We start from the raw sequence: 72089 nt of genomic DNA on the forward strand, positions 1-72089 counted from the left end.
TTTGGCTTTTATTTTTGTCATTTAATTTTATGTTTGTCATTTAATTTTATATTCTCAGCTTTATATACATTTTAATTTTAAAGAAATATATTTTTGTAATAACTTTATTGAAATATAATTTATAAATGATTAAGTAAACATATTTTAAAGTATACACTTGTAATAAGTTTTGACATACATATATATCCATGTAGTCATCACCATACTCTAGATAGGGAACATACCCATCACACCCAAAATTCCCTTTTGCAATCTCTCCCTCCCATCCTCGTGCACTTCCCACCATCCTGCCCCACCCGCCTTACCCTCAGCAACTAAGGATCTGCCTTCTATTACTATAGTTTTAGTTGCATTTTCTAGATTTTTCTATCAATGTAATCATACAATATGTACCCTTGTTTTGTCTGACTTTCTTCTCACTCAGCATAGTTTTGCTAACCATCCATAATACTGCATGTTTTTCTTTGTATTGCTAAATAGTATTCTGTTGTATGGATATACTATAATTTGTTTATCCATTTTCCTGTTGATAAACATTTGTGTTGTTTTCCATTTTTAGCTATTACAAATATAGCTGTGATAAACATTTGTATACAAGTATTTATATGAACATATACCTGTTTTTCTATTGGGTAGTACCCAGCAGTGGAATGACTCATAAGGTAGGTGTATATTTAACATTTTAAGAAACTGCTAAACTATTTTCCAAAGTGATTGCACTATTTTACATTCCCACCATCAGTACATGAGCGTTCTGCTTATTCTACACCCTTACTTATATTTGCGATGATCAGTCTTTCTAACCTCGTGATTCTGATAGTTGTGTAGTGGTATTTCACTGTAGTTTGAATTTGCTTTTCTCTAATGATGCTGAGTATCTTTTCATATGCTTATTTGCCATCCGTATATTTCCCTTGGTGAAGTGCCTGTTCAAACCTTTTGGGCTCTTTGTTTTCTTATTATTACATTTTAAGAGTTATTTATATAGTCTCTATATAAGTCTTTTTATCAGATATATGCTTTACACATATTTTCTTCCCATTTGTAGCTTGTCTTTTCATTCTTTTAACAGTATCTTTCAAAAATAAGTTCTTAATTTTTTATGAAATCTAATTTATTAATTTGATGTTTTATGGACCATGCTTTTGATATTGTACATGAGAAAACTTTGTTTTCTCTTATGTTTTCTTCAGAAGTTTTATACATTTTGTTTTCACACTTGGGTCTATGATCCATTTTTAGTTAATGTTTTTATATGATGCAAGGTATAGGTCAAACATCAATATTTTTTCATACAGATTATCCAATTGTTCTAGAAACATTTGTTGAAAACACTAAATTGCCTTTGCACCTCTGTCAAAAATCAGCTGCCCATATATCTATGGATATACTTCTTGATTTTATATTCTGTTCCACTGATCTATTTGTCTACCATTACATCAATACTACATTGTTCTGACCACTGCAGTTTTACAATGTACTTTGAAATCAGGTACTGCTAGCTCTCCAATATTGTTCTTTTTCAAAGTTGGTTTGTCATTTCAAGAACCTTTACATTTCTATGTAAGTTTTAGAATGAATCTAGATCAATTTGGGGGAAACTTACCTCTTAACAATATTGAGTCTTTGGACCTGTGAATAAGGTGCATCTCTCCATTTTATTGTCTTCAGTAATTTCTCCCAGCAATGTTTTGTAGTTGTAAGTATACAGTGTCTGACATCTTGTGTCAGACTTATCCCTGAGTACTTCATATTTGATCTTATTGTAAAGGTTATTTTCTACAACTTAAATGTTCAATTTTCATTGCTATGATATAAAAATATAATTTTAATCCAATATTAATCCTGTATCCTGAAATCTTGCTGAACTCACTTATTAGTTCTAGTACTACTTTTCTCTATTCCATCAGATTTTCTACTAGGCAATCATGGTTTTTTTGTTTGTTTTTTTTTTGTTTGTTTGTTTGTTTTTGAGACAGGGTCTCATTTTGTCACCTAGGCTGGAGTACAGTGTCATAATCCCTGCTCACTGCCACCTCCACCTCCCAGGTTCAAGTGATTTTCATGCCTCAGCCTCCTGAGGAGCTGGGACTACAGGCATGTGCCACCACACCCAGCTAATTTTTGTATTTTTGGTAGAGACAGGGTTTCACGATGTTGGCCAGGCTAGTCTTGAACTTCTGACCTCAAGTGATCTGCCCTCCATGGGCTCTCAAAGTGCTGGGATTACAGGTGTGAGTCACCACACTGGGCCCAATCATGTTTTTGAGAATAAAGAGTTTTGTTTCTTTTTTTCCCAATCTGAATTCCCTTTATTTCTTTTTCTTGCCTTATTGCTTTGGACAAAAACTCCATTACAATGTTGAAAAGAAGTGATGAGAGTGGATATCATTGTCTTTTTCCCAATATTAGGGAGAACACACTTAGTTTTTCACCATTGAGTATGATGTTAGGTGTTCATTTTTCTTATATGCTCTCTATCAAGTTGAGGAAGTTCCCTTCTAGTCTTAATTTGCTTAGAGATTTTGTCAAGAATGGATGTCTCATCTATTGAGATAAGCATGACTTTTCTTTTTTGCCTTGTTAATAAAATAAATGTCATTAACTGATTTCCAATATTAAACAAAATTTGTATTCCTTGAATAAACTCCATTTGGGCATAGGTATTATTGTTTTCATATACTGTTGGATTCAATTTGCTAGAATTTTATTTAGAATTTTAAAATTTATGTTCATTATGGATATTGGTCTGTAGCTTTTTTTTTTTTTTCATTTTAATATATTTGGCTTTGGTATCAGGGTAATTATGGCATCTTAAAATGAGTTAGAAAGTATTCTCTCCTTCTCAGTTTTCAGGATGTTTGTGTCAAATTTATGTTTCCTCCTTAAGTGTTTGGTAGAATTCATCAGTGAAACCAATTGGAATTGGAATTATATTGGTGGAGAGATTTTCAACTACAAACTCAGTTTTCTTGATAGATTTAGGGCAATTCAGGTTACCTATTTCTTCTCAAGTGAGGTTTGATAATTCATGTCTTTTCAGGAATTTTTCCATTTTATCTAAGTTCCCAGAGGTTTCTTGATTTTCTCAAAGAACCAGTTTTCAGTTTCACTGATTTTCTTCATTATCTTTCTATTTTCCATTATATTGATTGTCATTCTGATTTTTACCCCTTTCTTTTTTCCACTCACTTTGGGTTTGAGTTGCTCTTCTGTTCCTAGTTTCTTAAGGTGGAAGCTGAAGTCATTGATTTGGAACTTTCTTCTTTACTAATATAGGTGGCTAGTGCTAAAGATTTTCCCTAAGTACTGTTTAGCAGCATTCCACAAATTTTAATGTATGGTATTCTGATTTTCATTCAGTTTGAAATACTTCATAATTTCCTTCTGATTTCTTCTTTGACCTATGAGTTAGTCACAAGTATGGCAGTGATGGGTATTTTTCCCTCTAATCCTTTTGTTGGGTTCTTCCCCCAGCTTTGGATAGCTTCCTCAGATGTGTGTGCTGACCAGAATCTTCTGTGGATCTTTCAGGCCTTCTCTGCCTGTGGCTTTATCCTCTCCAGTACTCTGTCCTATGAATTCTGTGTACCATGGTCTCTCTGAACCCTCAGTTTCATCTCCTCTACTCCAGAAGTCTGCTGGACTCTCTCTAGGTCCCTTCCTTATGTCACAGCCTGGACACTCCCTCCAGGCAGTAAACTGAAGCAGTTGTAGGGCTCACCTCATTTGTTTCCTTTCTTTCAGGGATTGCTATTCTTTATTGCCTGACGTCCAGTGTCTTAAGAGCCATTATTTCATATACTTTGGTATTTTTGGTTGTTCCAAGTGTGAAAATAATCCAGTCCCTCTTATTCATGTTGGTTGGAATCAGAAGTCAGTCTAGCTTGCATTTATGTATGTATGTATGTCATTTACTATAAAAACAGTTCTATTTTGGTTTTTGTTTGTGCTTTTTTTGCTATTTAGGATGGGTTACATTTCTATTTTAGTGGTTACCAGTTTATGTCTTTATAGAACATCCTTAGTTCTCTCTACTTTTTGGACACTATCTGCTAGTTCATTATAAGTGATGACACAATTAGTGTGCTTATCTTCCTCCTTCTTAACAAACCCATTTCAGTCAACAACATTTTCCTTAGTGCATCTCTTTATGTGGATACTTATGTAATTAAGCTTATACTTCTATTACTTGAGTCTTCTACTTTCCATCCTATTTTTATTGTCCCTTTATTACAATTTCCTGGTTATAAGGGCAAAAATGTTGACTTAAATAGACATATTTGCATTAGAAGTCCCAAAAGCATTGCTTTAGAATATAAAGACATGTATCTAAGCCCTGGTTCCTCTAATTACCAGCTCTATTCTGACCTTGGGGTAGGAGCTTAACCCATCAAAGTGTCAGTTTTCTAGTCTATAAGAAAGAATAACAATACAGTTGACTGATGAACAATGTGGGGATTAGGGGGACTAACCCCCTGCACAATTGAAAATCCATGTATAACTTTTGACTCCTCAAAAATTTAACTTCCAGTAGGCTACTATTGACTGGAAATCTTGCCAATAATATAAAAAGTCAATTAACACATATTTTGTATGTTATATATACTATTAGTATACACTGTATTCTTACAATAAAGTAAGCTAGAGAAAAGCATATGTTGTTAAGAAAATCTTAAGGAAAAGAAAATATATTTACTATTCATTAAGTAGAAGTGGATCATAATAAATGTCTTCATCCTCTTTGTCTTCATGTTGAGTAGGCTGAAGGGGAGGTAGAAGGGCGGAGTTGATCTTGCTGTCTGACATGTGCAGAAGTGGGTGAAAATCTGCATATGAACCGACCCTTGCAGTTCAAACTGTGTTGTTCAAGGGTCAACTGTATCTATTTTTTAAGGCTGTCATGAGACTTACTCCATATAACACATGTAAAATGTTTAGCATAAAGCCTGATGCATAGACAATGCATAAAAAATGTCAGTTATAATTATTATTAATAGAAATAGAAATCAACAAGCAAATATATATGTACTATACATCAGGCACTGTGCTAGCCACCTTACATTCCTTATGTAATCTTATGAATCTACGGCAAATGCATTGCCTCATTTTAGAGATGAGGGAGGCAGGCCATAAGAGGTTAAGAATATATCAAAAATTGCTCAGCATGGGCAGGAATGACAATGGTGAAATTAAGACCCAAATGATGCCAAGTTCAGAGCTCTCTCCACTACTCCACAGCTGCCTCTATCGTGCTGAACCTTGCTCCGCTAATGAAAGCAGCACACATACACATAGACACACATATGTGTGCCCACTTTATTCTGAGAACAAACTTGGCCTTACAGCTCAGTATGTAGACAGGATACACCTGGATGAATATAACCTGCCTGTTTTTCCAAACCCTAGGTTCAGAGTCTGGCTTGCAGACAAGGTACAGATGGAAATCTTCCTGGACTCAGGCCAAGAAGAGGAGAAAGGGTGGGAAAGGCTTGCCCCATGGCCTGCAGTAGCCCTGAGTATACCCTTTAGATTGATCCTTGGAGAGTAGCTGGAGGGATGAAGCCAGCGTCTCTGGCCTGCCCAGTGCTTTACAGTTTACAAAGTTCTTCCACACTCATGCCCTTTTAGACTTTTCATGGCAGTATTATAGCTGAGGAAATGGAGGGTTAATATCCTGCCCAAGACCACATGTTAGTTGGTGATAGGGCCTGGACTACAATCCCAGATCTCCTAGCCACCTGTCCAGTGCATTTCTCATGATATGGTTTTGACTTTAAGGATGGTATTTTCCCTTTTCTAGTTCTGTTGTGGTATGATTGTACCCCATAGATGTGTAAAAGGAAAATAATGTTTGACTGGATACTGAATGTCCTCAGCGGTATGCTATGAGCTGCAACAGATAAAAAGGCTTAAAGTCTGGTGCTGGTTCTTAATATTCATTCATTTACTCATTCATTCATTCATTCATTCATTCATTCATTCATTCATTCTAAGGGTTCACTAGTATCAGGCCCTGTTAGGATCTGGGAAATACACTTCAAGGGGTTCACTATATAATAAAATAGACAGATTCAAAAGTCAACTGTTCCAACTCAGAAGGAGAAGAGCTAAAATACATGTATTTGGGGTGCAGTGGGTTGTACTATTGAGAGTAGTTAACTTTGCCTGTGGGATTCAGGAAGGTATCCTAGAAAGATGAGTGTGGAAAGCCTCATAGGAGTTGAGGGATAGAATCTGACACAGATGGAGGCAGAAGTGGGCCTACCAGTGAGTAGGTGTGACTGCAGGCAGGGAGGGTAGGGCAAGGCTGGGAGTTAGGTGGGCCACATGGCCACATTGTGGAGTCCTCATGGTCATGCTGAGGAGTTTAGACTCTATCCTGTGGATGATGGAAAGACATTCCAAAACATTAAAGCTGGGCAGGGTGGCTCACAACTATAATTCCAGCACTTTGGGAGGCTGAAGTGGGAGGAACATTTGATTCCAGGAGGTCAAGACCAGCCTGGGCAACATAAGGAGATCCCCATCTTTACAAAAAATTGTTTTAAAAATTAGTGGGGTGTGGTGGTGCAGGCCTGTAGTCCCAGTCACTCAACCACTCAAGAGGCTGAGACAAGAGGATCGATTGAGCCCAGAAGGTTGAGGCTGTATTGAGCTATGATTCCACCACTGCACTCCAACCTGGGCATCAGAACAAGACCTTGTATCTAAAGAAGAAAAAGTAAAAAAAAAAAAAAAAAAAAAAGGAGTAATAATATGATCAGATTTGATTAGAAAGCTCACTGCAGCACAGGTGGGAAGAATGGACCAACAAGGTGGGATCAATGAAGAAACTGGTCAAGGTGAGGCCCACACAGCAGGGTGTGGGGGAATGGGGAGAATTGTTCTGGCTAAACCCTACTCACATTATAAGGCTCAGCATAGACAACAGCTCAAAGAAAGACCTTCAATATGGTTAGGAGCTCCTCCCCAGGGACCCCTCTCCCGTGCCCTCGAAGCACAACCTGAGTTCAGTAGTGGTTACAGCCACAGCTTTTTTTTTTTTTTTTTTTTTTTTTGAGACGGAGTCTTGCTCTGTCGCCCGGGCTGGAGTGGCCGGATCTCAGCTCACTGCAAGCTCCGCCTCCCGGGTTTACACCATTCTCCTGCCTCAGCCTCCTGAGTAGCTGGGACTACAGGCGCCCGCCACCTCGCCCGGCTAGCTTTTTGTATTTTTTAGTAGAGACGGGGTTTCACCGTGTTAGCCAGGATGGTCTCGATCTCCTGACCTCGTGATCCGCCCGTCTCGGCCTCCCAAAGTGCTGGGATTTAAGCCAACTTTTTAAGCCATTGCACCTTCCTCCACTGCTAATGAGTTGTGCGACTTTGGCCAAGTTGCTTATTCACTCTGTTGTCTTGATTTCCTTATCTATAAGGTAAAGATAATAATATCACCTGTCATTTAGGGTTATTGTGGTGACTAAATGGTTTAATGTATATAATGCTCTTAGAACAGTGTCCAGCAGTGATTAAGTGTGCAATAAAAGTGGGCTTTTATTATCACTACACCCACTTGCTATTGAGAAATTATGTATTTATGGATGCACCTGACCAGTCAGGGAGCTCCTCAGGGACAGGTATTCCTGTACCAGCACAGGGCCTGGGACAGAGCAGACTCTCATTGAATATTTGTTAAATAAACTGGAGATGTAGGGGAAGATACATTCAATGAATAATTGAATAATTAGGAATTAAATTGTGCATCACTGGGTGATGGACAGAACATTGGGTAGAGGGTTAAGGAGGAGAATAAAATCATTCTGAGCTTTCTAAACTGGGACAAGAAGACAATGGTGATGCCATGGCTGAGACAGGGAATCTGAGAGAAGGAGCTGGTTCAGAGAGATAAGTATCTAACCTGCCTGAGATCTAATCTATAGGAATGGACAAAGCAGAGATTTGAACCCAGGTCTGTAAGAGTCCATGCCCCATAAACAAGTTTATGTAACCTTTGTGTCTGTATATCATTGCCTAGCACAGGGTCTAATGCAGTAAGTATTAAATAACATATGTCAAATGAGTAGGTAGATGCTTAAGTAAATGGCTCTCCTTTGTAGATGCCAGGGTATTATGGTTGCTTTTGTTTTCAATGGTAAATAGAAGTCTGTGAAGACAAGAGAAAAAGAAAGGAAAATCCCCATTAAAGATTAAAGAAAGAGGAACTAGTAACCAATATTTCAAATGAATGAACATGAGGAGCCATCTTCCTTCTTTTTCCCTTTTTCTGACATATCAGAACATTTTTTAAATGATTTCCAGCTTCATAACATACTCTTGAAAACTGCTAGGAAGGATGACTAAAACTACCCACCAGGAAGTTTTGCAAAGCTGAAGCCAAAAAAAAAAAAAAAAAAGTGATATCAAGCAATCTAGGAAACAGGAAAATGCCTGGTGACAGGGAGAACAGTCATGCAGGCTCCTCTGTATATGATCCCCATTTCAATCACCACCTCCTCAGAAACAGATTTCTTAAGTCAAAGTGCTTATGGAATTGGCACCTGAGCATTAGGGCAGGAAGAACTGTCTACATAGTGCCTATTTGAAATTAATACGTTCTCCTTTAGTATAAGCCTGGGTAGCAGAGCAGTAATAATAATAATTATAATGCCTATAATTTATTGAACGTTTTCCTCTAAAAACTGGTGAGTACTTTATGCACACTATTTCATTGAAACCTCGCCAAATCCTACAAGAAACATACTCTTAGTCCCATATGAAAGACAGGAAAACTAAGCCTCAGAGAGGTTAAGTAACCTGACCAACGTCACTCAGCAAGTAAGGAGATACAAACCCTTATTTATAGATAAATTTTCTCCTTGACTCCTTTGAATTTGGAGCTGCGCATGGTTTAACTTCATCCAAATAATCCTAGTTGAGGCGTGGAGCTGACATTCTAACTCCAGGGATGACAAGAATGTCTCTGCTCAGATGCCTTTTGCCAGTCCAAAGAAATTCGAGTCGTGTTGTGCAAGGATCAAGAGACATGGATTCAGAGAACTGGGTTCCAATATTGACTTTGCCACTTATTGCCTGTGAGGCTTCTGCTGAATCCCTTAAATTCTTTGGGCCCTGTTAGTTTCTTAGTTTTTCTTCCTTCCCTTTCAACCTTCCTGCCCAGCACATACTCTTTGGAATATAAAATAAAAGGATTTATCTCAATGATCTCTCAAAGTTCTTAGGAAACTGATTTTTTGTTTCAATAATTGTATCTTTTCTAATAAAAATTTTCTAGTTAAGAAGGAATACAAACTTATTAAAGAAAAACATACCTGTTAAAGAAAAACAACACATACTTCTTAAAGGATACAAAAGAACAGAAAGTAAAAAGTTTCTTTTTAGTACAAGTAGAGTTATTGCTAGAATTTTAAATTTAGAAAAACTATTAAAGGCTGGGCGTGGTGGCTTATGCCTGTAATCCCAGCACTTTGAGCTGAGGCGGGTGGATCACCTGAGGTCAGGAGTTCAAGACCATCCTGACCAATATGGTGAAACCTCGTCTCTACTAAAAATACAAAAATTAGTCAGGCGTGATGGCGAGCACCTGTAGTCCCAGCTACTTGGGAGGCTGAAACAGGAGAATTGCTTGATCTTGGGAGGCAGAGGTTGCAGTGAGCCAAGATCACACCGCTGCACTCCAGCCTGGGTGACAGAGTGAGACTTTGTTTAAAAAAACAAAGAAACAAACAAAAAAAACTATTAAAGAAGTTTGATAAATCTTTAACATTTAGCAACGACAACAAGCATGTTTGAACACTTCTTGTCACTTTCCTAAATATTTATTGACTTTCCTCTTGAAGGCATTTGTATTTCATATCCCCTTTTCAATATTCAGTGTTAAGGCCTAACAAGTTCCTAGGAACATTTTTATTCCTTTGATGACTGAAAGTAAAATAAGGCAAAACCAAATCTTCTTGGGGAAATTCCTGTCCAAAATAATTCACTCCACAGCCTCTAGTTCAGAGCCTACTGTGCTCAGGACTTGTGCAAGGAGATGCACAATGTGGTACTAGATGAGGGAACCCAGTGCTTAGTGGAGGCAAAGCCAAAGAGGATCTATGAGTGAATGAAGGTGAGTACCCAGTGCTGTGCGAGTGCAGATTAATCCTGTCACAGAGGAGGTGACAGAGGCTGGGTCTTGAAACGTGAACTGGAGTCCAACAGATGGCAAAACCTTAGGAAAGCAACCACTTAGACAAGCTCTTGTTTGGTTACCCAGTGCTAGAGTGACTATATAATTTATTTTCCAAATTATGGTACCTGATAATAAAAGGGGAACTATTGGTAATTATGTCAGGACAATGGGCATAAACCAGAACCTCCTAGGTAAATCAGATGATATGGTGACTTTATTTCACGCAAAGATTTTTATATCATGAAAAACAGGGTACTGAATCGCATGTCATACTTATTGAAACCTGTGACAAAATAGTATGCTAAAAATCCTCCAGAGATGGCTTCCCCACCCTGGGTAACTTTCTGAAAAAATGGTAGCGGTTTCCCTAACAATGCTCTTTAGTCCTATTGCTGGATTTTAGCATAACATCTATACGGCAAATTGTTAAAACTTGGGAACACATTCTTGTACTATCTTTAAATTAGTTTGGTAGCAACTCAAGACTTTCCAAACCACACTGATAGTCAACCTTATCAGTTTTTATTTTCTGACAATGCTTTGGGGACCCACTCAATGCCTTAACCTTCAGTGTTTCTAGTTGGTGCTTTTTGATTTGTTTAGCTGTGTTCTCAGCTGTAATTCCAAAGAGGCAGCAAAGGTTCTCTCTTAGCAGGGACTATTCAGGAATGGGAGAGGAAAACCAATGCATTTTAAAACAGGATTGATGTTTTCATCTAGATGTGACATCTGTGGTGGGTCACAGGGCAGGAAGAATAGCATGTGCAAAGGCAAGGACGCAAGAACAAGCTTGGAGTATTCAGAGGACTACGTGAGATTCTCTGGCTGGGAGTGGAGCTGGGAATGTGGTAGGAGGAGAAAAGGCAAAAAGGGTGAGTTAGGACTAGATTGTAGAAGGCCTTGATTGTCACCCCAAGGAGTCCAGACTTCATCCTGTTGGGAAAGGTGAGCCTCTGGAGCCATCCGAGCAGGATTTTTTTTTTGGAAAGACAGCAAACTGAATAAAACCTGGAACCAATTTCTCCCTCCAGTTTTGCAGGTCTGTTTTAGCCTAACTTTTTGCTAATGTGTTCGCTGCCTCCACCACACTCCAAACCCCACTTTCAAGGAAATGTATCTCAATTGACTGGGAATTATAGACGCAAATTTCTGATGCTTTGAGTTCAGCCCACTCCCAATCAAGGCTGTACTGAAATTCCTTAGCATCTCACAGCTCTGTCGCCAGGCAGGACCCGTCAGTGGACGGCTGGGGGCGAGGCCCCAAAAAAGTAGGAGCAGAGGCTTCTGTCCTCTGGTCACCCTATTGTAAACTACTCCTGAGACCCCCCCTTGGGGGAGTGTATATTCTCCCTTTTCTTAACCCATTAATACAAATTATGTCTACCTGGAGCCCAAGTGCAAATTCATGCATGAAGCTCACGTAAAAAGGCACCTTTAGGCTGGGAGTGGTGACTCACGCCTGTAATCCCAGCACTTTGGGAGGCCGAGGTGGGCGGATCATGAGGTCAGGAGATCAAGACCATCCTGGCTAACACGGTGAAACCCCGTCTCTATCAAAAATACAAAAAATTAGCCGGGCGTGGTGGTGGGTGCCTGTAGTCCCAGCAACTCGGGAGACTGGGGCAGGAGAATGGCGTGAACCCGGGAGGCAGAGTTTGCAGTGAGCCGAGATTGTGCCACTGCATTCCAGCCTGGGTGACAGAGTGAGACACCCTCTCAAAAAAAACCAAAAAAAGGCAGCTTTACCCTTTTCGGCTGTTCAAGATGCTTAATAATGAACAGGCTTGAAAGACAATAGCTTTTTTGTTCCCAGAGGTATCGAAACAGGCATGTGTTAGAGAGGATTCTTACAGGCCCTGGGAGCCTAAGCCTGACAAGTGATGATCCTACATCCTGCCCAGGTAGTTACAAGCTTGTTAACCTCAGCCTCTGTTTCCTCAGCTATAGAATGGGGATCATAGTAGTGGCTTCTTTACAGGGTTCTTGAGAATATTAAACAGGACAATGATGGCAGTTGGCCCAATGCCAGGCGCTAAGACATGCCCAGAAAAAGTTGGCAATTATCAAAACTGGTACAATCCTCTACCTCTGAGTTCATGGTGGCCAGTGGTTGAGCTTCATGCTTCCAGGGGCAAACCAGTCATTTACTTTTCAGTGTGACCCCTAACTCGGAACATTGCACAAGCAAAGTCCTAGAGGCACAGAATTAATACATTGAATATTACCCTTTGAAGTAATCTAGCAGTGGGAGCCAAACTTATCATTTTGCAGAAGGGGAGATAGATTCAGACAGAGGGAGGAACAGGCCCAATCCAAACATAAAGTTAAGGGCAGAGCCAGGATGAGAACCTAGGTCTCTGATACCTACCCCTGCTCTTAACTCTGCAACATGCTTTCTGTCTCACTGTCTCTTAGTAAGCAACATTCAAGACCTTCACAGCAACCCCAGAAGGCTGATCTTTTTGTCAATCTCCATGTTGTAGACAAGGACAGTGAGGCAGAAAGGGGTTAAGTCACTTGGTTAAGCCTCACAACCAGTAGATAGTAAAGCCAAGATCTGAAACTGGACAGTTGGGCTCCTAAGCCTGTGACCTTAACCACAACACCATATTGACCCTCCAAGAGTGAAAAAGTGTGTGGCATCTGCCTTACTCCCCAGGCATACTCCCCAGGGAGGAGACACAACCTACAATAAGTGTGTGCAGCCTCCTACTATGGGCACCAAGAGAAGAAAGGAAGGAAGGGTTAATTTTACAGGGGGAGGAGGGAGAGAATCAGGAAAGCTGCCTGCAGGAGGTGAGCTTTATCGTTTCCAGAGCTGACTCACTTTCCTCTAGGTTTCTCTACAGATGGGGGAGTCTTTGCTGAGGCAGGCAGGTATAAAGGGACTGGAGCTTAAGGGGTGCAGTCAAGGAAGTCAGTGAGAGAGGGAGGGCAGGGCACCAGGCATTAAGTCATGAAGTGTGTGAGGTGGGCAAATTAACGAACCTCCAAGAACCTCAACTTCCTCATCCGCAGAATGGAGATGATAACACCCGCCTTCTGAAGCTGTTTGAATATTAAATGAGATAATGTGTATATACTTTCCGACCCAGTGTTATTCCTCTTTATTTACCTTTCATAAAACTATTTTGGTCACTAAAAATAAATTTAATTGAGCATATTTTTGACACAGTAGCATTAAAAATCTTGAGTGTCATTATTAGTCATTCATAATAACAATATAATGAATAATAATGTTAATTGCCATTGAGAGCAATAAGTGCTTAAAATGTATGGTCTGTATTTATCCAATCTAATTCTCAGAATGTATCTTAAAGATAGGTAAGGCATCATTATCCCCATTTTACAGATGAGGATAATGAGGCTGAGAGAGATGGAGAAAGGCATACAAAGGTCACCCAGCGAGGAAGCGGCAGGACGGGTAGTCAGATCCAGGCCTGTCGGTCCCGGAAAAATGTCCCTACACACCGAGGATGTCCCGTGTTTGCAGTTCATGTTGGTCTTGGCCACGTCCCTCCGCTCTTTCTCAGAAGGAAAACAAACATTCTAAGAGGTCTGCTAGGCCGAGGGAACGCGAACGCCCAAGAGAGGGAGGGAAGGGGCTGGCCGAGGCCGGAGGATGGGCCCAGGCTGGGAGGGTGGAGCCGGCTCCTCGCCCCGAGCCCGATGGCCGCATAAAGCCCGCTGCCTTCACTGGCCGTGGAGCGCCGGGCAGGGTCAGGAGCCGCGGAGACCCTCGGTCTGGCAGGCTGGGAGGCCGCGATGCTGAGCTGGGTCGGCGCGCTCCCCGGGTAGCGCTCAGGCGGGGCGCGTTCATTTCATCTACAGTCTGTCGGGAAGGATTCCCGAACTCCTCCTCCCTGCCCGCCTTTGCGCAGGGCCGGGCTCTACGCAAACTGAAATCACTGCCGCCCGGCCCCACCAGTCCTCGTGGGATCCGGCCCGGGTTTACCTTCTATGGGGAGGCCCAGGAGGGCCGGGCGGAGCGCTGGGGCGGGCAGGCGCTGACGTGGCGGGCGGCTCCCTCCACCCGCTCCTCCCGCGGGCACTGCCGAGGCCCGTGGGCGGGAAGCCGGGCGGCGGGAGGGACGTGGCCTGGATCCCGGCCCTGCCCCGCCGCCGCTGCGACTCCCAACGCCACCAACGTCAGAGTTGCAGTTTCTTTAGCTGTCAAATGCAGACGAGTACTACCCATCTCTCCTTTGGAGTGAGCAGCATGTATGCACAGTACCTGGCACCTAATAAATGCTCAATGTATGGTCCCTACATGGTATCACTGTGATTGCTGTCGTTGTTGTTACGCTGGGCTGGGCAGCCCATCTTGTGAAATAATGAGCTTCCATTGCTGAGACTGTTCAGGCACAAGTTGAATGAGTTGGGGGGACAAAAAGAAATAAGTTAGAAGAGGAAGGGACCCAAACTTGGCATCCCTCAATACTGATCTGGTGACTTCAGAATCACCTGGGAAACTCAAACAGCACCTCAGACCAGGGATCAAATCCCGGAAGGCAAGCTCATCTGCAAATACAGCTTCACGTGTAAACCACTGATCTAGGCCAATAGTCCCTGCACTTTTCATCTTCGAAGACCCGTCTGTGATTCCCTCCTGCCCCACTGACTGCACAGTGTAAAGTATGTTGTTGACCAAACTAGATTTAACTCACACTTAATTTACTCTCTAAATAAATTATTAATCAAAGCCCCAGAGTTCATTAAACAACTATTGAGTACCCACTATGTGCCAAGCACTGTGCTGGACACTGGTGGTCTCGTGGAGAAGAAGATGGACAAGGGCTCTGTCCTCATGGACTTGCCAGTCTGAGGAGGGAAAGAAGAAAATGAACAAGAATTCAAATACACTGAAGCCAAGAGAATCCAGCTGAGCCGAAGACACCCAATAGTCCTACAATGAGCAGATATGGGTATGTCAAAAGCCAAAGCAAATAAAAGCCCAGCGCGGTGGCTCACACCCATAATCCCAACACTTTGGGAGGCCAAGGCAGGCAGATTGTTTAAGTCCATGAATTCAAGACTAGCCTGACTAACATGGTGAAAGCCCATCTCTACTAAAAATACAAAAATTAGCTGAGCGTGGTGGTGCACACCTGTAATCTCAGCTACTTAGGTGACTGAGGCACAAGAATCACTTGGACCCGGGAGCAGAGGTTGCAGTGGGCTGAGATCATGCCACTGCACTCCAGCCTGGGCAACAGAGTAAGACTGTCTCAAAAAACAAAAAGGAACTATATAATTCCCCTGAGAAAGGTGGGTGTAACCCTCAGCACACAAGCACACATGCATATACCACAGTATTATTATTTTCACAGACCCCAAAAGGTCCAGGTCCTAGATGGAGAACATGAAAGGCCTCATGAAGAAAGTGGTCTAAAGCTGGCATACAGGAAGACCCCACAGGCCAGATTCCCGCCCATGTGACCAGTCACACTGCCTGCCTCACCTGTGAGGAACTACTAGCAGCCGCCCCCAAACACTCCGAGTAGAGTGGCTAGAGTATGGGCTCTGAAGCCAGGCTGCCCAGGGCTGAATTCTAGCTCTATTCCTTACTAGCTGTATGAACAAAGGCATGGTGCCTGTTCTCTATGCGCCTATGTTTCCTCTTCTATAAAGTGGTCTGAATAATAACTACTTCACAGAATTGACATGGGAATTAGAGAGATGGCACTTAAAACAGGTGGTAAGCACTCCATATGTGACCTGTTAAACTGTATCTTTTTTTTTTTTCACCTTTGATGCTCTCTCTCCCTGGAGTAACCCCTTTCCCCCTTTCTCTGCCTGGAGAGCATATTAGCCCAATGTCCCTTCCTTTCCAGAGGCCTCCTTCCTTTACTTCATCAAGTAATTTGATGCTTTTCCTCTATGTTCTTGTCGCTCCTTTTAGACACCTCTTACAGCACCTGTCACATTGCAGTCATTTATCTTACTGTTGTGTAGGTGTTTGCCCTTTTCACTGGATTATTAATTCTTAAAAAGCAAGGGGCAGATTTTATATATCTTTTCATCTCTAGGGACAAGACAGTCCCCGGAGTAAGCAGTTGACATGATCTGGTGAATTAGTGAATAGATGGACGATGATGGATAGACGAGAGAAGTGACTTGCCCAGGATCACAGAGCTTAAATCCAGGGTCTCTGTTTAATTTATGTTGGGAAAATTACTCTTCCGCACCTCTGGTTTCCCATCTGGAAAACAGATTTGGTAATAATGGCTCCTACATTTTGGCATTGGGAGGGTTCAACAAAGTACGCATAGGGAAGTATTCAAGAATATAAGCTCTAGAGTCAGATTGTATGGGTTCAAGTCCCAGCTCCACCACTTATGAGCTGTGTGATCTTTGACAAATTCTTAACCTTGCTATGCCTAGAGGAGGCAGAACACATTAATGAGCTGTTCAGAAAATTAAAAGAGATACTCTCTGTGAAGTCCCCAGTGCCTGGCTCAGAGTAGGTATTCAGTAAGTAAATACTGGTTTCCTTCCCTGAACCCCCATCTTCTGCAGACCTGTGTGGCTTGGACTCTGAATACCCAAACCAGCTGTTTGAATGCCATGTTTTGTTCCTAGTGACTAATGTCCCTTAAGCCAAGGTTGGAAAGGCAACTCCAGAACTGAGCTTACACTTGGGTACTGAGTTAGATGAGGGGAATGTGGCTGAGTGGTTTACTTAATTAATAAGGAAACTTTTGAAAGGAGGCAGTTTAAAATCAACAAACATGTCAAAAAATTGAAAGCAAGAGCTATCCCACAATTTTATATGTGGATTTCATATGTCATTGGAATATTCCTTTATATAAAGCTATGAATAACAGGATCATCCAAACCCAAAATGTTTTACAAACCATAAGAGCAGTGATCAGAATTGGTTTTGCAGCAAATTAGCCAGTTAATCAGTGTACGACATTATAACAATTCTTGAATTTCCTTCTACTCTATCACAATATATTCTAATTAACTATTCAAAATTCTCCAATGGTCACATGTCAATTACTAAGCCAAAAAGTATGGAAGAAAAAGGGAAAGATCTTTCTATGTTGGATCTAGTTTCCCATCACATGCCCACCTGGATCTCCCCAAACTTCCTTCTTACTGTGGAATTTGGAAGAGGCTGAAATGTGGGTACCCAGGACCCTGGAAGCCAAGGGGTGTCTGTGGCTCAGCCAGCAAGTATTTGGCAGTTCAGTTCAAAGAGAAGGTCCGAGAGGGTAGGGGCCTCAGCGGGACCAAAGGGATAAGATGCACAGAGAGGAAGGGAGAAGGGCAGGAATCTTGTTAGCAAAACCAGCTGCCTGCCAAGTAGGGCGTGTGTCTGAATTTCTGAAGAAAAAGAGAGGATCATAGCTGTTAGTTTTAATTTCAGTGCTTCAAAACTTGGGTAAAAAGGGGAATTGTGCGTGTATATAATACTCCACTCTCCATTTCCCAAATAAACTCTATCTGCATCTTCCATCTGAATCTTTCTTAACCTGAACCTTGCTTATCAATACCTTGAGGCTTGTTGAAACCCTGTTCTAAGAACTCCTTCCTGTTCTCTTCCGTTTGGGAACGAATCTCTACCTTCTTCTCTTACGTGCCCGTGGTACTTTATGTCTCCATTTTAAGACTGCTCATAGACTTATTTAATTATACGCCAGCCAACTTCCTTCATTCTTTTCCCCACTTATGTTCCTCTTTTTAAATAGCTTTATGGAGATATAATTGACATACAATAAACTGTGTGTATTTAAAGTGTACAATTAGATATGTGCAGACATGAGAAACTCTCAGCACTGATAGTAAGAATGTCTACCACCCTGAAAGGTTCCTTGTGCTTCTTTGAATCCTTTCCTTCTACCTCACTTCCACAAACAACCATGGATCTGCTTTCTGTCACTGTAGATCAGCTTGCATTTTCTGGAGTTTTCTATAAATGGAATTATACAATATGTACTCTTCTTTGATTGGCTTCTTTCACTGTGCACAATTCTGTTGAGATTCATCCCTTCAACCTTCCCTCCTCACTGGATTGTGGACTTCGCCAGGCAGGAATAATGGCTCGCCCAGGGAATGGAGCTCAGTGATGGGCACAACGCAAGACCCATGGAGGAGGAGGAGGTGGTGTGATGGGCAGCTCTGGATTTGGTAGGAGAATATATATGGCTTTCAGGCTGGACTCAGTCACGTGTAGCTGTGTAGCCAGCAGTCAGTCAGTTACAGTCGCAGCCTCAGCTTCCTCATCTGTACATTGAGGGTGATGGTAAACTCCCTTCTCTCTGGAGGGTTCTGTGAGACTCCACTGAGCCAGGAGATAAAGTGCTCTGTAAACTGTGACAGGTCAGACCTGGGCAAAGGATTAGGCCTGGATCAAGCCAGCAGCACACTGGGAATGCCCCAGATCCCAGGGCTAGTCAAAGACAGCCTTGTCATCCAGGGAAGCCCTGTGGACTTGAGAGTCCTTGTAGAAATAGCCAATAAGGAGGACTATGTCTGGTGGACTTTAATCCTGGCCCAGTCACCAAAATGTCAAGGTTTCTTTCCCCTTGACCCTCCCCCCTTCCTCTGTGTGGGCTGTGTTTATTTAGGAGGTCTCCCTCCCTCCAGAGAGCCACACATAACCGGAGGATTCCTCCTTTGGCCTGGAGCCGGCTGATAAGGGCAGTTCATCTGCTGGGGGCTCCCAGGACCAGCAGGAATAGGAATGAAGCCTGTGGAAGGGAGCAGGGGAGACTGCCAGGCCTGGCTGCAGCTTCCTCTGGCTAGAACTGAGGAGAAGGGGGAGAAGGAGAGAAGGAAATATTTGTCTCATATTTAAAGTCAACTTGACCTATAAAATCACACCAAAATTGGGGAGGCTGCCTATCTCCTCTGACGGACTACGTTTCTTATATGGTATTGCTTAATAAAGAGAAGTGTGGTGAACTGGAAGAGCCCAGAGATGGAGATTCAAGGCCTAGCACAGTCACTAATTTCCTGTGTGAGCTTGCCAAAGCTGCTTTCCCTCTCCAGGCTTTACTTAATTAGAACCATTAACTGAATACCTACTGTGTGTTCGACACAACACTACATTCTCCATATGCTTTTATAAATGTAACCTTCAAAGCTATCCTGCAAAGTGAATATTCTTCTACTCATTTTACAGTTGATGAAGGTGAAGTAACATGTTCAAGGTCACCTAGGAAACGGTCAAATTATGAACTTAGCGCTGTCTGGCAACAGAATCCACATTTTTTTTTTTTTTTTTTTTAAAGAACTTAAGGACAGCAATTCTCAGGGAATTAGCTTAATAATAAATTATTTGGCTGGGGGCGGGGTGGCTCACATCTGTAATCCCAGCACTTTGGGAGGCTGAAGCGGGTAGATCAACTGAGGTCAGGAGTTTGAGACCAGCCTGGCCAACATGGTGAAACCCCATCTCTACTAAAAATACAAAACTTAGCAGGGCGTGGTGGCGCTGGCCTGTATTCCCAGCTACTTGGGAGGCTGAGACATGAGAATCGCTTGAACCTGGGAGGCGGAGGTTGCAGTGAGCTGAAATGGCACCACTGCACTCCAGCCTGCTAACAAAGCGAGACTCTATCTCAAAAAGTATATATATATAAATAAAATAATACTAATACTACTACTAATAATAATAGTAAATTATTTCTTGCTCATACTCTGTGGAAAGAAGGTTCTGCGACCAACTTCATATGGGGAATGCTGCATACAGCATATCCCTGTCATGAAGAACCACAATTTCATTTTCATGTCTTAGAAGGTTCTGAAAAACCTTGGAGTAAAGGGATTTAACTCCTTCATTTAACCAAAACTTTCTCATATTAAATTTATCATCAACCTTTTTACCTCTGTAAACCTATTCATATTCCAAAGAACAGGTGCTCCTCAGAGCACTGTCTGGGAATCGTGGTTGAATCAGAGTTGGAGGGATTGCAGAGTTTATCCATCTAGCTATCAGAATTTCACTAACGATGCTTTTTTAACACCTGCAGTGATGAAAGGCTCACTACCTAGTGAGAAAGCTTACTCTGTTGTTGCACAAATATAGCTGTTAGAATAGCACTGCCCAGGAGAAGAATACTGAAAGCCATATGTGTGATTCTAAATTTTCTAGGACCTACAGAATAAAAGAAAAAAGAAACAAAATTAATTTTAATCACGTATACTAATCAGCCCAGTAGACCTAAAATTATCATTTCAACCAGTCCTCAAAAGAATATTAATTTGATATTATACTTTCTTTTTAAATTAAGTCTCAGTGCTTAGTAGCCGCATTTGGCTAGTGTCTAGCAAAACAGATAGTACAAGGTTAGAAGATTCTTCTTCAGGTGGTGCTAAGCTCTTCTTACCTGTGCCTCTCTTCCAAAGTCTTTGGGTTCAAGACATGAATACATGGCCTCACACGCAGCCACCAATCCTGAGGATGAGTTCTGCTTGGCTGTGTCCTCATACATCCTCCCTCAAGAGTCCCTCATCACGGAGCTCAGCCCTCTGGCAGTGATCTGCTAAGGTCTGTCTTTCCCTGGAAAAGGGCTTTCCAAACTTTAAAGTGCTGCCTGAACAAAAGGCCTCATTCCCCTAACTCCTAGTGAAGCAGGCTTAGAGTTCCACAGGACTTTTCATGCTCTCATCACACTGTTACTTTATATTGAACCTGTAAGCAGTGGCCAACACATTGTCTAACCCCAGCAACTCCTTTCTGCTCCGTGGGCCTCAGTGTCCCCATCTGTCAAATAACAGATTTGAGCTTTCATGATTCAGACACTTTTAGTCTTTTCTTATCCACACTTCTCTCTTTCCCTACTTACCACATTTCTTATTAAACCAAGTCTTCTGTCAGTATTCAGGAAATAGTTTTAATATACCATCATAATAAGCATTTCTTGGATGTTTGTCATGTGTCAGGCACTGTGCTAAGAGCCTTATAGATAGCATCTCATTTAAGCCTCTCCATACCCAAGTGAATTAAACACTATTAATCCCTTTCACAATTGTGGAAACTGAGGCATCAAGCAATTGAGTCATAGATCACATGCCGAATGAGGAGAACAGCTGAAAATTACAACTCAGCATCTTCTCATGGCTCCCTGATCCTAGGCTGTGAATCAGGACCTGTCCTCTGACCTGAGCTCAACCCAGGTCTCAGATTACAGAAAAGAGAACAAGGGTCCAGGGAAGTTTTTCTTGTTATTGTTGTTTGTTGTTTTGTTTTGTGTTTTGTTTTGGTTTGGTTTTTAGCCTTTTGTTGTTGTTGCTGAAACCCATGGAGCATCCTCCTTTCTGTTTTGCAGAGGAAGGAAATACGGTTATACTTTCCTTGCTAAGGAAATCCAACCCTCCACCAGGCTGCTTTCTTCCCATCCCCTTGACCTTTTAGGAAAAAGGTGAGGCCCCTGGGAAGGCTCTGGGGGAGACCAGAGGAGCTCAGTGTGCCCTGTCTAGGGCAGGGGTATTTTTAGAGCTGGCTGCACACTGTTTACAAGGAAGTCAGTCCCTTGAGCGTGCCCTCGCCCTACAGGGAAACACTGGCCGCCAGCCCCACCCGCTGGCCCAGGCTCCTGCTGGCCCTCCCTTCCTCCCTCCCTCCCAGCTGTTCCTTTCTTATCGTCTCTATCAGCACGTTGGGCTCTATCAGCATGTGGGTGTGCTGTCATTACCACCCTGAGAGCACAACTGAACAAAACTGTAGCCCAGGGCACTGGAAACCTCTTGGAGAAGGCCAGGTGTGACCAGGTACTGGGGAAAAAAATAAGAAGCTGCTGTCAGTTGAGAAGATGGCCCTGGCAACTGGCAATCAACTGAAAATCCTGCAAATGGGTGTTTCTCCTGTGAAGAAGCTGTGGAACCTCATTGTCCAGGACCTCCTGAAAGTGAAGCCCTGATAACTGGAGAGGGTGGCTTGGGGGAATGAAGAGGCCACAGGCCTGGGCCAGGAACTCAATTCTGCCTCCAACTCTTACCACAGGCCAGTTGCTCTCAATTGTGACAAGTCAGTTACCCTTCAGAGCCTCTCTTTCTGCTGCTGTAAACCGACGAGGGCTTGAGTGGTGAGGGCTGTCTAATCAATGACTGAACGTCTCAGGCTCCTCAATGATGAAATGAGAGTACTTAGGCCTGCCTCATGGGGCTGGTGGTGGATCTTCAATAGGTTGGTGGTGTTAAGCCCATGGCACATGGTGGGCAGGCAATACACACGGCCATGAAGGATACTTGCCTTATCTTTAGCACTTCACAGTGTCTAGCACAAAGTAAGCACCCAGCAAAAGATGCTTTTCTTTATTCTTGTAGCTCAGAGTTCTTTCACTTCTAAGACTATACAAAAGCTCTCTCCAACTATGCACTTTTTATAATTAAGTATTTATTCCTTCTCCCCTAGCCCTGTGCCCATCCCACTGTGTCACAGAAGACACAGTGTCACAGAAGACACTGGAAAGCCTTTCTCTGAGTCACAGTCTGTATCTTCTAGAAAAGGCTGTCCATCTTCACCCCAAGCCCACTGGCTCCTGAAACACAACATCCAGACCCAGTGCAGCTGGACCTGGCCCAGGTAAGCCAGGCTTCCCAAGGTCCGACCCCAAGCTTGCAGGGTTGGGTAGGAAGCTGGACCCAGGCAGCCCAACCCTGCCCAAGCTTCCCCGGATGTGAGTATAGAGATTACAAAGCCTGCAGCCTCCTCAGAGGAAGTACCCTTCTTCCTCTGCCCTGTGGGCAGACTGGATTTCTCTAGCAGCTGCAAGATATTGCAAGATTGTTATTTGAGGTGGATAAACTCTCACCAAGTATTCTCCTCCTCACTGCCTCCTCCATCTGCCCCTCCGATTTCCCTCTTCCCTTCCCAGTCCTTTTTCCTTCCTCCTCCTTCACTCCTCCTTCTCCTCCTCTTCCTCACCCACATTTCTTTCCTCCTCTTCTTCCCTATAGCTGTGCTTTTGACCCAAGTGACAGCCTGCTTATATTCCTAAGGGGAGAGTCCCAGCCGAAGGGAGAGGGATTGGCTCCTCTCTGTGGCTTCATGCCTCCCCTCTCAGTCCTTCCACAAAGGTGTTCTGGTGGCCTCTGGCGTATGTGCCAGGCACTGGGCCAGAACCTAAAGGGCATAGCCAGGGGCTTGCATAGAGCTAGTTTGCCTGCTGGCCTGGGCCAGGCAAGCACACTTTGTTGGTTGGGTTGCATATTAAAAAACTGTCACTTCTGGCCACCTTCTTTACTGTCTCAGGGTCTTGCATGCGCACTGTTTCTAGAATCATTTTGCTGTATCTTCAACAACTATCGTAACGACAGATTACCTTAACTTTAACTAGCAGGTGCCACTTTGGGAGAATTTTTTTTGTTTTTTGTTTTTTTTCTTTTTGAGACGAAGTTTCACTCTTGTTGCCCAGGCTGGAGTGCAGTGGCACCATCTCGGCTCACTGCAACCTCCACCTCCCAGGTTCAAGCAATTCCTCTGTCTCAGCCTCCCAAGTAGCTGGAATTACAGGCACCCACCACCATGCCAGGCTAATTTTTTGTATTTTTAGTAGAGACGGGGTTTCACTATGTTGGCCAGGCTAGTCTTGAACTCCTGACCTTATGATCCGCCTGCCTAGGCCTCCCAAAGTACTGGGATTACAGGTGTGAGAGAATATGTTTTAGAAAAGAGATGCCTCCTGTTTCTCTCTATCTCCTGCCCACCAGGGCAGCACTTTTTTTTTCTTTCTTTTTTTTGTTGCTGTTGTTGTTTTTTGTTTTGTTTTGTTTTTGAGATGGAGTCTCACTTTGTCACCCAGGCTGGAGTGCAGTAGCACTATCTCGGCTCACTGTAAGTTCTGCCTCCCAGGTTCACGCCATTTTCCTGCCTCAGCCTCCCAAGTAGCTGGGACTACAGGCGCCCGCCACCACGCCTGGCTAATTTTTTTTTTGTATTTTTAGTAGAGACGGGGTTTCACTGTTTTAGCCAGGATGGTCTCGATCTCCTGACCTCGTGATCCACCCGCCTCAGCCTCCCAAAGTGCTGGGATTACGCATGAGCCACCGCGCCCGTTGTTCTTTTTTTGAGACGGAGTTTCACTCTGTCGCCCAGGCTGGAGCACAGTGGCGTGATCTCGGCTCACTGCAACCTTTACCTCCCAGGTTCAAGTGATTCTCCTGCCTCAGCCTCCCGAATAGCTGGGATTACAGCTGTCTGCCACCACACCCAGCTATTTTTTATATTTTTAGTAGAAACACGGTTTCACCATGTTGGCCAGGTTGGTCTCGAACTCCTGACCACAGGTGATCCACCCACCTTGGCCTCCCAAAGTGCTGGGATTACAGGTGTAAGCCACTGCCCCCGGCCAGAAAGCAGCACATTTAATGGCACAAGTGGTCAAATGAGTAACAGGGCCAGCCAGCTAACATAGGTGGCTTGAGTGTGGAGTACTGGCAAGGAAGGATGTCAGGAGAGGAGGCTAGAGACCCAGCATGGGCCAAATCATGCCAGTAGCCACCACTGGAAGCCATTGCCCCTCTCATTCTGCAGCAGGAACTGCCTCTAGGAAGACATGGAGGCTGGGCTAGAGAATGGAGAGAAAAGCAGCAGGAAGACCTGGAGGAAAACAGTGACAATTCTTCTGATCCCATCGAGCCTCTTTAATTCCAAATCTTTTTCTTCTAAGCCACCGCTGACTTTACAAATCTCAAGGGTCCTAAGAGGCATGTGTTCATTCCCAAGCCTATACTTCTATACTCACTTTCTGTGCCTTGCTGCCTGGGTGACCTTAGATAAGTCCTTTAGCCACTCTGGATATATTTTCTTTATCTGTAATCAGAAAGAAGGGGTGTGTGTGTGTATGTGTGTGTGTGTGCATGAGAACACACACAAAAACACACACAACCACCAAAGGGTGGTTACAAAGCTTTAATAAATAAGACAATGTTACAAGGAAAGCACAAGCAGTTCTCTTTCTGCTCGCCTTCAGCTGCTATTCCCATTCTACGAGGGGAAATCCTCACCCGGAAAACCTTGTTCACACTGGCACAGGTCCCAGGGCGTGAGCCCCTGTGGAGGCTGGGTCTCTCCCTTTCCATTTCCCTTGTTGACTTCCAGCACGACTGTTGTTAGCTCGCAGATGGACAGGCAGTGCTCCATGACTTGCCAGCTGCCAGGCTGATTCCGCTTTGGTTCTCTAGGAGAACAAGCCTGATATCAAGGATGCAAAGGGGGCCAGGGCGCCTCTGCTCAAGGCGGGAATCTTGGGTGTCTACACATAGTCAGACAAGGGCTTATGTTTAGGCTGCAGCTTCGAGATAACCTGCCACCTCCAGAAAGCCTCCCAGGAAGACAGAAGTTGGTGAGGTGACCTGGGAGTTAGGAAAGAAGAAGCAACAGGGGAGGAGAGGGAATCCCAGGAAGAAAGATGGAGCTTTGCAAAGGCACAGAGGTGTGAATGAACAGGACAGGATTGCAGTTCATGGCCATTACTCGCCTGAACACAGCTTCCCTGTTAATCAGTCGCATTTTTGCTTTGATCATTTCTTCCCCACAACTGCCCCAACCCCATCAACTGCCAAGTTCCGTGCAGATTCTACCATCTTGTACATCTCTAGTATCCATTTCCTCTTCTCTACCCCGATGGCCATTGTCTGTGACACATAGCTCTTCTGGTCTAGACTAATTAGAACAGTTTTCTAACCAATCTCCTTGCCTCTAGTTTCTCCCACCTTCCAATCCATTCACCTCACGTTGCCAAAATAATCTTCTGACTGTTCCTTTTCTGCTTAAGTCCTTCAAGGACACCCCATCACCTCTGGGACCAATTCTGTAGCTTAGGACTCAAAGCCTCCATAATCTGATCCCATTGTCTTCCTTTCCTGCCTAATTTCCCAACAAAACCTACACAAACCCTGAGTTATTGCCACACTAACTATCAGTTCCCCCAAATGAGGCATACAGTTTAATGCTGTCTGTTGCTCTTCCTTTTACCTGGAATTCCCTCCACCCCTGTCTTTCTGGCTAACTCCTACTCCTTCTTCAGAACCCAGCTAAGGAAGCACCTCTTCTAGAAAGGTTTTTCTGACCCCTTCTCTGTGCTCTCAGAGCCTGAGAGCACATATATCTCTAGCATCGAGGTTCTTAGGGCTAGAATTCACTAGCTTTGTGCATTTGTATGGGGGAAGAAATGTTCACTAATTTGTACCTAAAATTAATTTAACATTTCCTTCAATTACAAATGTAGGCTCAAATCACAGTGATATCAATAGTTCCTGTAATTTATTACTAATAGAAATCATAGTTATTTTCATATCACTTTACAGTTGCTACAGATTATCTAAAAATTTTATCTATGATTATCAATATTTTGAAAATAAAATAGTTACTAGATCTATGTAGATCTGGTTACTCAGTATACAAATATGAAACCACATACATTATTACCAATTAATTTTTTTCTGTATTTTGTTAACTTTTGAAAAATAATTGCTTTCTTTGCCATTGTATGTTCTTAATTTTATGCATTTTTAAATGTTATTCTGAGAAGAGGCCCAAGGGCACAACCAAACTGTCCAAGGGCTTCCCAGCATGAATGATGACACCTTCTCTGGCAGAATCCTCTTAAATCCCCACTGTAACTTTTGGTTTATCTTGTCCTCCTCTGTCAATAGAGTGTGTGCATCTTGAAAGAAGGGGGCCCTCTCTTTACATGAAAGACTTAATGCAGTGCGTGGCACCTGGCATATTCCTAGAAATATTTTTTGAAATAAATACATGCAGACAAAAAGGAAGAAAAGAAAGGGAGGAGGAAGGGAAATATAGAGAAAATTTGATCTTCAAAGGCCATCTGCTCTTCCCTCTGCCTTGGACACTCTACTCCCAGTTGTGACTAGCTGTCCTGCCTCCTCTATGCCTCCGTAACTCTACTCTACTCTGTGACTCTATTCTACTCTACTCTACTCTGTGACTCTATTCTACTCTACTCTACTCTGTGACTAGCTATCCTGCCTCCTCTATGCCTCTGCTCTAATGTGATCTTCTCAGGGGGACCATCCATAGCACTGTATTTAAAATTACAGTTCCACTCCATGGTCATACTCTGTCCACCTTCCCTGCTCTGTCTTCTTAACACTTAGCACCATCAGACACACCATGTGTTTCTGACTTTTGACTTATTAACTCCTTGCCTCTCCTCACTAATGTAAGCTTCATGAGGCAGGGACCTTTATCACATTCATTCATGTCTGTATCCCTAGTACCTGAAATAGCACTCAACAGATAATAAGCATTAAGTAACTTGAATGAGTCAATGGAAGCCAGCAAGTGGTGAAGGCCCATCAGTTAGCATGAGCCCCATTCTGTTGGGAGAGGTTGAGGGCTGCCAGGGTCGGTGGCAGAGCCAACTGGCTATGGGTGAATGGTGGGAAGAAGTTGGGTTGTTTGGATTGGGCATGGATGGAAGGACCTGGCACCGTGGCTGGGAAGTTGGACCCTGTGGGGTGCCTGTTTCCAGTGGAGAAATGACAGAGTCCCAGGAAGGCCGATCTGACCCTGGGAGAAGTACTGGAGAGCAGTATGGAGGCTCATAGGGAAACATCGCATCTCAAGGCCATTGCTGTTGAATCAACAGCCTGGATTTGGGAAACTCCTGCCACCCTATTTTCCTCAGTTTCTGGGAAAGCCCAAACCTATTCCCTTGTGAGGCCTGACAGCTCCGAGAGCTCGGAAAGATTCAGGAACCACAATTAGTATGCCCCCGGATTCCTCCCAGCTCTGTGTGCAAACCTCTGCCACAGAACTTACTCAGTGAGGTGGTGGTGTTCCTTCCTCCACCAGGCAGCGAGCTCTCTGATGACAGCACTACCTCACAGTCTTCACTCATTGATAGTACAAGGCCAGGCTTGACACATAGTACGTTTTCAGAGACCATTTATTGATGGAAAAATTGTGATTAGAAAATCACAGATGTGGCCAGGCGTGGTGGCTTATGCCTGTAATCCCAGCACTTTGGGAGGCCAAGGTGGGCAGATTACGAGGTCAGGAGATAGAGACTATCCTGGCTAATACAGTGAAACCTTGTCCCTACTAAAAATACAAAACATTAGCCGGGCGTGGTGGCAGGTACCTGTAGTCCCAGCTACTTGGGAGGCTGAGGCAGGAGAATGGTGTGAACCCGGGAGGTGGAGCTTGCAGTGAGCTGAGATTGTGCCACTGCACTCCAGCCTGGACAACAGAATGAGACTCCATCTCAAAAAAAAAAAAAAAGAAAAGAAAAAAGAACAGAAAATCACAGATGTGATAGTGATCATTCGTTTGAATCATGGGGAGAGTAACGAACTTTGAGCTCCTACTGTAACCAAGTATTGTGCTGGCTACCTGAGCCACAGAGCTGAATCAAATGGGGCCCCTCATCTCCAGGAGCTTGTGGCAGAGGACGAGCTCAACTACAAATGTGTAATAACAACACAATGTGCCAAGGATTGAGGGACCACACTCAGGAAACCACCCCCCACCCAGTCCTCTGGTACTTACCAACTTAAGTTACATTATTATTTAATTACTTGTACTCCGTCTTCCCATAAGAATATTAGCAACGAGAAAAGCTTTGTCTTGTTCACTGCTCTCCTCCTAGCACATAGTAGATGCTCACTTAGGAAGTCTCAGTGGGGCACTCGTGTAGGTTTGATAAATATCTGTGAATACGTGCATGGCCTGAGGAAGCACAGAGAGTTGCGGGAGCCTAGCTCAGTCCAGGGATGGGAGCCACAGAAAACTTCCAGCAAGAAGAGGCCTTGGCCAGGAACACGGCGTTCCAAAACTCACACCCTTCAGCATTCCCCATTTAATGACTTCTTCAAAACTCAGTGAGGTCACACCCATTTTATGAATGAAGAAACAAATCTCAGAGACAGGAAGAAGCTTGGTGAAGGCCACTCAGCTGACAGAGCAGGGCCCACATCTCCCGCCGAAAGTCTATGCCTTCTCCTTACTGTTCTGCCTCCTGCCAACACATAACGAGGACTCCCTGTGGCAAAGGATGACTTGCTGTCCATGCAGCTTCCGAGGAGGTGAGAGACCATTCCCACGGAATGGAGGGGGCTGGGTCCAGGGACAGATCATCATCTCCAACATCAGCAGCTAAAGGAATGCACTTTCCCAGAAGCTCTACACAAGTTCACTCACTCTTCATAATCACCCGGTACTGAAGGTTCAATTATCGTTCCCAATTTACAAATGAGCAAACTGAGGTACTATTAGGTAACTTTCTTAGATCACACTGGTGGTAAGGAAAATGTCTGGGGTTCAAACCCGCACAGTTGATCTCAGAGGCTACGCTTTTAACCATTTTGTCTCCTGCCTCAATAGAACATGCCCACCTTGCCCAACTCTGGGAGGCTGCTAGAAACTTCCCAGTTAAGCACTCTTCATGTTTTAGACATGATACTGGGTACTCTGAGGAAAAGCTACAAAGAATAACTTTCTAAACTTCCAGCCTTCAAGAAGTTGCTGACTCAGAAAAGAAGACATAAGAAATCAATGAAACTAAAATGAAAGGTACAATGTAAGTACACCGGGGATAGGACATTTGAGCTGGGCCTTATAAATTAAAGAGAGAATGGTGCTCTAGGAAGAGGTCGCAGCATATACCACCTAATCCAGGCATGGCAATAGACTCCAGGTTAGGGAAACATCAAATCAATTTGTGTGTCTGAGGAACAGAGGGTATAGGGTGAAGACAGGGGCAAGTCAAAGGAGAGTTGGGCCCCAGATCCTGGAGAGTTTGAATTAATACAGTAAATACAGAATTTGCTCACTGTTTAGTCAATGCTGACCTATCAGAGGTGGGGAAAAAGAAAGTAATATAACCTGACCTGCAGTTTAGGAAGATCATGTGGTATCTGGGAAGCACTGGAGAAGGAAAAGCCTGAAGAAAGGAAGACTAGTGAGTCATTTAGCTCTTTCTGCAAAATCAGCCACCCCATAACCTAGAGGCCTAAAATAACCACTGTCTTATTATTGTCCACAAGTCTGGGAGTCAGTGGGCAGTTCTACAGTCAGCTACCTGCTCACGTGTTTGGTGGGTGCTGGATGGGGCAATGGAGATGACTGGGGCATGTATCTCTTATTACCCTGGGCTTCTTCTCATGGTAGATGGTTGCCAGGTTACCAAGAAAAGCAAGAAAGGGCAAGCCCTGTTGCACACAAGCTCTTTTCAAGCCTTGGCTTATGTCGTCTTTCTTAGTGTCTCATTGGCCAAGCACAGATTCAAAGGGTGGTGCAATAGACAGCATTTCTTGACAGCAAGAACAGCAAAGTCATATAACAAAGGGGTGTGCATAGGGATGGGATGAATTTGGGGTCATTTTTGTTAGGATGCCATTTCTGTAATGGGCCAAGCAAGAATTAATAGTTGCTTAACCTAGGAGATGGCAGAAGAAACAGAGAGATGATTAGAATATATTTGAGACATATTCAGGAGATGATTATGAGCGAGAGGAAAGAATTCAGGATACCTCCTAGGTTTTTGGAGAGAGTAACTGGGCAGATGTTTCCTCATATCAATGAAGGGAACCAAAAGGAGAAGCAGGTTTAGCAGTTGTAAGCACGTTCCAGCTTATATGATTCTGCTGAGGTCCATGAATGTGCTACCTTCCTTTCTTAGAGAAATGTTCTTTTTCCAAACCTCCCTCCACTCTGACCACGTGTCCACATGGAAAGTGAGATGACTTGCATGACCCTGCCTTCCTAACAGTAGTAATTGGCCAGGTGTAGACATCTGATTCGAACTGAGAGTGCCCAGCCCCACATCCACTGCCAGCCAAGTCCGCCATGTACAGTTGTGCAGGTTATACCCAGTACAAGCTTGCCTGGCAGGGATAATAAGTGGGGACTGGAATCCAGCCTGTGCTCTGCAGCGCAAGCTTGCACCTGTGGAGTTGCAGACACTCAGAAGATAGTGCCCTCTTCTAACTCCCACAGAGGTGCTCTTTGCTGCCAGCCCCAGTGGCTAGTCCAGGGACAGGCCCACATGCCACACTAGGTAAATTGGACTCCCCTAGGAATTATGACATTGGAGCACATGAGAAAGAGGTTTTTTCTACTCTGACCCTAGAACTGTATAGATGGGAGTGTGTAGCATCCACATCTCTGTGATATTGAGGAAACTGCTGAGACAGAATGAGGCCAGTACATCAATGAAGTCAGAAAAGGGAGGTGTAAGAGAAAGAGAGCTGTCAGAATCAGAGCACCCTGTTCCAGGCAACTCTGCCTTTCCTGGGCCTTGGTAGTTTGGTTTCTCCATCAGTTCTTTGATTGTTCCTATATTCTTCTGATTTAAAATCTTTTTGGCTTATGCAAGTTCAAGTCGGGTTTTTGCTCCTTATAACCAATACAATCTTGCACAATAAAGTAAACAAGTTCATGTGTTCAGATTTGGAGACAGGTCACAGGGTGAATTGAAAGAACGTGATGACCAGTTTGATGAGAGTCACAGGACAGAAGGGGTGTCCTGGGGAAGTCCTGGGCTTTTGGCTTGAGAGACTATAGAGAGATGAGGATCTCAGCAGAAGCAGGCAATCCAAAAAGTAAACTATGCCGGGGTGGAGGGAGGGAAAATGCACTCTTCCATTTATTCATTGAACAATTGTCCCCCAAGCCTTGTCTAGGCACTAGGTGCTCAGCAGTGGATACGGTGAACTTAGATTCAGATGGTATCTGTAGGACATCACTGGCTATTTATTCAACAGTAAGCACCCACTCTAGGCCAAGCATTGTATCTAGAACTGAGCATAAATCCAGGCAGTGATGTCCAGAAGGCAGCTGGAAAGAGGGTGGAGCTGGCATTTCTGTTGTAAGCATCATCCCCATGGGGATAATTTTGGAAGTTGTGGGAGAGAGCACTCGGAGAAGAAAAGTCTAGTTCCACAAGCCTTGTCCATCATGCCTCAGCTTCATTCGTGGGCTGGGAACATGGTGTTTCTTTGGCTTGTATGGCTGAGAGGCAGATGCAGAAAGAGTGTGAGTTGGAAGAGCCCAATCTGGGGCCAGCCTGGGGTCACACAACAGCCCTACCAGGCAACCGTGTGTATGACTGACTGAGTTGGCTAATCTCGCAGAGCCTCAGTTTCCTCAGTCTCAGAAGAAAAACAGGAATGCTTATTCTCATATTAAGAAAAAATGTTTGTAAAAGTGTATTCATTCAACCACAAACAGCTATTGAACACCAATATATGCCATGTTACAGGGTAAAAGCCTCAAATGGGAGTATCAGAGCCATCATCTGGGAGGGATATATGAATCTTTGTGACTGCCATATCTGGCTTCTGCTGCACCTAAGGCTGCCAATCTCCCCCTGTCCACCACCAACCATCACCAATCTGCCCCTTCCCCAGCCCATCTGAAAGGCAATATTTTTGTGATTAGTAAAGAAAGAAAAAAAACGCACGTTGTGCTGTCCTATGGAGAGCTGGTCTCCAGAGCGGCAGAAAAAGGGCCCACGTGAACCATGCTGTTCTTGGCAGCCACTGCACTGTTCCTCACAGTCAAAGGCTTAGAGCTTTATTTGTGGTTTGAGTTACAAGCAGGGGTGAAAACCCCAGAAAAGTGGGGGGAAGGGAGAAAACATTTTAAAAGTTGAGAAAATTGCCCTGTGTTCTCAAGTGCAGGCAATTTGTCCAAACGCCTGAGCTCTGTAGAATCCTAGTCGTCTGACTGGTTTTATACTCTGGGGCTCTGGGCCCAGTGTCAAGGGTGGGGGACATTTTTTCATACATTAAGAAAATCACAAAATCACTTTTTACAAGATATTAATGAATACCTTTACTGCTTCAATGGTGACATTGTGGGCAGTTTTGAAAGAAATCCAGGTGAAGGTTTGGGGGTGATTTTGTTTTGAAGGCTGCTACATAAGGTTTTTCACAGTCATTAAACAGGAGATTTGGATGTTGCCCCCAGGATCCAATGCAGAGGAGGCTAAACATTTTAGAGATAGAAGAGCCCTTTAACATCTTAAATCCAACCCTCTCCTTACACCAATGATAAAAACAAGGCCCAGAGGAAGTAAGAAATATGTCCAAGGAAACACAGCAAGTCTGTGGTAGAAGTAAGTCCAGATTCCAGGACCCGAAGGTCTTTGCTGCAGCCTTTGTGGTAGCCTGGAGGTGACATTGGACCTCATAAACCATGGCTGGCCTCCCCCTCATGTTGACATTTCTGCGGCAGTGACTTTGAAAGCTGCCTTTTATGGCTCTGGCTTTAGAAGGGCAAACACTGTTATCAGTAAAACAACACAGGTGCCTTCTAGAGTTGGAGCCAGGTGGAGCCAAGCAGGAAGGGAGACCCTTTCGCACAGGCAGACATGACCCAATCACCTGTCTGGTTCAGAAGGGTGCAAAGACCCTCCTTGGGGAGTGGAACAAGAGGCTTCTGTGGTGGTGAAGGGCATGGCTTGGGGGCCAGACAGGATGGCTTCACGTCCCAGCGACACGGCTGGCTAACTGCAACCTCAACAAGCTCCCTGACCAAGCGTCAGTTTCCTCGGCTATAAAACAGGGACGCTGATGGCTCAGTCCCATGACTGAGCATATTTCAGGTGCTCAATAGCCACATGTGGCTAGTGGCTACTGTATTATACAGCACAGATACAACATTATCACAGAAAATCCTATCATGCAATGCTGGTAGGGACTCTGGGCTCTTGACATTAGTTCTGGACCTCATCCACTGCAGCTACTGAAAACAGAAGACTGGTCCAGGTGAGGTCTCCAGCTCTAAGGGCTCAGATTCATGGCAGAGATCCACGGTTCCTGGCTCCTCTCTCTAGCCCTCAGTCCTCTCTATTACTGCAAAGATTTGGCTTCAAGGTTGGAGCCTGGCTGACTGCCTTTCTTATGCTTCCCTAAGCAGAACCCCAGGATGAGAGGATGTGTGGGTGAGGGGAAGAGTCTGACCAGTGCCTCCTGTAAAGGTAGGTGTCCAGAGTCCAAAAGCCTTGGGTTCAATTCCTGACTCACTCATTCGGGTGTTAATGGTTCCAGGTAAGTCACTGAACCTCTCGGAGCCTCAGTTCTCACATCTGTGCTTGCTCTGGTAAGGGGTAAAGAGGTAATGGAGGGAGAAACACATTGGAATCTGTAAAGTACACTGTTCAGAATGAGAAACTTCTACAAGTAGGAAATTGACTCTCCTTGCTCTGCCCCTTTCTTCACTAAAAGAGTATTTAGATAGAGGCAGATAGCTGCCTTAGAATATATGCAACAAGATGTTATATTTAGAAACATTTTCCAGACATCTGGAGATGAGAAGAAGCTGGTATCCCAGAGACACCCTGGAAGAGTCCCCTGAAAGAGAACAGGAAAAGGAAAGCATTCTCTGAACACCTATTATACTCTAGATACTGTGACAGTCCCTTCCATATATAAAGAGTGGCAATGATGATGATGCTGGCTAACAAGAAAGTTGAGTGCCCACTGTGTGACAGGTACCCTTTTGAGTGCTTTACATATATTATCCCCATTTTACAGATGAGGAAGCTGAGGCCCTGCAAAGTAAAAATAAGTTTCCAAGGTCACCCTAAGCTAGGGTTTAAATCGCAGCCGCCAGAGTCGCAGGGCCGTATGCATAGCTGTCTCTCCACACTGCGTTCATAGTCTGCACATTGTTAGAGTCTCATGTAACACCACCTGCCACTTTCAGATAAGGAACTGAGCCTCAGGAAGATGACATTACTTGCTTAGGGTCACATAGAGGGGAGAGAGGAGGTTCATTGAGTGTTTTGCTTTTTTCTTCTTACTTCAAAATATTTCCTTCTTTGGCTATCTTTTTGACAGAACAAAGGCATTGTTGATTCAGTTTGCATCTGAATCTTCCTTCCTATTATTTCCTCACTTGAGTTCTGGTTTCCCCTTAGGATCAGACAGAAGACGCCTACTGCCTTGTTCATAGGGAAATCTCTGAAATACCCAAAGCTTATCCTCCCAACACCTTTGCTTCTTTTCGTCTTCAAGAGAAGAAATACAAGTCCTTCCGCCTTGGCAAATATGATAGTACCATTCCTTTCAGTGTGCCGGTTCTGCTCTATTGAATAAGTTCCGGTTTGACTATGACTACGTGAAAATGTGGAACCAGACGTTCACCCCACATTCCAGCTCCAGCTCTACCACACAGGAAGTGCAATATCACCTTAGTTATTCAACACATTATGCTCCTCGTGATACAACCAGAGTTCACATCAGCAATCTTGGCAGCTCTCACCACACTGCTGACTCACGACTCTCTCATGTCCCCATTTCCTGTCCATTGTTCTTTCCTCTACTTGGCCTGATTTCTAAAGGCCTCTCTTGGTTGCATTAAGCGGGATTCCTGAGGGATTCCCTTGGCAGTTACCTTGGGGGAACCCTCAGGTTTGGGGCTGATCCATGTCCTCTAAATGTGGGACTTCAAAGCTCCCAAAGATAGGCAGACCCAGTGGGAAGCTGGGAAATGCTTTCTGACCCCTCTGGGAGAGCTGGCAGTCAGAAGGCTTTTCGGAAAGAGTCAGACCTGATCCATAAGTCCCTGGAAAACACCCTGCCCAGGGAGTAAATGCCACTGTGGTCTTGACTGAGGCTTCCGAAGAGTTTGGGAGCTGCAATTCATCCACACGCGCATTCATTTTCAAGTAGTGGTTTGCAGTTCAGGCTTTGGAGCTATATAAGCCTGGCTTCAAAGCCACTTTCCAGCTCTGGGACTTCGGAAGTCTCCAAATTTTTAAACCTCCAATTTTTTTTCCTGTAAAACTGGGGTCTTCATGGTACTTACTTCATTGTAATGTTGAGAGAATGAAAAGAGAAAGCATAAATAAACGGCTTAGCCTCGTGCCTTGGCACATAGAAAGTACTCAGCATTTGTGATTATTTCTTAATGTCTTTGTTCTCCTGGTGAAGTATTTATTCAGCAACTGTTCACCAAGAGGCTGCCCGGGCAGCTGGGTGCTGCGGCGGAAAGAACACAGATGCTAATAAAAGCCTGAGCACAGGATCAGGCTCTGTGGGTAAAGATGCTCCAGGGGACCAGCTGAACACTTTACAGGAACCTCGTTCTGGCTCTGCATTTGGACGGCTGAGCTCCCACCCACTTCATCCCCCACCCTCAGCACACACACCAGCTCCTGGGCCATTTCTGAGTTTGGAGCTTCTCAGATTTCGCTCAATGTGACCTTGGGCAAATCCCATCACTCATCTCAGCCTCTGGCATACTTCCTATAAAACAGAGATAATAATACCCACCAAGCCAAGTTTTTGTAGTAGATTAACCAACAGCAAATGTGAAGTGCCCAGCCAAGCCCAGCATGTGGCTGATGCTCCACAGCTTCTAGCTCCATTCCCCCCACCACACCTTCCATAACCGTGTGCCAAGCTTGGGCTAGATGCTGGTGATCAAAAATTAAAAGAAGCTAGACCTGCCTGCAGGGAATTTAAACTTTAATGGGGGAAATAAACATTTGAACCTCTACCCCAGAGAAAGAGTGCTAAGGGCTGTGATGAAACTATGTCTGAAGGGTTATGGAACACCAGGAAGGGCAAATGGCTTTGTCAGTTTGGCCCTCAGTTTCCTTGTGTGTCAAATGAATGAAATTGGTTACTGCTCCATGTGAGATGACTTAAGTGAGTTAGGGAGTGTGCAACTACATGTTGGAAAGTTTAGCTCTGTGCTAGTGCTTCTATTTACTTATCTGTTTCCCCATTAGAACTTCATCCCCTAGAAGGGGATGTCTTCTAAGCCTATGTCTTGTTCATTCCTCTGTCCCCAGCACACTGGCATAGAACCAGTGCCCAGTCAACATCTGTTGAGTAAACAGATACAAGGATTTATTATCTAATTTTATCCTCCCAGACCCCAGAGAGGTACAACATCCTATAGATGGAGGGAAAACTGAATACAGAGTTCAGTGAGTGGCCTGGCAATCAGTGGCCGAGCCAGGCATCTTGGAACCTGTGGTGATGACCTTTCTGCTAGATTTCACAACACAGGCCACTCTGGCTCAGGTGGAGTGACACTGCTTTTCTGGATGTGACTCAGCTTTCCCTGGGGGTCACTGAACCCATCCATCAGCCTTCACACTGAGTCATGGGCTGAGGTGAACTTCAGACCTAAGGAGGGAGCAGGGCTGCCCTGCCAGGTGGGCGTGCCCAGGGATCCCTCAGTCCAGCTGAGCACACCACCTGGGAAATCCTTCATGGGATGAAGATGGGGCGGGGACAAGGACGTCACATCAGATCCACACCCGTCTCCCACAAGAGTGTCTAAAGAGCAACACCTATCACGTCACTGTGACTGGCGGGCTCTGACTCAGAGGCACCCCTTCTCCATCCCCAGTGTCACGTCCTCAGCATTGACCCCAATCATCTTTTGTTCTGCCTGGACTCCCAGCCTCCACTCTATCAACCTTCCTTTCAAAGAAGTTAAGTGATTTGCCATAACCACACACTGTGAATATCATGTGCTTATGTTCAGAAATTCTTGACTGGCTCCCTAGTACCTAGAAAATAAAATCTAAACCTCCAGCTCAGCACTCAAGGTCCTCTTGCTGAAGCTTCAGCCTGCTTTTCCTGTTTTTTTTCCTCTGTATACCCTTGAATCCTTCACTTTAGATCAGTCTGTGTGTTGCCATTCTATAGAGTTGCCCTTTACTTTGCCTTCTCCTTGTCCTTGCTAATATACTAACTCACTTTCATCTGGAATGCCCTTCCCATGTCTTATCCATTCTTCAGATCTGAGCTTAAAAGCCACCTTTTTCATGAAGCTCTCCCAGATCTCCTCAGCCCAAACACTGGGATATTGCCAGTTATGTTTATTGATAATTTCTGTTGTGCAAATGTTATGATCAGTACTTTATATGCTTCATTTTAGTTGATATTTCCAATGGTCTTACAGGTAAATGAATATTTACTACCCCCATTTTATAGATGTGGAAACTGAGACTCAAAGAGGAGAGCTAACTTGTCCACACTTACATACCTGTTGAGATTCAAATACCAGTGTGCCTGACTCCAAGTTGTTCCATGACTTTGGTTCGTACTTCCTATGTTCTTTGCACCTCTTTGGGGTACTCATGTTGTTGGGTGTTGTATTTTCCTAGGGGACTCATCCACTCACTTCTACTGTGATTTTCCTGAAGACAAGTGACTAGCTCTGTATGTAGTGTCTGACATAGACTGGGCTGTGAGGCAGAAAGCACATGCGAGAGAGCGAGAGTTATGGAGCACCGCCGTGTGCTAGTCCATGCTAGTTACCATAAACATGCATACATAGCATTTAAGTGTTGTTAGTCTCATTTTACAGAAGAAGAAACAGAGGCACTGAGAGGCTAAATAACTTGACAAAATCTATGACAAAAAAAAAAAGTGGGATAGACCTACATGGAATAATCTCAAAAATATACCATTAAGTGAAAAAAACAAAAAATGGAGTGCCTGTTTTCATTATGTGCTCTCATTAGAGAAAATAGAAACATATTAAAACATACATACGCTTATTTATGCTGAGACTGCTTTAGGGACACACAGAAACTGCTTTGGGGAGGTGACAAAGGAGGGCCTTAGAGGAATAGAGACTGGAGAGTTAAGGTAGACTTACTTTTTAAATCATCTAACAGTTTGAGTCTAAATAGGTATTTTTAGTTATTTGCATGTATTTTTTTCTCAAAAATAAAATTTGCCTATTTAAAATATGGATCCATGAAAATTTCTGAAGATCAAACATTCCAAAACAGAATTTGGACTTGGGCTTTTTTGACTCCAGGAATCTTTCTATTATAACCATCTCATTTCTGACATACAAGCATACCTCGAACATATTGTGGATTCGGTTGCAGACCACAGCCATAAAGCGAATATCACAATAAAGTAAGTCACATAAATTTTTTAGCTTCTCAGTGCATATAAACGTTATGTTTATACTATACTATAGTTTTTTAAGTGTGCAATAGCATTATGTCTTTAAAAACACTGTATATACCTTAATTAAAAACTACTTTATTGCTTAAAAAAATGGTAACCATCATCTGAGCCTTCAGTGTGTTGTAATCTTGCTGGTGGAGAATCTTGCCTTGATGTTGATGGCTACTGATTAATCATAGTGGTGGTGGTTGAAGATTGAGTGGCTGTAGCAATTTCTTAAAATAAGGCAACAGTAAAGTTTACTGCATCGACTGGTGTTTCTTTTCATTCCCATCTTTGATGACAGATTTCTCTGTAGCATGCGGTGCTATTTGATAGCATTTTACCCACAGTAGAACTCTTTTCATAATTGGAGCTAATCCTCTCAGGTTCCTTCCACTGCTTTATCAACTAAGTTTAGGTAATATTCTAAATCCTTTGTTGTCATTTCAACAATGGTAACAGCATCTTTACCAGGAGTAGTTTCCTTCTCAAGAAACTATTCTTTGCTCATCCATAAAAAGCAACTCCTCATTCATTCAAGTTTCATTATGACATTGCAGCAATTCAGTCCCATCTTCAGGCAGCACTTCTAATTCTAGTTCTCTTGCTATTTTTGCCACATTGCAGTGATTTCCTCCACTGAAGTCTTGAACCTCTCAAAGTCATCCATCAGGGTTAGATTCTACTTCTGCCAAACTCATATTAATGCTGATATTTTGACCTCCCATGAATCACAAGTGTTCTTAATGGCACCAAGAATGGTGAATTCTTTCCAGAGTGTTTTAAATGTACTTTGCCCATATCCATCAGAGGAATCACTACCTATGACAGCTTTAGCGTTATGAAATGTATTTCTTAAATAATAAGACTTGAAAGTTGAAATTACTTCTTGATCCATGGCCTACAGAATGGATGTTGTGGTAGCAGGTATGAAAACATTTATCTTCTTGTACATCTCCATTAGAGATCTTGGGTGACCAGGCTCATTGCCAATGAGCAGTAACATCTTGAAAGGAATCTTTTCCTGAGCAGTAGGTCTCAACGGTGGGTTTAAAATATTTAGTAAACCATGCTGTAAACAAATGCGCCGTCATCCGGCTTTGATGTTTCATTTGTAGAGCACAGGCAGAGTATATTTAGCCTAATTCTTAAGGGCCCTAGGGTTTTGGGATTGGTAAAAGAGCATTGGCTTCAACTTAAAGTCACTAGCTGCATTAGCCTTTGACAAAAGCCAATCTGTCCTTTGAAGTTTTGAAGCCAGGCATTGACTTCTCCTCTTTTGCCATGAAAGTCCTAGATGGCATCTTCTTTCAATAGAAGGCTGTTTCATTTACACTGAAGTTGTTTAGTGTAGCCACCTTCATCAATGATCTTAGCTAGATCTTCTGGATAACCTGCTGCAGCTTCTACATCAGTACTTGCTACTTCATCTTCCACTTTTATGAGACTGAGACTTCTTTCCTTAAACCTCGTGAACCAACGTCTGCTAGCTTCAAACTTTTACTCTGCAGCTTCCTAACTCTCAGCCTCCATAGAATGAAAGAGAGTTAGGGCCTTGCTCTGGATGAGGCTTTAACTTAAGTGAATCTTGTGGCTGGTTTGATCTTCTATCTAGACCACTAAAACTTTCTCCATCTCAGAAATAAGGCTGTTTAACTTTCTTATGATTTGTGTGTTGACTGGAATAGTGCTTTTAATTTTCCTCAGGAACTTTTCTTTCACATTCACAACTTGGCAAACTGTTTGGTGCAAGAGACCTAGATTTCAGCCTATCTCAGCTTTCAAGATGCCTTCCTCGTTAAGCTTTATTATTTCTAGCTTTTGATGTAAAATGAGAGATGTGACTCTTCCTTTCACTTGAACATTTAGAGGCCATTGTAGGGTTATTAACTGACTCAATTTCAACACTGTTGTGTCTTAGGCAATAGAGAGACACGAGGAGAGGGAGAAAGATGGGGAATAGCCAGTTGGTGAATTATGTTGATCATCTCATATGGGAGCAGCTTGCAACACCTTAAAACAATGACAATAGTAACATCAAAGATCACTAATAGCAGATCACCAAAACAGATATAATAATAATGAAAACATTTGAAATATTGAGAAAATTACCAAAATGTGACACAGAGGCATGCCTGAAGTGAGCATATGCTATTGGACAAATGGAACTGACAGATTGCTCTGTGCAGGGTTGACACAAAACTTCAATTTGTTTAAAAAAATCTAAGCACAATAAAATGAAGCTCAATAAAACTAGGCATGCCTGTAGTTGGAGAAAATTTTCATACATGGTATTATGAGAATTATGGTCAGCTGTATATGACAGAAAACTCACAATCACTTAAATGTCAATAAGAATAATATCAACCTCACAGCATTGCTGGGTGGCTTACATGGCATCATGAGACATTTGAAAAATTAATTTTGATAATATATGTAATATATAACCATGATGTTTAATTCTCTCACGTAATAACAGAAGTCAAGACAGAAATAATCGTGGACTGAAATCCCAGATTCCTTCTAACTTGTTGTTATGCCATCCTCAACATATAGCTCTGCCATCCTCAACATTCTAACTGGTCCAAGATGGCTGCTCCATTAAGCAAGAAGGATGAAGATCAGGACAAAGGGTGTGGCCTTTGCATTTAAGAACACTTCTAAGAAGTTGCAAACCCTACTTCTGCTTACATCTCATGAACCAGCACTTAGTTACCTGGCAATACCTGGTTGTAATGGAGCCTCGACATTGCAAGATTTCATTTTCAGCATTCACATGCCCAGCTAAAAATCAAGCGTTCTGGATGGGTACAGTGACTCATGCCTGTAATCACAACACTTTGGGAGGCCAAGGCAGGAGGATTGCTTGAGGCCAGGAGTTTGAGGCTGCAGTGAGCCATGATCATGCCACTGCAATCCAGCCTAGGCAACAGAGTGACACCCTATCTCTAAAACAAATTTTTTTAAAAAATTAAAAAATAAATCAAGAGTTGTATTGTTAAGGAGGAAGGGGAAAGTAGTTATTTGGGAACAACCAGCCTGTCTCTACCACAGACACGAATGCTTTGCTTTCAGAATTTATCTGCCCTGCTCTCTAAAACTGATGTATTACTGGATATGTTTCATGTTCCTGACATACTCCTGGGCACTCTATAGAGAATATTAAAACACCTTGAGAGAAAACAAGTAACTTCCCATTAAAGGCCCACTTTCTAAACCAAATCATCAATGGGCTTTCTCTGAAGGAAGGTCCAATTATATGATTCTGGGCAAATGAATTACCCTTCCTAAGTCATATGACCTTGGACAACTCATTTATCACTCTAAGCCCATTGTGTATCACTTAAATGGCAATAAGAACAATATCAGGCCGGGCGCGGTGGCTCAAGCCTGTAATCCCAGCACTTTGGGAGGCCGAAGCGGGCGGATCACAAGGTCAGGAGATCGAGACCATCCTGGCTAACACGGTGAAACCCCGTCTCTACTAAAAAATACAAAAAAGTAGCCGGGTGAGGTGGCGGGCGCCTGTAGTCCCAGCTACTCGGGAGGCTGAGGCAGGAGAATGGCGTGAACCCGGGAGGCGGAGCTTGCAGTGAGCTGAGATCTGGCCAGTGCACTCCAGCTTGGGTGACAGAGCGAGACTCCGTCTCAAAAAAAAAAAAAAAAAAAAAAAGAACAATACCTACCCCCACAGAGTTGCTGAGTGGCTTTACACAGCATTCTGAGACACATGAAAAAATAATTTTGATAATATATGTTATTTAACCCAAATTATTCTAAATCTTATCATTTCAACATATAATCAATTTAGATTACCAATAAGATAAATACATTCTATTTTTCACACTAAGACTTTGAAATTTAGTGTATGTTTTATCCTGATAAAACAGACCAGTTACATTTCATGTGTTCTGTAGCCACGAGTGGCTGCCAAGTTGGACCAGGCAGGCTGAGACTAATTTAAGTGTCCTTGCTGGGTGCTCCCTTAGCACCCTATACTTACAAGTAAAGAAGTCATCCTTTCTGTGGCAAGTGTCCATGTACTTGGTTTATCTACAAGCAATTCCCTTGAGGAGATGGAATAAGAGGTACCCCCAGGACCTACATAGTACTTAGCACAGAGCAGACACTCAATAAATACTTGTTAAACAAATATTATTCATTTCTCTATCCCCAGTGCTCAGCCCAGTGCTTGACCCTCAGTAGGCATTTAATAAAGACTTACTAAATTAATGAAGCCATGACCCAACATTTTAATGGTAAGTGAATTTGCAATTTGACAGCAGGTGAAAACCTGGCAGTTTATTGCAGAGAAGACAATGGTACCTTTCTAAGCCTCAAAGTAACACCTGCCGTTAAGTCAAATTTCCTTCACTGCCTCCTTTCTCCCAAACGGAACTGGAGCCAGATGGGAAGCCATGGGCCTTTCCATTCCGGTAAAATCACACAATGCCTGGTCTGCAATGATAAGCAAGCATATCAAGTTCCCATGAACAATTAAAATTAACTTTCAGAGAGGGCCAAGTTTCTCCATTTCACTGTATCTCTTTTTCTTGTCAGAGTGTGCAAGGTGAGAGGCTCTGAAAGGTTGCCCATCACTGTCTGATTGAAATCTGGGGAGCTTTACAATAAGGCTGACAGTAATTAAAATGATCAGACATTTCAACCTCAGCACTGCACCACCACTTACTAAATGAACTGAAGCAACTTATGTGTCTTCCAGAAACATTCATTTTCTCATCTGTAAGATGGCCAGACTTATCTGGCCATGCTGCTGTGAGGACCCTATAAGAACAGAGCTCCCCACACATGCTGGTGCTCAGTGACTGGCAACTTGCATCATTCCTGCAGCAACCTGGCACGGCTCTCTGAATGATATTTGCAAAGTGAGAGACTTAGCATTATTTTTGTCTTGACAATCAGCCATAGGCCAGATGATTTTCTTAAAGTTGTGTTGAGCTGCCCCCGCCCTCTTTGTGGACAACTAAAACACAAACACTATTTAGAAAGATCTGGGCCGAGTCATTTCTTTGGAGCCTGGTGGCAGGCCAGGAGGCTGATCACAAAGGCAGCATTCAGCTGCAACAACAGCAGCCTGGTGGGCAAGGGCCTTGTCCCAAACATTCTTGACTAGGCTTCTTGGGGGAAGGTGTTACCGGCCTGCAAATATTTGTTGCTCTATTTCCATAGCAACCACAGTGGCCATAGTGAAACCCTGAAACTGCACATCGAAACTTGGGAGGTGCTGCAAAGTCAAGCCTGTTCGGGAGGAAGCTTTCTCCTGGACCCTTCCCTCCCCTAAAACTGAAGACTTTTCCAGGATTCTTTCAAAGGGCGTTAAAGAGAAGCTATTGTGCCAGCTGCACACAGCCTACTGCCTGCTCTGAGGAAGACGTATGGGCAAAGACTGTTGCCAATTGCCCATGATAGGCTTTAAGAGACTTTAAGCCAAAATGAGTTCCTGCCTGTTTTCTGCAGAGCTTTTGCAGCACGGTGTGCTGAGTCTGGCTCTGGCACAGAACAGTGATACCACCTGTGCAACCTCAGGGAAGTTGCTCACTGTCCCTGAGTCTTTTCCTCAGCAAAAAATGCAATTAAGCCCAACGTAGTAAACTCATATTGACATCTACTCTGAGCTAGATGCTGAGATTACAAAGCTGAAAACACCAGGCTATTCCCCTCAGGGAACTCAGATAGCCTATCAGGCAGAACTGTATTAAATATTAAGTTTGATCGGGCTGGGCACAGTGGCTCACACCTGTAATTCCAGCACTTTGGGAGGCCGAGGCGGGTGGATCATGAGGTTAGGAGATCGAGACCATCCTGGCTAACACGGTGAAACCCCATCTCTACTAAAAGTGGAAAAAATTAGCCAGGGAAGGTGGCGGGCACCTGTAGTCCCTGCTACTCAGGAGGCTGAGGCAGAAGAATGGCGTGAACCTGGGAGGCGGCGCTTGCAGTGAGCCAAGATCACACCACTGCACTCCAGCCTCGGCGACAGAGCGAGACTCTGTCTCAAAAAAAAACAACAAAAAAATTATACATATAGATATATAAAGTTGGATCATGCCAGACACCCACTGCCTGGCACCCAGTGGGACCTGTTGTACTATAAAAGTTTATTTCCCTTCTTCAAACCAGGTTACTCTAAAGAAAGCCCTGAAAGATGATCAAGGGCCCATGTATTTTTAGAACATTCTTCTTGTACCCAAGATAAATTTATCAGTTTTGGACATGATCTTTTACTGATGGTATACCTTATATATTCATTATAACATGCTTTCATGATCCATACCTCATTGGACTTTCTTAAGCATCTGCTGAATTTGGAAGGACAAGAATGGTTGTTTTCACTTGAGACTGAAGACACTGAGGCACAAAGGTGAAGTGATTTGTCCAGGTCGCAGTGGGAATTAGAGGCACAGCTGGAATTCAAACACACATTTTCCAACTCATTCTTTCAGTAAATATTTCTTGAGTAGCGTTCTAGACACTGGGGTCAAAGGTAGTGAATAAAACAAATTTGCATTAAAGAGCTCAAGTTCTAGGGGAAGGAAGCAGACTGCTAACAAACACATAAATACAGACTACATTAAGAAGTGATAGGCACAGTGGAGAAAAAGTCAGTAGAGTAGAGATGATAGCATTGCTGGATACTATTAATAGTTTATATAGACTGCCTGGGAAGTACTTTCTGAGGAAGCTGGGGAGAAGTGAGGAGCTGGCCCTGTGGATGTCATGGTTGAAAAGTGTCCAGGTAGGAGGAAGAGCAAGGCGTGAGGCCCTGAGGTGGGCACATGTTAGCACATTGTAGAGCAGCCAGAAGGCAGGCATGGCTGTAGCAGCAGAGGGATAGGGAGGTTGGCAGGAGAGGAAGCCAAGGAGGAGTGAGTGGTCCAGTTCATGGGGAAATTGTAAGGTGTGGAATTAATGTTGGGTTTTATCCCGGGTGAGATGGGAGCCTTTGGAGGGCTTTGGGCAAAGCAGTGGCCACAATGTGATTCAGCAAGTTAAAAAAGATCCCTCCGACTCCCACATGAACTACAGTCTGAAGGTCAGCAAGGATGGAAACAGGGAGACCGATTGTTAAGAGGCTACTGCAACCGTTGAGGCAAGAAAGGAGCATGGCTTCATGAGGTGATGAGAAGTGTCAGATTCTGGATCTATTCCTCAGGAAAAGGCTTCAGGATCTGCTGATGGTTTGAAGGTGGGGTGTGAGCAGGAAGAGCCCCTTATGACTTCAGGGCTAAGTAACTGGAAGAATGACGTTGCTATGTCCAGAGATGAAAAAAATCTGAGAGAGGAGCAGGTTAATGATAATTAAGATCTTTCTTTCTTTCCTTCTTTCTTTCTTTCTTTCTTTCTTTCTTTCTTTCTTTCTTTCTTTCTTTCTTTCTTTCTTTCTTTTTCTTTCTTTCTTTTCTTTCTCTCTTTCTCTCTTTCTATATAGAGACAGAGTCTCACTCTGTCGCCCAGGCTGGAGAGCAGTGGTGCGATTCTGGCTCATTGCCAGCCTCCGCCTCCCGGGTTCAAGCGAGTCTCTTGCCTCAGCCTCCTGAGTAGCTGGGACTACAGGCGCGTCACCATGTCTGGCTAATTTGTTTTTTTTTTTTTTTTTTTTTTTTTTAATTTTTAGTAGAGATGGGGTTTCGCCATGTTAGACAGGCTGTTCTCAAACTCGTGACCTCAGGTGATCTGTCCGCCTTGGCCTCCCAAAGGGCTGGGTTACAGGATGTTTCTCTTAAATATGTTACATTTGAGGTGCATATTGGAGATCCCATGGAGAGGGCAGGGAAGGTGAAAAGAGGCAAACTGAAGAGATTCTTTTGCCATTCTTCAGAATACATGTTATTTAAAGCCATAGGCTTCAGTCTAAATCCCCAAGGGATTAAATGGAGGTAAAGAAGAGGACCAGTCCTTGGAGCACTTCAGTGCATGGAGTTAGCAAGAGGAAGAGTACCCAGCAGGAAAGCTATGAAGGAGGGGCTTGTTAAGGTAGGAAGAAAACCCAGAGACTCCCGTCCTGGAAGCCGGATGAAGTATTTTAAGAAAAGAGTGACCCAAAGGGTCAAATCAGTCATTGGTTAGAGTGACAAGTGAGAATTGACTTCCGGATTTAGCACAGAATGATCCTTAGTGATCTTGACAAATCTGTTTGGGTGAAGTGAAGGTAAAAGCCTGATCGAGAAAGTTCAAGAGAATAGGAGGAGAAAAAGCAGAGAGTGCAAGCAGGTACAACTCTTTGGGGAGTTTATCTGGAAAGAGGAACAGAGAAACAAGGAGGGAATGGGGATCAACGTAGAATTTCATTTTAAAACACGGTTGGCTTCATAGCATGTTTGTGCATTGATGGGAATGGTCTATCGAGAAGTAGAAGTTAGTGAGGCAGAGGAGCCCTGGTATAGGGTCAATGCTCAGGAGTAGATAAGAGGAATGGGATCAATTTCAATCCCTAGAATGTCTTCTACTAAAATGACATGGCTTTTTATTCAAAAAAGCATACATCTGGGGATAATTTTAAACTGCTTTCAAATGCAAACATTTCTTTTAATTACATAGCATAAGTTTACCAGGAGATGCCAAAATATTGCCTAATGGATCATGGAGAAACTACCTTAGTGGACACAATGAGTTAGTCACTCTTCCTACTGGGTTCCCTCGGCATTGTTACACACCTAATTGCAAGTTATTTATGTGGCAAGGCTTCCCTGGTAGATATGAACTCTCCACAGGGAGGGACTGTGTTCTGTTCTTGTCTGCAGCCCCATGCCTAACAAATGCATCTTCACAAACCATTGGGGAAAGGAAGGAGAAGAAGGAATAAAAAGAAAGAAAGTGAGAATTGGATCATACTGCCCTATTGAACCACTCTCCCTTCAAATGAGGCATGAGCCTGATATTATTTTGGAAACATATTTTCCCAATAGTGGAGTGAGGAAACCATTTATTTTCTTTTTAATTTGTGAAACACAAAGGAAGAGAAGGAAAGGAATGAACATCTATTGAGTGCCCGCAATGTACTAGGTACTCTGCTAGCCAGTCACTTGAGTCATCTCTTTTACAGATAGCCAACACAATTAGGAAAAAACTCCATTTTGCACACTATGTCACCAGCACTACCCTTAAGGTTAAATTGTCATGTGATGAAATGGGATGCCCCATAGAGCAGTGAGCTTCCCATCAATGGAGTTACATAAGCAAAAGCTGGATAATGTCTGTGGGGAATCCTAGCATGTAATGGTCATTGGGCTTTATTAACTCATGGACCAATCCAATCCTGGGATTCAATGAGTCCAAATTATATAATTCTATAGGTGTATAATTGATACTTCAGGGTTTCTCATCATCTAAATATGAACACATACAAGTGTTATGTCAAGAGGCAATGCTGGCATAGTACTTCAACATGTCGATGCTGAGGTCAGACTGCTGGAGACAATATCTGGCTCTGCTGCTTATGAACAAGACTATGTGCCTCAGTTCCCTCATCTGTAAAATAAGAATAATAATAGGATAGACCACAATCTAAAATTCATTTAAAGTGCTTAGAACAGCATCTGGCATATAGTAAGTGCTCAGTAAATGGTAGCTATTATTTATTCAGTTCAACCAACTCATAGACTGCACCACCCTGGGACCCATGGGTATCTGTTTTGGCCTACTCTTACATATTAAACCAAAGCCAACTCCACCTAGAAAGGTTGGGCTCAGCAGACAGAAGCCCTTGGGAACTGAGTTAATTTGATGGGGGTACCAGCAGCCCCAGACAAATGGCCCCCTTCCTGCTCCACAGTCATACCCATCTGCCCTGGCTGGGCAATGTGCAGAAATGTTTATGGCGACCTCATTTGTTTTCCTTTCTGTGACTGCTGCCTTCCAAAGGCCAGGAACTGCTGAAATTAAACCAAGGCAGGGGCCAGGGGAGCAGACAGGGCCTGGGCCAGGGCCAGGAGTAATGAAGTGGAAAATGTTCACACCACAGGCAGCATTACAATGCACCTGTACAAATAGAATGAGACCTGCCCACCCCCTTCCTCCCAGGGGCCCAACTGCCTTGCTGACTTCTCTTTATGGCTTCACTCTCTGCCTTGCCCGGTCAGTGCTTAGGCCTACAAAGAAGATAAGAAACAAAGACACCTAGAGTGGAGAAGGGACAAAATCAGAAGCAAGTGAAAACAGAGATACCCTTAGCTCACACATTTCCTGAAAATTGTAGCAAGTTTTCTGAAGGCCCAGTTATCTAAAACATGGGAGAAATACAGCACAGTTAATAAGTGCCAACTATGCACCAGGATTCTAGCAGAGCACTTTCATATACCTTTACTCATTCCATTCATCCAGTACAGTGTAGCTCCATGTCTCAGACAAGGAAACTGAAGCCTAAGAAGACAAAGCTGACAGGTGACCAAACCAAGATTTGAACCCAGGTTATTGTCATTCCTCTTTTATAATGAAGTTACTCAGAACCAGGGTGGTAAGTGACTTTCTCAAAGCCATGCAGCTGTAGAGTGAAAACCCAGAGGTCCTGGGCTTTTGGGATGGTGGTCACCATGGCACTAGCCAACAGGAAGGAGGCTTAAGAGAGATATGTAGGCCAGTCTATCCTTGAATGGTTGGGGCAGTGAAGATGAGGGGCTTGGCTTCCCCAAGAAAGAGAGGCATGGGGGCCATACTGCTACCATGATGGAAGACAGAGAGAGGACAAAGGCTAACCTTTGACCCATGTTTTATACTTTTTGAAGTAGTATGACTCTTGGTGAGTCTCTCATTCCCACCATGGCTCAGTTTCTCCATCTCTGAAATGGGAATTCTGTGAGCCTTAAGTGACATGGTATATCTTAAGTGACATGGTATATCTTAAGTGACATGGTATATCTAAGACCCAAAGATCTGTTGTTTTTCACCTGTCCCAGACTCAGTCACTTCACTCCCAACTCCAACTGTAGGTAAGCACAATGCCTGATCCAGAATCCATGCCTCCTAAGTGTTTGTTGTATAAAAGCAATGACTGAAAGATGAATAATGTCATCTTTCCATGACGTTTATCAGAACTATTATAACCCAGTTGCTCCTAAGGCAAATTTTCCCAATCATATTTTGTGAAATGCCAGCAATCTTTAAGGTAGGCTTTGTCCTGAATAATTAAAAATAAAAAGTAAAAAATAATTTTGAGATACTTAGCTAAAATATAATTTAACACACATACAGTTAACCCTTGAACAACATGGATCTGAACTGCATGAGTCCACTTATAGGCTGATTGCTTCTGCCTCTGCCACTCCTGAGACAGCAAGACCAAGACCAACCCTTCTTCTTCCTCCTCCTCCTCAGCCTGATCAATGTAAAGATGACAAGGATGAGGTTCTTTATGATGATTTACTTCCACTTAATAGTAAATATATTTTCCTTATAATTTTCTTAAGGAAATTCTTTTATTTTACTTTATTATATGAATATGGTATATAATACATATAACCTAAAAATATGTGTTGACTCTTTGTGTTATCAGTAAGGCTTCTGGTCACTAGTAGGCTATCAGCAGTTACGTTTTTGGGGAGTTATACATGGATGTTCAACTGTGCAGGGCAGTCAGTATTCCTCACCTCCATGTGATTCAAGGGTCAACTTTACATAAGAAGTATGTGCATGTGTATATTCCTTTTTATTACAGCATAGGATGCATAATGTTGTAGTTTAAAAAAAAAAAGATGAGAAATGGCACATCTTAAATTAGAATGCCTGGTGGTCTTATGAGAGATTCCTGATTTACAAAACCTGGAACATTCTACTATAAAATGATACATAGGTGGCTCTAAACAACTCATTTATATTGCCTTTTGGATGATTGTTAGTCTATGTTATATATATATATATATATATATATATATATATATATATATATATTTCTTATAAGAGCACCATGTATTTCTGATATTAATCAGTGTTTGTTGTACATTAAACATATGAATCAATGTGATCATTTCTTGCAACAATTAAATCAGACAAACTTTTCATTCGTCTTTTAATCCAAATGTACATTATATTTGTAGGTTCCTTTTGGTATTTCATCAATATTTTAATACTATTTTTCCTAGGTTTCCTACATAAATAAGTTTGAAAAGTACTATCCTTATGGAGGCATATTATTGAATTGCTCCTGCTTCAACTTGCTGGTTTCCTTGGGGAAACAGTTTAGAAATGGAGGGAAAAGTGTATAGCGGGGTATAGGTAATAAAATGAGGTTCCACAAAAGTTAAAACTTTTAAAGAAATGAACCTCTTATAAATCCACTATTAACCAGGATGGCAAGGGAACTGTAAAACATAGATAGATAAACAGAAATGAGCTTGTAAAGGATAGAAAGTCCTGGGCTAGGTTTTAAAACAGAACCAGTGGTTTGTCTGTATAAAAGACAGGCACATGAAATGTCACAGGAAGCTTAAAATAATGAGGATGCAACCTTATTAGTTAGATAATTTTAAAGAGAAAGCAAGATTAGTTAAATATTAGACAAAGCAGATTTCAAAAGGAAAAAGATAACAATAATCACTTTATAGTAATAAAAGTTATGATCCCAAGTGAGGACATGTCAGTAATGAACTCATTAAAATTAAAACACTGCAAACTATTTTGAAATATGGAAAAAAATGAAGATTTCAAATTTTATTTATGCTTTACTGAATTTATTCATTTTAAATAAGAAAATTGAATTAATAATATTTTAACTAAAAAGCATTTTTAAATAAACCATTCACACCAAAGAAAGAGTGATGTGAAGTAGAAAAGAAACTATAAAGACCAAAATTAATTATTTTGAAAGCAGGAATAGAATATATAGTGACTTCACAGATATTAATAAATCTAAAGACTGTTTCTCTGGGGTAAAAATAAGTTATCTTTATAAACCTGTGACAAATCTATTCAAGAAAAGGAAAATAAATTAAAAATGCAGGAGGAATATAATATATATAGAAAAAATAAATGTCCAAAGAATGTTATACATAGCTATGTGCTTATGCTTCCAAAATTTTTTTATTAATTTGGATAATTTCTGGAAAAAAATTAATTAATTGGTTCAACAAGAAATACACACACACACACACACACACATCAATAACCACAGCGCAATTTAAGAAAATTATCTTCAGGATTACCCTCTCCTTCAGCCTCACAGCCTCCCGGCCTTATATGGTGAATTCTCTAATACTTTAAGGGAAAAGATTACTGTGCTGCCTAAAGTGTTCAACAACATAGAGAAATATGAAAAGTTATCTCATTTTTTAATAAAGTTATCACAAATCCTCATAGTAAAATCTGACAGATAATACCACAAAAGTATTTATAGTTTAGCTTCACATATTAATATCTTAGTGAAAATGCTAAATAAAATGATAGTGATTTGAATTCCATAGTATATTAAAAAGAAAAATCCACCATGACTAAGTAGGGTTTATCCCAATAATCTAGTCATTCTTAATATCATCTCGATGACTACAGACAGGAGAAATACAAACTCAAACAAATAATCATAAAGAACTACTGTTGACAAATTTTGGACATATCAAAAGACTACAATTATTAAAACAGCATAATGCCAAACACAAGAAAACACAGGCAGATAAATGGAATACAGTACATCCCCAAAATTGGCCCCATTTTACATTTAAATGTAATAACATATAATATATGTAATTATATATATAATACTATATAATAATGATGACATCACAAATTAATAGAGAAAAGAGAAGAGAGGAGATATGGGTGGGGAAGGGAGGAGAAAACAGCTGCATTTAAATATCTTAGGCTCATTGGCAGAAAGAGGGATCCTTCTCTCAGTTGAGACCTCAAAAGCAGCATACTTCGGAATGGCCAACAGGGAGGGAGATGTTTGCTCAATGAACAGAAAAGCAGAGCAGTCTCCAGAGGATGCAAGCAGGGCCCGGTATAAAATTTGCGGGAACCAATGCAAAATTTAACTGTGGGACTCCTGGTTTAAATGCTGAAGCATTTCAAGACGGTGGCAGCAGGGCATTATACCAAATGTGGGTGTGTGCCTGCATGATGGCCCTGGCCTGGGCGTGAGTTTCCCATCACAGGAGACAGGAACTGGAGGACACACTGCTGTGGACGTTGTCAAGTGGCGTCAAGCATGAGACAGACAAACAGACTAAATATTTTATTCTAAGATAATCAGTGATGACCATTCCCCTTGCTCTCACATTTTCATCAAAATCAAGAGGCAGGACATGGACACACCCTGGGATGCCATTTTGATACTTGCCTCCTTCTCCACTGAATCACCTAGAACTGTGCCAGTTATTAATACATAGCGCTTGCTCATATATGTCCTGGAAATTTAAAACTGTGGTTTGTGTTATGTAACTTTACTGTTTCACAGCATTTCCACACATATTACCACATTTGACCATGATAGAAAAGCATTATTTTCTTCATTTTACCTGAAAGGGAAGTTTGACCCAGGTAAGTTCTGATGTGACTGAGTCACACAGCTGGTGCATTGGCCAGGTGGGGCTCAAACCCAAGTCCTCCAACCCTAAATCGTTCCATTATTTATCTATCCTTCCATCCATCTTAACTCCTACTCTACAACCTCCTTGGTAGGCCCTGGGGACTCCATAGCTCTTGGCCTTAGGAGCTCATAATTTAGTAGGAAAGACTGACACATACCCAAGTTCCACCATGCCATGAGATGAGTAAAACAATGAAGGTGAATACACAGAACAGTAGTTGAGCAGAATGCTGAACTCTACCTAAAGGGGCTAACAGAGGTTTCACAAAGAAAGCAGCCACTTAGTGGGCTTTGAAGAGTGAAATTGAGTGCTTCCCATTACATGGCTAAATTGAACCGTCACAAAAAAAGACATAAGCTCCTCTGGGTTCTCAAGGGAATTTTGCTGACAAAACAGGTCCACACCCAGTTGATGTAGTCCCCCTAATGGGAACTTTGTGCCATAGGGACCCATTTGTAGAGAACAATTTCCCTAGCAAGTGATAAAGACCTGGGAACCCAGATTAGGAAGTAGTCAGGAGCTGAGAATAGCCAGGAACCCAGAGATAGTCCACACCCCAAAAGTATGTTCTATGTGTTGGACAAATGTAACACATCTCATTTGGGCTCATGGTTAGCACCAAGGTCAGTGACCAGGATCCTATACATGGTTCAAAGATAGTATTCACATGGAACATGTTCAGGGTCTGTGCTGGATTGTACCTCTAGCAGGTACTAAGACCAGGATCAGAACATACTGACTTACCTCCTATCCAAGCCTACATTCACTTGCTCCATGAGAAAATAAGATGTCTGCCTAACAGTCAAAGAAATAGGCCTCATCATTCTTGGGTAATTCCCTTCATCTTTGTGGTTCAGTTTACCTCCAAGGCAAACATGACTGATAGTGTCTACTGCCTGCCTATTAATCCTAATAACCCACCTGATATGTCAGCTGGAAAGCTCTAGTTCCACAATAGATTTTATCAAATACTTGGCCACCAAAGAGTTCATTGCTATAATGAGTTTACATCAGATAGAACAGTGTTAGGAAAACAACAAAAGTGGTCATGATAACATTGTATTGTTAAACGCAGCATGGATATGAAGATGGATGATGCATGCTAGTTTTGGCTCTGCCACTTTCTGGCCATAAGTGGGAGCCACGGGTGACTCAGTCTCAGTATCCTTTTATAGCAAATGAGCATGAGGTTACCTACCTTATAGAGTTGTTATGAGAATGAAACAACATAATAGACAAGAAAATATTTTTATGTTATACAATGCTATAGAAATGTTGGCTTTTATTACTGCCAGCAATAATATTCCATTGTACTCAGAGGAAATTTGTATCCCATTATAATTACAACCCCAAATCCTCATTACTTGTGTGAAGTCCACATTACTTCTTTACATAGGAAACAATCACATTAAGGTAGGATGAATTTTAAAGTAAATTGCTCCAGAACATATAAGTTGATAGGACCTTAGCTGGGACCAGAACCACCCCCTTACCATCACAAATGAACCACATATACACATACTCAAAGCTTAAATTAGGTTTCACAAGGGAAATATCTTAAGATCTGGGGCAAGTTGTCAACATCTCCTTGTAACGGTTGGTTCCTTAGTTGCCTCCCAAGGAACTGGCATCTAATGGCGGGAACCAAGACATGCCTAAAGTACCATAATTTAAGGCATAAAGTATTAAGGCCATCAGCTTGACACAGATAGAGTGTGAGGGAGGCATAAAAAAGACAAAGATCACCATTATCTGGATAGAAGAATCAAAGAAGCCTTCCTGTAAGAATAACTTTTCAACTGGGCTTTGCAATGAACACAGATTACTGGTTTGCTATAGTAGAAAGAGCACGGACTCTCGGTTCAGCAACTAACCTGTTGTTGACCCTGGTCAAACAACAGCCTCTACCTCTGAGCCTAAGTTTTCTCATCTGTGAGGTAGGATAAAGCTACCAACTGTTGGGGATAAATTAGTAAGCAAACATTCGTTTAAATTGCAGACAAAAGGCTTTCATTTCCACTTAATACTTCTGCCCCTCAGTGAGTTCAACTTATGTTTCTAAAAACTAAAGGTAAGAGATCGAGACCATCCTGGCTAACACGGTGAAACCCCATCTCTACTAAAAACAAATACAAAAAATTAGCCGGACATAGTGGCGGGCGCCTGTAGTCCCAGCCACTCGGGAGGCTGAGGCAGGAGAATGGCCTGAACCTGGGAGGCGGAGCTTGCAGTGAGCCCAGATTGCACCACTGCACTCCAGCCTGGGCGACAGAGTGAGACTCCATCTCAAAAACAAACAAACAAACAAACAAACAAAAAACTGAAGGTGATAATTCAACCAGGGGGTATTTATGGAACATGCTATACGAGCCCAATAAAGTGCTGAAAGCAATTTGAGTATCATGGACTTGCAGTATTTGTTAAATTCTAAGATGCCTTCAAATGTAAAAAGCACCACTGATTTGATCACTTTTAGGCTTAGGGGAGGTAACATCATATGAGCATATCACTTATAAGATCATTACTGATTTCAGAAAAATTTTGAAAAAGTATGTTTTTGAATGTGAAGACATGTGGTCTATCATATAGTCTTTCCTCAAAAAGTAAGCAGTCTAGTTGGCAAAATAAGACCACATGGATGAAAAAGAAAAAAAAAAAGCCAAGTAAATAGATAGCTAAATAATGCAGACAAATTACCAAGATCTCAGTCCATCTTTCCCTTTTTTTTTTTTTTAAGAGCACTTGGAGATGTGCACAGGGTCTTACTCTCATATTGCTTATAACCCATAACTATAGGCCATGTGTTCAGACATTCTTGACCAGGCCTAAAGATTCCTGTAGACATCTACCATTAGGTAGCCTTCAGAATTGCAAGTGCACGTTCAAGTCAAACCAATTCAATTTTAACATTTCCTAAGCATCTGCTCTGGGCACACTGTTGTGATGAGTGCTGTGGGAAGATCCAATGCCTTGCTTATCCCCATGGTCCCGTCACAGCCCCTAGTAGAGCACACAGCACACAGTCAATGTGACTATTGCTTTCCAAACCTAGCTGAACGGATCCTATTCTCCAAGTGAAGTCCAAATTCTTATGCAAATGAAACAGAACCAGTCAATCATTAGAGAATGGTCTGCATCAGTGCTTCTCAAAATGCCTACGGTAAAGGACCAGGTTTTTATTTTCAATCTGTGGCCAACTGATGCTTTTTGTAAAATACAAAATTACATGCTTGGATGCCATGGTGATGTCAAATTGCTATAAAATGTCTCAACATTCATTCTCAACTTCTGTACTTATCTCAGCAAGGACCCATGATGGTTTGTAAACTGACACCGGTATGCAGACCTCACTGGGAGGAGCACCAGTCTATATGATACCCAGAACCTCATTATCTGAAAATCTCAGAATGACTGGGAGAAGCAATTCACAAGGTTCATGAAGCACTAAATAATCGTGATGCTAAGAATATTTATTGTTTTTCAAGTGCTTCTTATGTGAAAGGCACCATCAATGATGAGAAACTTGTCTAATCCTATATTTTCATTGAGGAGACTGCTTTGAATTGAGGAAAGCAATCAGTGCACCCTTCAGTTCTCTTTGTCCATGGCTTAAATGGAGCAAGCACAGGTATCATTGGCAATAGAAAACACAGGGGCTCTAGAAGTCAGGCAGCTGTGGGTTAGTCCCTGTGCTTCTATTTACCATAGATATGAATTAGGGCAAGCAACCCCCATTTCACAGAGCCTTGATTTTCTTATCTGGACATATGGACCTCGGTTACCTGTGATTATTGTTTGAGATGTATGATGGATTCCTATGGTGTCAATGTTGTCAGGAGGCAGTCGAATGGCTTCTCACAGACTCCAATGAGAAATAGCAGCAGAGAGAAAAATTCTGATGAGGCTCTCAGAGTAGTAAAATTCCTCAAAGTCTCTCTAATAAAGAACAGCTGAGTGACAAGAGAAGCGTGGCCTGGAAGAGTAGCAATTCAGGACAAAAGCGACGCCTTCATTTTAAAAGAGTTGTTACGTGGGAAGGAACATGGCCTTTTCTGGTCCCAAAGCCAAGGAAACAAAGCCAATATGAAAAAGTTATAGAGAGAAAGATTTCTGCTCAAAGGAAGAAGTTTCTGGCATCCAGAGTGTTCCAAAGATGGAAAGGGCTAGCTGGATTGGAGTGAGCTGCTGCTGGTGTGTGAAGCCTGTGTCCTCTTGTCAGGGAAGCCTGTAGTGGGTGACAGTAGCAGAAGATCAAAGATTGGACTAGGTTGTCTCCAGGTATTTTCTGGACCTACCTTGACAACTCTAAAAATCCAAGAAGCAACTTTCCCACTGTGGGAAGAGCCTACTCAGCCTTTTGTTGACTTGGGTATATAAGGTAGTAGAGTTAGGCAGATGTCAATAATTTAACCAAAACTATTAAAAATGACAGAGTCAGTGCTGAAAAGTGGCCCTATGTCCCTTTTATTTGTCTAGCCTTGTATGGTATGTGAACCATCTTCATACGTTGCCTCAACCACAACTCTGGGAGGTTTTACAGAAATGAAGCAAAGGCTCAGAGAGGTTTCTAGTTCAGCAAAGAATTCATGCCCAGAAAATTAGAGACCCAGGGCTCAAACCAAATAGTCTGATTCTCAATCGCAAGCTCTTCCCACTGCCTCTGACCCAGCTTCCATCCATCCCTTTCTGAGACTCAGTGTTCTTATCCTAGGTAATCATACCCACCACAACACTTAGACTGCTTGTGAAGGTCAGAGGTGGAAAGATATTTGAAAATGCTTTGAACAATTAGAACAATTTCCTTCCTTCCTTCCCTGCCTCCCTTTCTCTTCCTTCCTCCCTTCCTTCCATCCTTCTTTCTTTCCTTCCTTCCCTCCTTCCCTTCTTCCTCACCCTTCCTTCCTTCCTTCCTCCCTTGCTTCCTCCCTCTTTCCTCCCTTCTCCCTTCCCTCCTTCGTCATCTCCTTTCCTTACTTCTTCCTTCCTTTATCCTTCCCTCCCTTCTTCCCTGTCTCCCTCCCTCTCTTTTTTCCTTTATTCCTTAAATGTTTACTGGACAGATTTAGTGTTCCAGGAACTATGACAATTATCTAGTATGCCAAGATGAATAATATATAGTCTTTACCTTCAGGGACCTACCAGTGTAGCTGGGGGATACAGACATGATCAAGAGAAAGTCATAAAGTGTGTCAATAGTGAAAATATAAATGTGTATAATGAAGATCATTCAGAGGTAGAGGTGATTAATTCAGGTCGAGGAGTGGAATGGTTAGAGGAGGCTTCCCAGAGAAGGTGACATCTGAACTAGGCTTGAAAAGACTTGCAGCTAACCAGCCAGGTGGTATTGGAAAGGTTTGGGTGGGGAGGGAGAGGCTATTTCAGAAAAAGAAAGGAACGTTCACTAAGCCATGAAGATTTAGAACATCATGGTATATTCAGGGGCCTGGAAGTAGAATTGGGGGGTCAGGTAAGCACCAGGAGTGGTGAGAGGCGGGACTAGAGAGGTCGCTGGCAGTGGGGAGACTCAATGCCAGCTTAAGGAGCTGTGATTTTTAATCTTGAGTGAAATGAGTTTCTAAAGTGATTCAGTCAGAGAAGAGACATAGTCAGGGTTATAGAAGTAGTATTCGGGTATCAGAGTGTAGAATGGATAAGAGGGGAGAGGCTTGTGATTCTCTTTCCTATGCCCCAGATGCATTCTCAGCAGTTTTCTGCCCTGCTCTGTGTCTAGGAGGCTGACTCTTGCAGACTGTTTCTTCTGGGCTCCCTAGAACTAGGCTCTGGGTCCAAACAATGGGAAGTACCAACAGAGGGAAGGTGGGTAAAGAGTGCATTGTGTGATTTCTCTCCTGCTCTCTCCATTTCCACATGGCCTCTCTGGCTATGCCCCACTGGACAGCCATTCCTCTACAGTTCCAGTTCTCTCTGGGCTTCAATCTATTTCTCTCCCTTGTCCCTTTGGTTGTAGAGATGATAACAGCTTCCAACTGTTGCTAGTCTCTAGGCGCCTCAACATCCCTTGTTTATTCCATTAACACTGCTCCACCCCTCTAAGCAGTTCCTTCATTAATGTTTCTCCACTTGAATCATATGAGGTGAATTCTGCTTTCTGCCATTTCCCTGTAGGTCACCGTCAAGGTTGGATAAAGGCCTAGAGAGAGGTAGAATCATTGCAGTAACTAGAGAGTGGGACACAGAGGTAGTTGAGGGTGAAGAAGAGGTAGCAGAGTGCAGAATCTTTCCAACAGAGAGACAACAAATCTTGATTTCAGCTTCTGCAAGATTTGCAAGAGAGAGAAGGTCCTGAGAGATTTCCAACTTGGCGGGACATTCCCCAAAATGGAGAATTCAGGAAAAGAAGCAGGTTCCAGTAGACTGATGAGATTAATTTTGAGCAGCTGAGTTTGAGGCACGTTTGGGCCATCATGAGAAGATGTCCAGGAGGCAGATGGATTAAAGGATCTGGTATAAAAATTTAGCCAAACCACCAGCATACAGAGCTAATAGTTAAGGTCCATGGACAACAGAGAAGTGCACTAAACTTGCCATAAGCTCATCTCATTGGTTCTGTATTAATAATATTGATATGAAAATAAGTAGAGTTATAATGACCCAAGATTTCACAGAAGACTCTATTCAGAAGTGCCTGTTTTGTGCCATGATTAGTTGCCCCCCTCTTAAAGATGTAGGGGTTTGTTTTTCAAATTCATGATTTTCCCTGGTGTTCCATTTAGTCATTCCTATTTTTCACCACCAGACTGTTTGCTGGGGAAAAGAACAAAAACAGCAACAGATGTCTTTGTTTTGGGGTTTTGCAAAACTCCCTGGTTAAGATAACACTTTCAATTAAAGAAATTATATCATCCAAATACCATATGCCTCTAAGCCTGCAATTGCAAAAATCACCTGCTTTCTGAAATTATTTGAAGAGTCCCTGTAACCACCACTCAGTAACTCAGTTGGACATCCAAATAGGTCCCTCTCTTCTTTCCTGTGGATTCGGAAAACTTCAGTTCAGAAAGCTAGTCAAGAGGTGCATCCTCTGATTTGTTCTCAGAGCTTCGTACACACTCACCACTAAGTTCTGAGTGTTCATGTGTGCTGGCTCCTGCTCCCCCACACATACACACACCTGTATGTGTGTAGCCTTTGTACTATTCTTTGTTCATTAGGACCTGGCATATTTCAGGCACTTAGCAAACAACTGTGGAATAAATTAACTAACTTCTTCTATCCTTTCTTCCTCTTTCTCTCTTTTTTCTTCTATAACTTCACATTTCCTGAAAGACTTCTGTGCCACATGGTTGCTAAGCACTGAGAGCACAAAGATAATTAAGCCAATTCCCTGTCCTCAGCACACCCATAGTCTAGTGGAGAGATGGTTAAGTAGAAGGAGAATGCTAATTCCAGGAAGAATAAGAGCTGCTTAAGAGAAAGAACCAGCCTTCATTCGCTTTTAGTCTCTTTTTGCACAGTGCCAGGAACACTATAGACATTCAGTAAATGTTTGCTGAATGAAATGTTTGTTGAATGAAGTATGCCTTACCCAGATAAGCAAGCCCTATGCTGCAGAAGCACAGGAAAATCATGCTAAAAATCTGAGTGGGAGTGAGCAGAGGAGGATTCATTGAGCAGGTGGTATGTGCCCTGAGAGCTGAAAAGGGCTAGGGGAAGGCAGAGAGCAGGGCCTGCTGTGCTGGAGAAAGCACTTCCATCAAAGCACTGAGGTGTGACTGTGCTTAGGAAAACACCATGAACCATCAGCAATCCAATTTGGCCACTACATCAGGTGAGAGGAGGACATGTGAACTGAGCCCCAGTGTAGAGGGTCTTCAAGGCCTGCTTTGAAGAGTCTGGGCTTTGTGAGACATTGAGGAAACACTGCAGGCTGTGACAAACATGAGGTGGCATCTAGTCCAACTCAAGCCTACTGTGATAGACTCACCCACCCTGTCCTGTATTATGAATGTTAGGTAAGTCTGATCTTTCTTATTTGACTACAAGCAATTTCAGAGTGGGGATTTGAATTCAATATTTATGGAATAAGCAGCTGGATATTTTTTCTGCCCATCTAGATCCACTCTCTGCACTCCCTTATCCAGCTCTGTGCCCCTGGAGGCTGACCATGTAGAGGACATCAAGGGGCTCCCTTGTCCCCAGTCTCCAGTTGGTTTTGGCCAATGGGTGCCACCAGCAGGAGATCAGAACTGAAAGGAGAGTGAGGTTACGGTATCTCCTCTCCTGGCTCCTTTTCTGTCAGGTTGCTGTGGGTTAGCTGCATTTCTCTACCAAAGCCCACAGCTCTTGAAAGACTACAGCCCTATCTGTGACCACCTCCTCCTTGTTCCATGACCATGCCTTCCCCTCACCCTTTCAGGCCCGGGGAAGATAACTGTGCCCTTCTGTTGCTAGCCTTCAGATCTAGCATGATCCTTCATTGCTTTCTCTATGCCTGTAACTCTTTCAATAACTCTTCACCTGAAACTACCTGGTTGGAGTGTTCTAAGACTTATACTTACACCTTGCATATACCAAGTACACTCTAAAGTACTTTTCATACATTTATTAATGTAATCCTCTCAAAGTATCAGGTAAATATCAATGTTTCCACTTACAGATTAAAAAAATACCTGAAGTTCAAAATTTTTAGATAATTGGTAAAGATCATCTTCTAAGTTGGAATCCCCCCATTTTAGAGTAGTTCCTAGCTCCTTGACTGAATGCATGAATGAACACAAGGTTGTGCATACTAAATACTGATATGAGTGTTAGAGATCACAAGAGCTTTTGAAATTCAGTGGTAGTAGGAGTAGCTTTGGAATCAGAAAAAGCCTAATTAAAATCCTAACTCCACTACTGACCACTTCTCTGAGCCTTAATTCCTTATGTGGAAATTTGCATGACAGTTCCTACTACATAAGGTGGTTGTAAGGTTTAAACAAGATAATATTCCAACAATACCCAGAACAGGTGCTTTATAAATGGTAGGCTTAATTATACATACTCTAATTAATAGTCACAGCAGTGTTGAAAACCCACGTGGACAGATAACCTCAATGAAATATTCTTTTCTTCTCTGCTCTGAGTTATTGCTCCAAAACACAAATACATACAAACATACATACAATTCCTCATTAGAGAAATTAAGTTGCCAGTGCTTGAGGTTTCTTGTTCATACTGTTCCTGTTTCTTTCACTTGGCCATCTCAAAAGCTTCATGTTGGGTCAGGCACAGTGGATCATGCTTGTAATCCAGCACTTTGGGAGGCCAAAGTAGATGGATCACTTGAGGTCAGGAGTTTGAGACCATCCTGGTCAACATGGTGAAACCTGGCCTCTACTAAAAATACAAAAATTAGCTGGGTGTGGTGGCAGTCATTTGTAATCCCAGCTACTCGGGAAGCTGAGGCAGAAGAATCACTTGAACCTGGGAGATAGAGTGTATTAGTCTGGTTCACGCTGCTAATAAAGACATACCCAAGACTGGGAAGAAAAAGAGGTTTAATTGGACTTACAGTTCCACATGGCTGGGGAGGCCTCAGAATCATGGTGGGAGGTAAAAGGCACTTCTTACATGGTGGCAGTAAGAGAAAATGAGAAGGATGCAAAAGTGGAAACCCCTGATAAACCCATCAGATCCATGAGACTTATTCACTATCATGAGAATAGCATGGGAAAGACCGGCTCTCATGATTCAGTTACCTCCCACTGGGTCCCTCCCACAACACATGGGAATTCTGGGAGATACAATTCAAGTTAAGATTCGAATGGGGGCACAGCCAGACTATATCATGGAGGTTGCAGTAAGCCAAGATCATACCACTGCACTCCAGCCTGGGCCACAGAGCAAGACTCTACCTCAAAAAAAAAAAAAAAGAAAGAAAGAAAGAAAGAAAGAAAGCTTCATGTTGGAGGTTGTGCAGGTAGAATGGATGTTAACAGGAGAAAGAAAGAAGGAAAGAGACATATTTGAAAGCTACCATGTACCGGGCACTTTCATATTCTCTCATGTTTCATTTTCACAAGAACACACAACACATAGACAGAATTCCTGTCTATGTGATGAACTTGGTGAAGTTCAGAGATGGTAAGTAGCTTGCTCAAGGTCATACAGCTTGTAAAGAGTGCAATCAGGATTTGAGCTCAGGTGTTCCAGTTCCCGAGTCATATTCAGCCCTCCCTGTGCCTTGCTGTGGGCTCTAAGCCACCTCCTGCAGCCAGGTGGATTCCCCCATCTTTCACTTCACTGGATGCTTATGTGTCTTCCTTTTTAAGCTCAAACATCTTCAACTGGAAGCAGCCAACCATTCCAAGACACATGATAATTACTCACTTAGGAGTGAGCCACAGGTCTTGCCTGCTTTGCTTTGACAGCTCTTCTCTTTTGTTTCCAGGGGAGAAACGGCACATTAACAAAATTCCAATAATGAATATCATGGTGACAAAGCAGAGAGAAAGCACAAACAATAGAAGGAAATGTTGAACGATTCCCTTTCATCTCCTAACGGCAGTGTGAGGCTGGACACGTCTACTCCTGGGAATAGAATCCAAGGGCAAAAGTCCCTCGCAATGAGGAGCCCACATTCTGTAAGTGCATGGTTACTCTTCCTTCCATTTTTTAAAAATATTTTTCTAACCAGGTCTCCGGAATTGAATATAAACACTGCCAGTGTTGTTTCATCCTTTCCAAACAGCATTCCACTCCCCAGCCGCTAACGCCCCTGTTGAGAACTTGAGTGTCTAGATAAATGGGCCCATGCCTTTGAAATCTTGGGAAAAAGAGGTGAGACATAACAAAACATACAAGCTCTGTTCTGATTCTGCTTCCATCTTCAGAGTGACTCTGTGAGAGCGAGCCGGAGGGGAAAATAGGACGGAAACTCGGATTTGATCTTCACTCACCCGGGAGCCTCAGCTGTGCTCAGAAAATGAGGCAATGAGAAGATAGTGGAATTGAACAGAAAGCCTTGCTTATGAATCCTGATTCTTGCATGTATTAGCAAATGACTCAACACATCTGAGCCTCAGTTTCTTCAGCAATGCAGTGGGGACAATAACATCTACCCCTCAGAGTTGTTATGAGGACTCAAAAGATACTCTGTCCCTTGCTATGGCACCCAAGCTAGTCTCTTTGGGGCTCAGGCTGGTGCTGGTTGATGGGTGTGGCCACCCCATCCCTACCCCTGCAGCCTTTTCTAAGAGGAGGAGGAAGCTTCAGTGTGAGCACTTTGAAGCATCTGCTTACTGATGCGAAGCCTCCTCAAGTGGAGCCCTTGGGCACAGCTGCACTCAGAGACTGAGGTTTCACAGCTCAGACTACAAAAGCTTCAGCAAGTCAGTGTGTTCACCACTCTCTTTTTCATTTTTATTTATTGTTTTTAAAAGGGAATTACCACATAGAAGGCAGGGACAGAGAGGAATGGGGAAGTGAGGAGCCGGTGTGAAGACAGGATCTGGGAAGACCAGTCTGGCTCACGAGGTTGGTTGGGCCTATCTTATTGGAAGATCCTTGTAGAAGGATTGTGGAACAACATAAGGATCAGACAAATAGCAGTATAGCAGCCAGGCAGACAAGAGAGGAGCCAGAGCCCCACATACCCTAAAAAAGAGCAAAAAGCAGTTTATTTATTTATGCAACAATTTTTGTTTTTCAGTACCAACTGCATGCCAGATGCCAAGCTAGATAGAGGTGGTGTATATATCTCTGAGTGAGACTATAACGACCCCAGTTTTCCTAGAGCTTATATTTTGTTGGTCTGGAATCAAATACTTAATAGTTGTGTACCCTCAAGCATGTCATTCTACCTCATGGAACCTCAGTTTTCTCACCTATAAAATGAGAATACCCACCACCAGGGCTGACACCATAGGTCTTCCTGAAGGGCTTACAAGTCTTACGAGTCTCTGAATATTTGTTTAACATTCATTTAGAAGAGAATGTATTGGATGAGGGAAGATCTGAGAGGGCACGCACGGTAGGTCCAGGAGTTATGCAGGGCACAATCTCACAAGCACGCCTGGTGCCCCAGGATGGCAGCATTCCACTAAGCACTCCATTCAGCTCAGCAAAAACAAGTCCTGTGATCATCTCAATCCGCCCTCCATGGAAGACAGTTTGGGCAGTTTATCTAACTTGCTTCCAGCCACATACATTGCTCTGTCTCAGAGCTCTTAAAATGTGTCTCTTATTTCCAGTGATACTTAATCCCATTTGAACCTTGGTGGACTTTGTTCCTGTTCAACTGGCCAAACTATACCATAACGCAGCTTGGTTTACTTCCAGGATTTGAAGGGTTAAATGAAAAAGAATATGTAAATCAGGACCTGGCAGGCAGGACCCACTCAACAGGAGATAGCCCTCATAATCCCAATCACCCTCAGCACAAAGCTGTTGGAGAAGTAAATGAGGTGATACGGAGGGGGTGGTATCCAGACAATGCTCTATAGATCCCAGTGAGTATTATTATTGTCCATTTTCTCAGTGGTAGGAGCAACAAAGTCCCAAACAATCAGCAAACTAGATAGCGAAGGGTCTGAAAACTCAGAACAAACTAAGGAAAACAGAGTAAAAGATGACCAGAAATACCTCATAGTTTGCAACCCCCTGGACAAAGACATGCCTGCCCCTCTGCTCCTGCACAGATTCAGAAGGAAACCTCTCCCCCTACCCCATTCTCTCCTACCTCCCCAGTTCCCACCCCAGCTTCCACCACGCAGTCTACATTATTTTCTGGGCCCCTTTAATTTGGAGGCTTTTAGGGCCATATCCTGCCATCAATTTGGGGGCTGACTTCAATGAATGCTCTGTGCAGGGCGGGAGAGGGGCAGGATACAGCTTTCTCCTGGCGGGCCCTGATACAATAGGGTTTTCTACTGAGATCAATGGATTAATTGCAAACGCTCCATTTGGGGCCATAAGGAGGTGCATTGTTTTCCCACAGTCGGCTGGCTGTCAGGGCTAGGCTTGCCAAACTTCATTTTTGAAAAGTCAGGGAAAACAATTTTATGAAAAAGGGGTAGGGGTGGAGGGGTACAGCACAGTAATTTTGATCATCTCACTAAAGGTCAATAACAATTATAGAGAAAATTCAGAAGGCACACTTGTTCTCTGACTGAGGCCCTGTCTGGAAAATTCCATCCCGAAACAATTTGCTGTCTCTCTTCCAGCCCTCCCCTCCTCCACAAGGCTCTCTCTTCACCAATGCCCCAGCCCATTTCTAACTACCGCATCCTCTGGCTCCTCCTACCACATCATAAACTCTCTCCCCTGGAAACAGCCTTCTAGGTTGAGAAGCAGAAGCAACCAGGGAATTATCTTCCTTTCCCTTGGGAAGTTGAGATGGGTACAGTGGCATCATTCCTTTCTCCCTGGGGTGTGGAAGTGTTTACCTGGTGGTGGAAATGGCACGGGCATAGGGGAATTAAAGTCCTACTTCTAACAGTTAATAGCTGATACTTGGGAAAATTCAATTCTGTGAACATCCACAGTGTCGTCTGAAAAATGGGAATAGTAATCTGGACCTTGTGGGATTACAGTGAAGATGAAATGAAAAGACTGAGACACCATCTGAACTACAGTAGATGCAGCATAAAGGCAGGGCTGAAAACCACCTGAAGCAAGAGGTTCTGATCATGGCATTTCCCTGTGTGGAAACCCTTCATAGCACATTACTTGCACACCATCAAGGCCACATCTGTTGGCCTGACATTCAAAGTCCTCCACTTCTGCCCTCCTCCTCCCTTTCCAGCCTTATTTCCCACTCCTTCCTTCCTCCCTCCCTCTCTTTTCTGTGCATAACCTGTCCTTTCGCTATCCTAGCCACTGTTCTCTGAATTCCAAAATGCACATGTTGACATCCTACCCATCCTAAAACTAAATCCTAAAACTAATTCAACTTCTCCAAAAAGTTGAATTCTTTCAGCTACGATGAATTCTCCCCTCTGCACTTAGCACCTTGCTTCTTCCATGCCTTCAGAACTCCATATTCCACTTAGCTGTAGTTCTCTCAATCCCTCACTGATTCATCGAACACTAAGAATTGTAATTCAGAGCCCAGCCCTGGGGTCATGAGTGTCTGAATTTGAAACTCAGCTCTACTTCTTGCTTGCTGTAGGATTTTGCCCTTTCTGTACCTCAGTTTCCTCATTTGTAAAATGGGAATAATAATTGTAACTACCTCAGAGGTGGTTAATATGGGATAATATATGTAAAATCCTTCAAAAAATGCTTGGTACATGGTAAGTGCTCAGTAAATATTGGATAATATTATTATTAAATACCTAGTCTGTTTCAGAGTCTAAGATTACAGTGATGGATAAGACAGGCTTTTCTTCAACAAATATTTCTTAAGTGGCTTCTATATGCCAGGGATTTCTACTACTTCTAGGGGGAAGAAGAAAGGAGTGGAGATAGATAATAAACAGAAAAAAAATAGATCAACAAGAAAAATATCATCTTGTGAAAAATGCTACATTGCCAATTACAGTACATTTAAGTGATGGAGTATACGTGAAGGGCTTTTTTAGACAGAAGGCTGAGAAAGCATCTTCGAGTAGGTGGCATTTAAGCTGCATGGACTAACCCTTAGCTCCCACTTCCCCACTTCCTGTAAAGGTGAGCAGGAGCTCCTACAAGGGAATGGCATAGGTGCTGGCTAGGGATGTAAGGGTTGTGATGTGAATAGAATCAGGTAATGTCTTCACTGGATGGCAAACACCTTTGTATTCTCTTGAAGGAGCTGAAATGTATGAACACCACAGCTTCAGGGCCAGGCAAAGTTGGGTTTGTGTCCCAGCAGTGCAACTCTCGGGCCTTTGAGCCTCGCTCTCCTCTTCTATACAATGGAGCCACTGACACCTCTTTCCTGTGTGTTAGAAACACCACCTAAGAAGATGTAGATAAAGTGACTCTGCAAGGTAAGAATTCCATAAATATTGACTCCCCTCCCCACCACATCAGAGAGCCCTGAAGCTGAGAACTGCATTTCTGTACTCATTACTATAGTAAAAATCTAAAGGGGGAAAGAATGGAATATTCTAGTGACTACTTGTTCATCTCCCACTCAAATGCCATAAAATGTTTTTTCAAGGGAAACAAAATAGTAGGAAAAGGAAGGATGCTTTTTTTAAAAAAAATTCTCTCTTCTCCCTTGCCCTAAAAAAAAAAAAAAAAAAAAAAAAAAAAGTTTCTAGAACATCAAAAGCTCCTCAAGGAATCAACAATATTTTTTGATGATGGAAGTATGAATAATCAAACATATGGATTGCATTTCTTTAAATTATGCAGTACCTAAAAACCAGGAGGGAAAAGAGCGTGCTGGTAAAAATGTTTTTCACATTTTATTAAAACCTCAAGTTCTGAGAAATACTTTTATGACTATTACACACACACACACATTTTTCTCTATCCAACTTTCAAGAAAAAAAAAATTTATCACAATGAGCACTTTCTTCCTGCTCAAAGTGTTGTCCTGGCCAGTTCTAATTCTTCAGCACCAGCTTCATTCATAGAAATTAGGGGACCATAAAATGGTTCGGCTCTCAAGCTCTGCTAACATACCACTTGTGTGACCTTATACAAGTCACTTAAATTCTCCAAACTTGGGCTTTCTCTATTGTAAATAAGAAGAAAAGTCCAGACTTCGCAAATGGTGGTGACAATCAAATAGAATGAAACCCTATTTGAACAAATCTTGTAAACTGCAATGTCAAGTTCATGTGAGAGATGGAAATGGCTCCAGGAAGCTATCCATGCCTGGACAGGGAGACCAGCAATGGCTAAAGATGCCAACTGCCCACCTTCAAACTCCTGCTCTGCCTATTATAAGTTGTGTGTTTCTGGGCAGATAACTAAGCCACTCTATGCCCATTTACTTATTTCCAAAATGGGATATTGCTAACAATAATGGTACCTATATCACACAGTGGTGATGAGGATTAAATAAGTAAATATTTATAAAGTAGTTAGGATAGTGCCAGTGTTTGTTCTGAAGGAGAGAACACGAGAAGAAGGGAGGAAGGAAGAAAGGAAGGAAGGAAGGAAGGAAGGAAGGAAGGAAGGAAGGAAGGAAGGAAGGAAGGAAGGAAGGAAGGAAGGGAGGGAGGGAGGAAGGGAGGGAGGAAGGGAAGGAGGAAATAAACATCCCACTAGAGATCTCCTGTGCTGAAAATTCACCATTTAGTCCTTGGTATTATACTATTTTTTTCTAAGAGTCCTTTTTGAAAATGCAAATGCTCATAAAAGGCATGGCATAGCAATTCAAATTTAATGTGCATTTACTGAGCAAGTGCTATATGGAAGGCAGTGTGTTGTGTCATTTAATCCTCTGACCGCTTTGAGAGTGGGAGTGGGGAAGGTGATGCATGGAACCAAGAGGAAAAGGGGAGACAGAGGGAGAGAAAGAGACAGAAGGGCCATTTCCCCTACAGTGGCTTTGGCATTGAAAGGACTTGGGTCCATATGTCGGCTCTGCCAGTTACCAACTCCACGACCTTGGACAGGCATTCATCACCTCAAGTTTTACCTTTTACAAAATCAGGATAATGACAATTAGGTTGTTGTGGGGATAAAATGAGACAACGTGTGTACACATCTAATTTTTCTCCTCCCTGCTCCACATTTTTGTGACATGCCTCCCGTGACTTCTATGCACTGGATGGAAAGGAATTGCTAACGGCAGCAGATAGAGGATTAAAGTCAGAACTCTCTGAAGAGGAAATCAGTTTGCCACTTTCTCTGTTCAGTAAAAAGGCAATTTTTGTGGAGACCATGCTCCACTAACTCATAGGAAAGCATTTCCTCCCTGTGACATCTCCAATCGATTTCAGCCGGCAGTAACCAAGTGACTAACTCTTCCTCCAGGGGCAAAGAGCCAGACCTGGTGTTCGACTTCTCCCTAACCTCCCAAGTGCAGAGATGATTCCCGCTGGATACTGGTCCTTGGAGGAAATGGGAGAGAAATTCAGCTTTGGATTTAGCAATTCAACTGATAAAGGAGGCAGGGAAAAAGCTAAGTGAGACGGAGAGACTACAAAGCCCTCTTCCTGGATTCTGGCAGATGCCAAAGGAAGAATCCGTGAGTGAGTAATTCTGCAGCCTGAAGCCCAAAGGCTGCAGCCAGAGGCCTGTGCCAAGAAGGCAGCGGGTGCAGGAGAGGTGGGCGGCTCCCGGGCCGGCCTTAACCGGATGGGGGACAGCTCAGTGTGAGTCAGAGGCTGTGCCTCTCCTCCAAGGGCCTCCCACAGGCCACATCCATTCAGAGGGGCCCCCCACGAAGGAAGCTTTCCCCTGCAGAGACTCAGGTGGCCTTTATTGTGATAGTGTGTCATCAGTAGGCATTACATGCAGATGATAGCAAATTCCTGTGGTCCAAGCACAAGTCTGCACAAAAACAGAACAGATAGTCAAGGACGCAGGTATCAGGTCTGTGCCCAGACTGTGGGCTGCGGAACTCCCATGCTGAAAATGACAACAGCTATCATTTATTGAGAGCTCACCTGGTCCCATCACTGCGCAAAGTGTAAGCCAGCTCCAAAGCCCTTATGTGCAACTACTAAACATTTTGGTCTCCAGAGTGTACAGCAGAGCTAAGGTAATATTAGGTAAACCAGTTCTCTCACTACCTCAGTTTCCCCACTGCAAAATGGGGATGATATTTGCCTACGTTATGGGTAATTTTTAGAACTGGAGCACAGTGATTCAAAACCCAGACTTTTGAGTCAAAAAGATCTGGGTTCGAGTCCCGGCTCTGCCTCTGATTTGCTGTGTGAGTTTGAGCAAATGTCTTACTCTCTGTGAGCTTCAATGTCCTCATGTTTTGTGGATCGTAAGAGAACCGACCTCAAAGGGTTATGACAAAGATTAAATGAGATAGCATGTCAACCTGCTGCCTCATCTGTAAACCAGAGAAAATAATACGCATTTTTCTCATTGTTGTGAAGAGTAAATAACATTTTAAGATGGCTTATTAATATATTTCATATTCAGTAGGTTCATGGTTATTATTATTACCATTTCCATCAAATAAGCCCTTATATGAAAAGTTATAGGTAAATTTTAAAAGGCTGTTTTTGATTAAAAAATATATTATTTACTATATTTAAAACAAGGCTCTAAATGTGGTAATTAGTATTTTGATTGTAACTGCCATTTTCCTCATATACTAGAATCTCAGTATGGGGCAAGGGAGCAAAAAACTCACTTGATCTCTCTGAGTTCCTTTCCAGGAGAAGTTTAGGTTACATTAGGATTTTCAACCTCAGACCTGTGGACTCAAAAGGGTCTGGGAATGTAGTAAAGGCAGTGAGAGAAGGGTACCTAGAGGTACCTCTGAAGGACCTCTGAAGCCAGAGTCCCTGGCTCCCCACTTACCAGCTGTATAAACTTAGGCAGGATTTATAACCTCTCTGTGCCTCGGTCTCTTCATGTGACAATATTGGATAACAATATTGCTTCCCATGGAGCTATCATAAAGAACCATATATGTAAAGGAGTTAGGATAGTACCCAGTCCACAGTAATCAC

Source organism: Rhinopithecus roxellana, chromosome 12, assembly GCF_007565055.1.
Source record: "Rhinopithecus roxellana isolate Shanxi Qingling chromosome 12, ASM756505v1, whole genome shotgun sequence".
NCBI classification, from domain to species: Eukaryota; Metazoa; Chordata; class Mammalia; order Primates; family Cercopithecidae; genus Rhinopithecus; species Rhinopithecus roxellana.